The 72089-nt window shown below is 38.4% G+C and overlaps 1 protein-coding gene across 2 annotated transcripts; it reads left to right on the top strand.

Moving 5' to 3' along the window:
• Positions 1-19924: 19924 nt before the first annotated feature.
• AHCYL1 (adenosylhomocysteinase like 1) lies at positions 19925-67504 on the top strand. Of its 2 annotated transcripts, XM_058175115.1 has the most exons (17): positions 19926-20180; positions 46743-46854; positions 47401-47544; positions 48722-48822; positions 49333-49435; positions 51909-52003; positions 52390-52496; positions 53690-53806; positions 53985-54048; positions 55365-55453; positions 61782-61852; positions 62149-62243; positions 62330-62428; positions 62945-63013; positions 63923-64001; positions 64858-64978; positions 65293-67504. In XM_058175115.1, the coding sequence occupies exons 1-17, from the start codon at positions 20070-20072 to the stop codon at positions 65297-65299; spliced, it is 1584 nt and encodes a 527-aa protein (XP_058031098.1). In that variant the 5' UTR covers positions 19926-20069; the 3' UTR covers positions 65300-67504. The 2 variants fall into 2 exon arrangements, with proteins under 2 accessions (XP_058031099.1, XP_058031098.1); XM_058175116.1 differs by lacking the exon at positions 65293-67504 and having other exon boundaries at positions 19925-20180; positions 64858-64982.
• The last annotated feature ends 4585 nt before the right edge of the window (positions 67505-72089 follow it).

Below are 72089 nucleotides of genomic sequence, written 5' to 3'. Positions count from 1 at the left end.
GGGAAAATTGCACGTTGCTGATTGGTTGAAGCCTCAACCAAAAGAGTATTTAAAGAGGGGTTTTTGCCGGTTGTCTTTCGCTGGGTCACAATAAACTAAAGAGCTGTTGCCACTCATTGGTCTCCTGCCTCTTCATTGCCCGAACATAACACTTAGATTGGAAAGTATCACTACCTTCAGGCTAGAAGGAAAATTAAAGAAACACACATCAAAAGAAAGCAGTAACCACCCTGTTGCTAAGAAAATTGCACGGGGATACCCATGCAATTACCAGGAGTTGGCTCGAAAGATCAATCATTTTATTAGTTTTATTGGTCAATAATTAATTGCATTTATTTATTAAATTTATTTGCCACCCATCTCACATCGAAATGACTCTGGGCAGCTTACAGCATTAAAATGTTAAAATCCTAACTGATAAATATTTCTAAACTAATAAAAATGGGAATTACAATCAAAATAAAAGTATGCAGAGGGAGGGTATGGAGTGCATGGGGCGGGGAGGTGGGATTGCCTCTTAATTCATCAACCATCTGCAGTGTGATGCTCTCCTGTTGGGCCCCCAAGCCATCTGGCAGAGCCAGGTCTTCAGGCTCTTGCAGAAGGTCAGAATGGTGACATGTTCCAAAAGGCAGGGGCCATGGCAGAGAAGGCCATTCTCCTGGACTCTACCAGCCAGATTTCCTTGACTGATGGGCCCCACAGTATGCCTCCTTATGATTGTCCCAGCTCAGCCCTTTTTTTGGAGTGTCTTCTGGCAGGTATAGATCTAGACATACATACATACATGCATGCATAGATACATACATATCTCTTTTCCTCTCTCTCTCTCTCTCTCTCTCTCTCTCTCTCTCCCTCCCTCTCCCCCTCACTCCCATCTGCAGGCATGTACCCCAATGTGTCATATTTACACATTTATTAGGAAAGGGGGTCTTCATGTTTTGTTTCATCTGGAACTTCAATCTAAAGTTGAAAAGGTGGGAAAGCAGAATACTGACAAATGTTAATACTATCCTATTTTGTTCTTAAATTTAGTGTTAAGTTTCTCCCACATACTATCATATTGAGTGGCAAAGGCCATCGAGTTACTGAGGTTAGCTAATTCTTTTAGAAGTATTAGGAAATAAAATACTGTTACTTATATACAGCACAGTCAATTCAAGGATAGTTTATTGTCCATTAGAAAGTAGGTTCTAATAGACTACTTCTGTCTATTCAAATGCCTTTGATGCTTTCATCCTCAGCCAGTCTTCCATAAACCAGAGGGCATATTAGGGGCTGTGCAAGGTGGGAGTCCATATATAGTAAGCACAATTTGGTCCAAAGCTGCTTCTGCTTCATCCCTAAATATGACTAAGGCTTCAGCCAAACCTTGTATCGAAGAAATAATTCCAACCTCTGAAATTCAGTTGGGTCCAGCAGGTATCTGGTTGAGCTTATCAAATAGGTTCAGCCTTCCTACAAGAGGTCTTCTGCAGTAAAACTCCAGAATCAACAGGGAGTTATTTCTTTATGACAAAGTATTAGCCCTGGACTCCAGCTCTTTGAAGACATCTGAAAACACTTATGTGTAATTGATTTAAACATAAGTAATGCACTACCATAAATACAGTCATAAAGTAATGGTTTTGTGGTAAAAGCACTGATGAAAAATTCAAAAGGCTAGATGAAAAGGTGTATCCTGTTGCAAAGTGTTGGCAAAAAGTGGACTACTTTTGCAAACTGAAGTGGGCTTTACATGACCTTCTAAAGACTGTTCTGTTGATAAGTTCAGAATCATTCACTCTTTCAGATTGCTAGATCTAGGTTATTCTGGGCTTTATAGGTTAAAGCTATAAAACTGAGCACTGAGCTCAGGCAACAATGTACTGCTTAGCAACCTAATTTTTACGTATTGCATCAATTAAATGAGCCAGATGTTTTGCAAAGCCAACGTCATATAAATCCCTCATCTTTTTTGGGGGGGATGAGCACAAGAGGTCTCAACTGTTTAAAAATGCTCCGTTCCTCCACCTTTGTGAGAAAGATTTTATATTTAGGACAGGATGATTTTGTTGGAGTCAACAAAATGGGACAGGATAATGTAATGGTAAAAGTGTTGAATTAGAATCAGACTATCTAAGTTCAACCATGCAATTTATTGGGAGACGCTGGGCCAATCACTCTCTCTCCGATATTGCTATTGCTATGTGAACACCTTTATGTAGAAGATTCACTTTTTATGAAAAGACGGATAAAAATGCAATAAATGAGTAAAATATCCCAACTTATCTTTTGCCCTCTACTCATTCAGAGGAATGGAGAGACACAGCCAAACAGCAGTCAAATGGAGAAGGTGCTAAGAATAGAGTGCTCCAAGAGGGGGGTGCATGTTTAGCGAGTAAAACATACAAATGCTCCATTCCTGTTTGGCCAAAACTACAGTATATTTTGCTGGTTTTAAAAATGCAATCCTTGCAAACCTTAAGTCTTTTTTAATCTGCATCTGTCATTTAAACTTAATTTGTTGAGTATTCGAAATGTTTTCCTTACTTCTTTTGTGTTAGGTGTTTCAGTTTTGGACTGTATTAAAAAGTTACAATTTATACTTAGGAATTTATTCTCATGGACAAAATCCGGTAAGAGGAAAACTAAACTTTCTATATCTGGGCTTGTGCTGCTCTGACACCCAGCCACAAATTCCTAGCCACAGAGACCTCCTGAACAGCCTTTTTCCATCTGTCAGTTGCGGATTAAGATGATTTCCCGTACTGCAGATGATTTGGGAAATTCTGCCTTTCTTGTTACTGATCTTGATTCATTTCCTTTTTCAAATATTTTACATTTAAGTTCTATGTACCAGGTTTTGCCTATCTGCTACCATTCCCTAAAAATGTTGGGCCTGTAAAAATCCCACCATTTTGGAGGCCATGAAGTTGGAAGGTAGCTATATCCAGTTACCTACAGAAAATTCATCACACACAAACACACACACACTATCTGGCTTCTGAGCAGGCAATTGAGGATTGGCCTGTAATATATTTTGAAAGCTGTGCATAAATACTCACCCAGGATTTAAGTCCAAACCTTGACTCTTTAATTTCAAAAAAAAGCAGCATCCCAGTGTAATCACTGCAGGAGCCTAATACTGGTATCTTTTTAAGAATGTACCATATACTTTTTCCTGAAAAGCAATTGTATCTTTCTGATGCCAAGCAGACTTTTTTTTTGCCCAGACAACAATAATGTAGAATCTTTTATAGCTAGGTGTGTGCATATGTGTTTGTGACTGGATTGCACAATTGTACTAATGGTACTAATTTTATCAGTTCCTTGCATCTGTGATTTTTATTTTATTTTTCTTATTGCATGCAGACAAATTCCTTGTGTGTCCAATCACACTTGGCCAATAAAGAATTCTATTCTATTCTATTCTATTCTATTCTATTCTATTCTATTCCATTCCATTCCATTCCATTCCATTCTACTCTGACCTGAGTTTCTAGTGATGGTCTATATATATTTATTAAAATTCACAAAATGTTATAAACAGACCACTCAAAAATAGGCTTGATATGCAAGGAAACTAGAACTGCTGATACACACTTCTGTTTCCGTTGATAGTCATCTCGGCAGATACTGAGCTGCCATGGTGAAATTTCTGAGAATATAGAACAGTGGCTTCCTTCAGATATTCTCTGTGGCTTTACACTTAGATATGTTTAAAATAAAAATGATTAGAATGTCCTGTTAACCAGCTGATACAGTATTAACAGATGGTGTGATTAGATCTGAGAGTGGAGAAAAACAGTCATGCTCTTGGGTGTTGCTAGGAATTCAGCAGTGTCTGAAGATTTCTGCCATAGGAATGGAGTGAACTCCATCATCTGATCAAGTATATCCTCCACACACATTAAAATCCAACACTCCCACTCTTTTCTTCCCTTATTGCTTAGTTCTCCAGAAAGCTTCTTTGAACTTTCCGGGGGAAGTACAGATAAATAAATAGTTTGCATTCTCCTAAAGAGGCAGAATTTCACTTATTCTCACTTTAGTTAACATGAATTATATAGCCAAAGTTTTGTTTTTTAAAGAAAGGATTGGCCCTTCCTGCAGACAAAAAGTGGGTTATACAAATTGTACATTATAAAACCAACCTTTCTCAGTGTACACATAGTACAAACACAAATGTTTGTAGTGGCAGAAACTCAAAACAGCTGCCTGGACCCATGCAGATTTCTGGCTGTTCCACAAACCAGAGAAAAAAAGTATCTGAATTCACATTTAATGGAACTAGTGAAAGGTTTATAGACAAATAAGCAAACTATCTGGTTCCAGGTCCTCATATGTAGCTTTCTAGGCAACAGGAGTACAAAAACCAGATATAGCACCTTATTTTTTGCCTTGTAGAACTGCACACAAGAATTAGAAAGCAATTAAAAGTACAACAGGCAATACCAATATAGCAGAAAGCATCAAGGAGAATAGTGGTCAAGGGGATTGGATGATTTTTCTCATAATGATGAGATGATAATGGCTCAGAAGAGGTTTATCAGAACAGAGGAGAGAACTCTGAAGCATAGCTAGTGTCCGCACATACTTTAAAAAGCTGACCATTAGTATATCTAATAGTTCTCCTTAATTGCCAACTTGTACGGAATGGAGAAATGCTATTAGATGCTATTAGTCTCCTTCCTTCCATAACTGAGCGCTAGGGGAAGACAGAGAATTGATGGGTCCAATGCAAGTGTATGGACAAATGCTCTTCATTTTAGCTTGTTCCAACAATAACCTATAGTGCTTCTAAGGGAAACTTGTAATTTCTTCGGTATTACTCATTCGTCTTATCCATTGTCTTCCCCTACCTCAGAAGTGTCAAACTCAATTTCATTGCGGGCCGCATCAGGGCTGTGGTTGACCTCAGGGGGCTGGGTGGGTGTGGCCGACTGGGTGGGTGTGACCAACTGGGCATATTTCTTCTTTGCATTGGGTAAACCGGGCCAAAGCCACGCTGGCATGATCTTTCCTCTTTGCATTGGGTAGACTGGGCTGAAGCTACATTGGCCTGATTTCCTCTTTGTACTGGGTAGACCAGGCTGGAGCTACGTTGGCCCAATCTTTCCTCTTCGCATTGGGTAGATCAGGACACCCCCACGGGCTGGATCCAACCACATTGTGGGCCGGATCTGGCCTGCAGTCCTAGAGTTTGACACCCCTGCCCTACCTCCATTTCTATCAACTTTGGCAATAGTTGTTTTTTTCTAGTCCATAATCTGCCCAGAATTAGAAGGTAAGACAGGTGGCCATAAGATAAACAAACAAACAAATAAATAAAAATCCTCTTGCATCACATACGCAAAGCAGGTGAGGTGTTTTTTTTCTTGCTGATCGTATCTTCAAGAGATCACTCTTTATTTGGTCCAGGATTGACAAATCAATTGTTCTTCTGTAGACCATGGTTCTTTCAATACAACTCCAGATCTATAATGCAAAAGCAGGCCCTTTATCTTGCTCTTTCTCAATATCTAGTTTTCTCAGCCTTATGTTACCACTGGAAAGACCATTGCTTTAGCTTTTCTGATCTTTCTTTTCACAAGAATTCATTAATGATCTTCTCTAGGTTTATTATTACCTTCCTTCTGAAGCCATGGGAAGAAATCCCCTCTGTTACTTTTTCAGCATACAATCCAACTTTATTCTTGAGTTCGAGAAAACAAAACTATCAGCTCATTTCCTTCATCATTAACGCTTTACTAAGCATACTAGTTGATACTACCTGTGCCCTCCTCGTATTTAACAGAAACCCTTATCTTTCATTTTCTATTTTCTTCAGGAGGGGCGGGAGGACCCATTACAAGGGCGTGCCAAGGAGTTTAACGATTATCTATACGATAAAATCGTTCAGCTTCGGGATGGATTGGATCAAAATTGGGTAGATCCAGGTGAGAGTCTTGAGACCCGTCTTGTTGAGACTGTTTGGGATAGTTTTGACCCTGTGACTCCCGAGGACATGGACAGGTTGCTGGGGAGGTTGAATGCCACCACATGTTTACTGGACCTGTGTCCCTCCTGGTTGGTGCTGGCCACGCAGGAGGTGACACGAGGCTGGCTCCGGGGAATTACAAATGCTTCTTTGCGGGAGGGGGTCTTTCCCGCTGCCTTGAAAGAGGCGGTGGTGAGACCTCTCCTCAAGAAGCCTTCCCTGGACCCAGCTGTTTTAGGAAATTACCGTCCAGTCTCCAACCTTCGTTTTACGGTGAAGGTTGTAGAGAGTGCGGTGGCACGTCAATTACCCCAGTACCTGGATGAAACTGTCTATCTAGACCCGTTCCAGTCCGGCTTCCGGCCCGGATACAGTACTGAGACGACTTTGGTCGCGTTGGTGGATGATCTCTGGAGGGCCAGGGATAAGGGTTACTCCTCTGCCCTGGTCCTATTAGACCTCTCAGCGGCTTTTGATACCATCGACCATGGTATCCTGCTGCGCCAGTTGGAGGGTTTGGGAGTGGGAGGCACTGTTTATCAGTGGTTCTCCTCCTACCTCTCTGACCGGATGCAGACGGTGTTGACAGGGGGGCAGAGATCGACTCCGAGGTGCCTCATGTGTGGGGTGCCGCAGTGGTCGATTCTCTCGCCCCTCCTGTTCAACATCTATATGAAGCCGCTGGGCGAGATCATCAGTGGTTTTGGGGTGAGGTACCAACTGTACGCTGATGACACGCAGCTGTACTTTTCCACCCCAGGCCACCCCAACGAAGCTATCAAAGTGCTGTCCTGGTGTTTGGAAGCCGTACGGGTCTGGATGGGGAGGAACAGGCTCAAGCGAAATCCCTCCAAGACGGAGTGGCTGTGAATGCCCGCACCCCGGTACAGTCAGCTGCAGATGCGGCTGTCTGTTGGGGGCGAGTCACTGGCCCCGATGGAAAAGGTGCGCAACTTGGGCGTGCTCCTGGATGGGCGGTTGTCCTTTGAAGACCATTTGACGACCGTCTCCAGGAGACCTTTTTATCAGGTTCGCCTGATCCGCCAGTTGCGTCCCTTCCTGGACCGGGATGCTCTATGCATGGTCACTCATGCTCTCGTTACCTCTCGCTTGGACTATTGCAATGCTCTCTACATGGGGCTCCCCTTGAAGAGCACCCAAAGACTCCAGTTAGTCCAGAATGCGCCTGCGCGGGTTATTGAGGGAGCAGTTCGGAGCTTCCATGTAACACCTATCCTGCGCAGACTGCACTGGCTACCTGTTGTCTTCCGGGTGCACTTCAAGGTATTGGTTACTACCTTTAAAGCGCTCCATGGCTTACAATCGGGATACTTACGGGACCGTCTACTGCCGTCTTCTATCTCCCAACGACTGGTGCGTTCTCACAGAATGGGACTCCTTAGGGTGCCGTCAGCCAAACAATGTCGACTGGCGGTCCCCAGGGGGAGGGCCTTCTCTGTGGGGGCTCCTACCCTGTGGAACGAACTTCCCCCTGGACTTCGGCAACTATCTGACCTTAGGACCTTTCACCGCGAACTTAAAACCTATCTATTCCGCCTTGCTGGACTGGCTTGATTTTAAAATTTTAATTTGATTTTATGGGTTTTAAATTTTTGTCAATTATATAGGGTGTTATTGTATTTTAAATTTAGCCATTTGAATAAGTTTTTTAAGGGTTGTTCTTAGTATTGTATGTATTGTTCTTTTTGTATTTTATTTTGGCTGTTCACCGCCCTGAGTCCTTCGGGAGAAGGGCGGTATACAAATTAAAATATTATTATTATTATTATTATTATTATTATTATTATTATTATTATTATTATTATTATTATTATTATTATTATTATTATATTTTACTTACATAATCAATTTTTCTACAAATATATTTTCATATAACAAAGTGGTCTGATCAAGTTATCTCAGGTTGTTAAGTGTTTTTTGCCTTCTATCTTGATTCTCGTTAGTTGCGCTATTCTTAAAGTTAAATTACTTCTGAATCACTCTTTTCTACACAATTAGTGTTGCAGTTTTTGTTGTAAATGTTTGTCTGAAAAAGCATTAATTTTTTTTGTTATGATTATTAGCCTTAATATGGTTCACATTCCTATATCGAAACCTTGAATTTATCAATAAAGCAGCAATAAACCTCATCCTTTTATTCTCCTGCTATCTCCATTATCTATTGTATGTTAGCTAACAATCTTCTATCCCTCTCCCTGTTCTCATACTAGCCATAATATATAAATATTATGGAATTTAATTTTAAGTTTTTCCTCAGAATAAGCTTGTCTGATCTCTGGGCCATCCAATTTTGTTCTTTGTTCGGTGAACAAAGAACAAAATTAATAATCTCCTAGGAAGTTACTTTGCAGAAATAGAGTTGTCAACATATTTAACTGGTTCTTCTCTTGTAGCTGAATAAATATTTCATGTGTGCCTGAATTATTGCATTTGTCTAATCCAAATTTTCCAGTAATCCCAGGTTTCTCAATTTCTCCATTTTTTGGCACTTTAATTACCTATTAGTAACATTGTGGCATATAGGTAGTCCTTAACTTTCAACAGTTCATTTAGTGACCGTTCGAAGTCACAACGGCACTGAAAAAAGTGATTTATGACCATTTTTCATACTTACAACCGTTGCTGCATCCCCATGGTCATGTGATCAAAATTCAGACTCTTGGCAACTGACTCATATTTATGATGGTTGCAGTGTCCCAGGGTTATGGGATCACCTTTTGCCACCTTCTTACAAGCAAAGTCAATGGGGAAGCCAGATTCACCGTGTTACTAACTTAACACCAGCAGTGGTTCACTTAACAACTGTGGCAAGAAAGGTTGTAAAATGGGGCAAAACTCACTTAACAAGTGTCTCACTTAGCAGCAGAAATTTTGGTTTCAATTGTGGTCATAGATCGAGGACTGCCTGTAGTTATTTAAGAATACTTAGCCATGCAATTCCTTTGTCTGGTCTTATGGCCTGCATAGTGTATTCTCTAATCATCTGGTTTAAAGCAGCCAATTCCAGCCCATCTAAATTCATGTATTCCAAAAACATAAAATAATAAAATGTTTTGTTAATTTCAAATATTTTCTGGGTTTTATGCTTCTTATGTTTCATGTTCTAATTGTGTGTACCCTTATATAAAAAAAGAACATTTTTTTAGGACTAAAACCGTGAGCAATCAGATTTTTTTGCTTGGTTTGGTCTAGTCATATAATCATCTCCATAACTACTAAATACCCTGTTTCCCCCAAAATAAGACATCTCCTGAAAATAAACCCAATCAGGCTTTTGAGCGCATGGCAATAAGGCCAAGCACTTATTTCAGGATTCAAAAAAATATAGGACAGGGTCTTATTTTCAGGGAAACATGGTAAAAGTTTGAACTTGTCTTCAGCAACTAGTAGAGTGATATCTTCTGATATGGGAATCTCATCATCTGTTATCAAACTCCTCTAAACATTCCATAGAGGAAGTCCTCATTTAACAACTGCAACAGAGACCAGACTCTTGGTTATTGAACAAAGCATTCAATAAGTGAAAAACATTCCACTAGATGAGGTAGTTTTCCTCCAATTGCAAAGCAGGCGTGAAATTCAGCCGGTTCTATCCAGCTGGGGTGAACCAGTAACGGTGGCTGTGGGAGGCTCTGCCCACCCACGCAGATGTCATGACGTCCCTTTTTTGCGACGATTTCAGCCTCGTCATGTACACATTGCGAAACAGTAGGGAAGGTAAGTAAACTTCACCCCTGCTGCAGAGCCCTACCTGCTCTCATCCCCATTGTGAATGACCTTTCAACCTTATCAGCAAAGATGACCCTTTATTTTATTTATTTATTTATTTTATTTATTTATAAATAAAAAATTAAAATTAAAATTAAAATTAATTTTAATTTTAAAATTAAAATTAAAATTAAAAAATTATTTATTTATTTTGTCACACAGTATATATAGGATATACGTGTGTGTGTGTGTGTGTGTGTGTGTGTGTGTGTGTGTGTGTGTGAGAGAGAGAGAGAGAGAGAGAGAGAGAGAGAGAGAGAGAGTATAAACCTAGCAGTTTCGAAAGCACGTAAAAATGCAAGTAGAAAAAATAGGGACCACCTTGGTGGGAAGGTAACAGCGTTCCGTGCGCCTTTGGCGTTGAATCATGCCGACCACATGACCACGGAGACATCTTCGGACAGCACTGGCTCTTCGGCTTTGAAACGAAGATCAGCACCGCCCCCTAGAGTCGGGAACGACTAGCACGTATGTGCGAGGGGAACCTTTACCTTTATTTATAGGCATAAGCATGAAATAACTATACACTATATAAGCATATATATAAGTATGAGTATGTAATAACTATATTAATTGGATATAACGAAAGGAAACAATATTTATTTATTTATTTATTTATTTATTTATTTATTTATTTGTTTATTTATTTGTTTGTTTGTTTGTTTGTTTGTTTGTTTGTTTAGATTTTTATACCACCCTTCTCCCAAGGGACTCAGGGCAGTTTACAGCCAGATAAAAACAAGCAACAATATAAATACAAGATAAAATACTATTTAAAAAACTTATTCAATTTGGCTCTAATTAAGATAAATTTAAAACAATAAAACCCATTAAAATTAAAACTATAAAATCTAAAATCCTATGCCAGTCCTGCACGAATGAACAAATATGTTTTCAGTTCGCGGCTAAAGGTTTGAAGGTCAGGAAATTAGCGAAGTCCTGTGGGAAGTTCATTCCAGAGGGTAGGAGCCCCCACAGAGAAGGCCCTTCCCCTGGGGGCTGCCAGCCGACATTGCTTGGCGGATGGCACCCTGAGGAGTCCCTCTCTGTGAGAGTGCACGGGTCGGTGGGAGGCATTCGGTAACAGCAGGCGGTCCCGCAGATAACCCGGCCCTAAGCCATGGAGCACTTTAAAGGTAGTAACCAGCACCTTGAAGTGCACTCTAAAGACCACAGGTAGCCAGTGCAGCCTGCGCAGGAGTGGTGTCACATGGGAGCCGCAGGCGGCTCCCTCTATCACCCGCACAGCTGCATTCTGAACCAACTGGAGCCTCCGGGTGCTCTTCAAGGGGAGCCCATGTAGAGACCATTGCAGTAGTCCAGGCGAGAAGTAACAAGAGCATGAGGGACCGTGCATAAGGCATCCCGGTCCAGGAAGGGGCGCAACTGGTGAATTAGGCGAACCTGATGAAAAGCTCTCCTGGAGATGGTCGTCAAGTGATCTTCAAAAGACAACTGTCCATCTAGGAGAACGCCCAAGTTGCGCAACCTTTCTATCGGGGCCAATGACTCGCCCCCAACAGTCAGCCGCGGCTGCAGCTGACTGTACCAGGGTGCTGGCATCCACAGCCACTCCGTCTTGGAGGGATTGAGCTTGAGCCTGTTTCTCCCCATCCAGACCTGTACGGCTTCCAGACACCGGGACAGGACTTCGACGGCTTCGTTGGGATGGCCTGGGGTGGAAAAGTACAGCTGCGTATCATCAGCATACAGTTGGTACCTCACCCCAAAGCCACTGATGATCTCGCCCAGCGGCTGCATATAGATGTTGAACAGGAGAGGCGAGAGAATCGACCCCTGCGGCACCCACACATGAGGCGCCTCGGGGTCGATCTCTGCCCCCCTGCCAACACCGTCTGCGTCCGGCCAGAGAGGTAGGAGGAGAACCACTGATAAACGGTGCCTCCCACTCCCAAACCCTCCAACCGGCGCAGCAGGATACCATGGTCGATGGTATCAAAAGCCGCTGAGAGGTCTAATAGAACCAGGGCAGAGGAGTAACCCTTATCCCTGGCCCTCCAGAGATCATCCACCAACACGACCAAAGCCATCTCCGTACTGTAACCGGGTCAAAAGCCAGACTGGAATGGGTCTAGATAGACAGTTTCATCCAGGTACTGGGGTAATTGACGTGCCACCGCACTCTCTACAACCTTCGCCATAAAGCGAAGGTTGGAGACCGGACAATAATTTACTAAAGCAGCTGGGTCCAGGGAAGGCTTCTTGAGGAGGGGTCTCACCACCGTCTCTTTCAAGGCAGCAGGAAAGACACCCTCCCGCAAAGAAGCATTTGTAATCCCCCGGAGCCAGCCTCGTGTCACCTCCTGCGTGGCCAGCACCAACCAGGAGGGGCACGGGCCCAGCAAACATGACTCTGACTGAGATGGTGTAGGGTTTCCTGCCTGGGCAGGGGGTTGGACTAGAAGGCCTCCAAGGTCCCTTCCAACTCTGATGTTATGTTATGTTATGTTATGTGGTGGCATTCAATCTCCCCAGCAACCTGTCCATGTCCTCGGGAGTCACAGGGTCAAACTCATCCCAAACAATCTCAACAAGATGTGTCTCAAACCTCTCGTCTGGATCTACCCAATTTTGATCCAATCCGTCCCAAAGCTGATTTTATCGTATAGATAACCACTAAATTCCTCGGCACGTCCCTGTAATGGGTCATCCCGCACCTCCTGTTGAAGGAGAGAGCGGGTCACCCTAAACAGGGCGGCCGGGCAGTTATCTGCCAATGCAATTAGGGAGGAGACATAGAAACGTCTCGCTTCCCTCAATGCCACTAGGTAGGTCCGACTATATGACCTAACTAGTGTCCGATCAGCCTCGGAACGGCTAGATCTCCAGGAACTTCTAGGCGTCTTCTCCGGCGTTTCATCTCCCTCAGCTCCTCGAAGATCCAAGGAGCTGGTTGAGACTTGCGCCGGGTCAGAGGCCGCAAAGGCACGACACGGTCTAGAGCCCCAGCTGCGGCCAGTTCCCAAGCCGCGACTAGTTCTTCAGCCGTGCCAGATCCTCAGGGAACGGCCCAAGCTCCGTCAGGAACCTCTCCGGGTCCATCAGGCGCCTGGGACGGAACCAACGTATTGGTCCCATCTCCCTGCGGTGTTGAGGGCGGTCCGAAAGTCCAGACGAAGGAGAGAATGATCTGACCATGACAAAGGCTCGTTAACAAGATCCCGCAAATCCAGATCATTCAACCACTGTCCAGAGATGAAAATCAAATCCAGTGTGCCTCCCCCAATGTGAGTAGGGCCATCAACTACTTGTGTCAGGTCCAAGGCTGTCATGGAAAGCCATGAACTCCTGAGCTGTTGTCGATGAAACGCCGGTCGATGGCAAGTTAAAGTCCCCCATGACCATAAGTCTGGGGGTCTCAACCGCCACCCCGGCAAGCACCTCCAACAGCTCGGGCAGGGCTGTTGTCACGCAGCAAGGAGCCAGGTATGCGACTAACAAGCCCATCAATAGGACAGGAATGGTAGGCACGCTTGTGCTCTTATGCACGCCCGTTACAGACTTCTTAGGAATGGGGTGAGGTCAATAGTAGACAGTTTTTGGTTGAAGCTTTGGGGATTTTGGGAAGAGACCACAGAGTCAGGTAGTGTATTCCAAGCATTAACAACTCTGTTAGTGAAGTCATATTTTCTGCAATCAAGATTGGAGCGGTTAACATTAAGCTTAAATCTATTGTTTGCTCGTGTATTGTTGCAATTGAAGCTGAAGTAGTCTTTGACAGGAAGGACATTGTAATAGATGATTCTATGAGTTAAACTCAGGACATGTCGAAGGTGGCGTAGTTCTAAATTTTCTAAACCCCGGATTTCAAGTCTGGTGGCATAAGGTATTTTGTTGTATTCAGAGGAGTGGAGAACTCTTCTTGTAAAATATTTCTGGACACGTTCAATTGTATTAATGTCAGAAATGTAGGTTCCAAACAGTCAAGGTGTATTCAAGAATTGGTCTAGCAAATGTTTTATATGCTCTGGTTAATAGTGTAGTGTTTTTGGAGAAGAAGCTATGCAAGATTAGGTTTACAACTCTTAAGGCCTTTTTTGTGATGTAGTTACCAAGATACCTTCTGCCAGTTTTGATCTAAGGGCCATTGAAGATCCTAAGCAAAGTGTTGATGTCGGTAGTCCCTTTGGAGTTTAAGAAAGCAACATCAACAAGAAAAAGCCTCATATTCAAGTTTTATCCCAGGCACTTATAGATGCTGTGAAGAGAAGTGCAACACTGCCACCTTAAGGTCAAAGATTAGGATATACCAAAGTCTTAAATTGATTGCTTTTAATTTAATTTGGTTTTAATAGCTCTGTGATCAGTTCAGTTTGTTTTTGACTATTTCTCCTTATTTGATTCCCTTATAATCAAAGGGATTACTCTATGCTTTCTCTGTTATCACACCTGAGCCAAAATCTTATGGTACATTTATAGCTGTAACTGAGAGGAAGCCCAGTTGAACCAAACTTTGTAACTTTATTTCAAAGATAAATGCTTAGGATAGTGTTGTAAAATGGATTTGCCTTTCCCTTACTAAATAATTAATAATCTCCGAGGAAGTTACTTTGCAGAAGATCTGCTAGGATTAATGGAAAGTAGGCACTATTATGATGATGGAAAAACTTCCATTGGATTGTATCTCTTGAACTAGATCTGTTTGGACTTTCCACGTGCAAGATCATCAGATCACCACTCAATCCCACTGGTATGTTTTTAGGATGCTTTGGTTTTTAATAGCTTTCTGGAACCTATTTTTAATACTATTCTGGAAAGTCCAAATTGATTAATTCTGCAAATTAATTAGCTCTGCTTCTGTTCCAGAGGAAATGCTACAGTATCTTGAGGTATCTTTTCTTGGCTCAAAATATCTTTGCAGGATGAGGTGGATCTTGGCCAGGAATTGAATGTTGACCATAGCTGATGTTTCCCATTGACAGACAGGAGGGAGGGTAGGCTGGCACCGGAATATGGAACTTTTTTCTCTCTCTCTTGCTGCCATTATAGCTATCTTTTCCAACTTGGAGTCTTCTGGATGTCCTGGGACAATTCTTAAAACTCCCAGTATCACTTTACAAGTTCCTAGGGATAATGGGAATTCTTGTTTAGAACCTCTGAAGTTTGCCAGATACGATGAGGCTCTTAAAAATATCTATAATTAGGCACCTAGAGCAACTGCTTCATGTGGCTTACATTACTCAAGATTTGATGGCCCTCATTAAATGTATTTTTAAAAATTACTGAATAACATAACAGAATAATAGGGTTGTAAGGCATAGAATAGAATAGAATAGAATAGAATAGAAGAGAAGAGAAGAGAAGAGAAGAGAAGAGAAGAGAAGAGAAGAGAAGAGAAGAGAAGAGAAGAGAAGAGAAGAGAAGAGTTGGCAGGTACCTTGGAGGTCTTCTAGTCCAACCCCCTGCTTAGACAAGAAACCCTACACCACTTCAGACAAATTGTTATCTAATCTCTTCTTAAAAACTTACAGTGTTGGAGCATTTACAACTTTTGGAGGCAAGTTGTTCCACTGATTAATTGTTCTAACTGTCAGGAAATTTCTCCTTAGTTCTAAGTTGCTGGGTAGGCTGAATGCCACCACATGTTTACTGGATCCGTGCCCCTCCTGGCTGGTGCTGGCCACTCAGGAGGTGACACGAGGCTGGCTCCAGGCGATTACGACCGCTTCTTTAGTGGAGGGTGTCTTCCCGGCCGCCTTGAAAGAGGCGGTGGTGAGGCCCTTCCTTAAGAAGCCTTCCCTGGACCCGGCTGTTTTAGGTAATTATCGTCCGGTCTCCAACCTTCGTTTCGCGGCGAAGGTTGTAGAGAGTATGGTGGCATATCAGTTTCCCTTGCACCTGGATGAAACTGTCTATCTAGACCCGTTCCAGTCCGGTTTCCGGTCCGGTTACAGCATGGAGACGGCTTTGGTCGCGTTGGTGGATGATCTCTGGAGGGCCAGGGATAGGGGTTGTTCCTCTGCCCTGGTCCTATTAGATCTCTCAGCGGGTTTCGATACCATCGACCATGGTATCCTGCTGCGCCGGTTGGAGGGATTGGGAGTGGGAGGCACCGTTTATCGGTGGTTCTCCTCCTATCTCTCTGACCGGTTGCAGTCGGTGTTGACAGGGGGGCAGAGGTCGGCTCCGAGGCGCCTCACTTGTGGGGTGCCGCAGGGGTCAATTCTCTCGCCCCTCCTGTTTAACATCTACATGAAGCCGCTGGGCGAGATCATCAGTGGTTTCGGTGTGAAGTACCAGCTGTATGCGGATGACACCCAGCTGTACTTTTCTACACCGGACCACCCCAACGAAGCTATCGAAGTGCTGTCCCGGTGTCTGGAGGCCGTACGGGTCTGGATGGGGAGAAACAGGCTCAAGCTCAATCCCGCCAAGACAGAGTGGCTGTGGATGCCGGCATCCCGGTACAGTCAGCTAAATCCGCGGCTGACCATCGGTGGCGAGTCATTGGCCCCGATGGAAAGGGTTCGCAACTTAGGCGTCCTCCTGGATGAACGGCTGTCTCTGGAAGATCATTTGACGGCCGTCTCCAGGAGAGCGTTCTACCAGGTTCGCCTGGTACGCCAGTTGCGCCCCTTTCTGGACCGGGATGCCCTATGCACGGTCACTCACGCACTTGTGACGTCTCGCCTGGATTACTGCAATGCTCTCTACATGGGGCTCCCCTTGAAGGGCATCCGGAGGCTACAGTTAGTCCAGAATGCGGCTGCGCGGGTGATAGATGGAGCCCCTCGTGGCTCCCGCATAACACCTATCCTGCGCAGGCTGCACTGGCTGCCTGTGGCCTTCCGGGTGCGCTTCAAGGTTTTGGTGACCACCTTTAAAGCGCTCCATGGCATTGGGCCGGGTTATTTACGGGACCGCCTACTGCTACCGAATACCTCTCACTGACCCGTGCGCTCTCATAGAGAGGGTCTCCTCAGGGTGCCGTCAGCGAGGCAATGTCGTCTGGCGACGCCCAGGGGGAGGGCCTTCTCTGTGGGGGCTCCCACCCTTTGGAACGAACTACCCCCCGGACTCCGTCAGCTTCCGGACCTTCGGACCTTCCGCCGCGGGCTTAAAACATACTTATTTAATTGTGCAGGACTGAGCTAGATTTTAAATTTGGTTTTAAATGGGTTTTAATTGGATGTTTTAATCAACGGGCTTTTTGAATAAGTTTTTTAACTGTTTTTATACTGTATTTATATGTTTTTAAATGCCTGTAAACCGCCCTGAGTCCTTCGGGAGATAGGGCGGTATATAAATATGATTAAATAAATAAATAAATAAATAAATAAGTTGCTTCTCTCCTTGATTAGTTTCCACCCATTGCTTCTTGTTCTATCCTCAGGTGCTTTGGAGAATAGTTTGACTCCCTCTTCTTTGTGGCAGCTCCTGAGATATTGGAACACTGCTATCATGTCATCCCTAGTCCTTCTTTTCATAAGACTAGACATACCCAGTTCCAGCAACCATTCTTTATATGTTTTATCCTCGAGTCCCTAATCATCTTTTTTGCTCCTCTGCACTCATTTACACCCTTCCATCAAGCAGGGGGTTGGACTAGAAGGCCTCCAAGGTCCCTTCCAACTCTGTTGTTGTTGTTGTTGTTGTTGTTGTTGTTGTTATTACTTAGACCTATCCAAAGAAGAATCTACTGCCTTGATGTCACTATAAAGCTACACAATGGATATTAAACATCAAACAGGAAATTTATAGATCTACAGATTGTCGTGCAAGTTTACATGCTTCCTACTGCCACCCAGAAGACACTGCCAAATCCATAATCTATAACTAGACTCTATGCAACCACATTTGTTCTGTTCCAGTTCACAGAAATACTCAACTGATGGAATTAAAATGAATGCCTGATTCAGGAGATTAGACTATCCACCTGATGAAATGAATAGACAAATCAATACAGCCAGATCAATTTTCACGGAAGATATATTGAAATTCTGACCACAGAAAGAGAACGCCACTGGTTCTCATTTATTTTCACAGCTCATATCACTCAAATACATTATTAATAAGCTAAACCCATACCAGACAATGACACTGCACTTTCTCAGGCACTGGATGGCAAGTCAAAAGTTGCACAGAGGCAACTTGCAAAAAGACCCTACCTGAAGAAGTTTCTTTCAAATAATAAAGAGCAACAGGGCAATTATGCCTGCAGCAAACCCAATTATCAACTTTATCCCCAACATCTAAACAAACAGCACTATCACAGGTCTTAACAAATATATAAAATAAGAGGCACCTTCACACACTCTTCCTCCAATACGATACAAGCCCTCATCTGCAAACAGTGCTTCTCTGCATGCTAATAGGACAAATAGAACAGATTATGTTAAAAAAAATAATAGAGACAAATTTCACATCAGGACTCAAAACAAGGACAAAGTAATATAGTTAGTCCTTGATTTCTGACCACAGTTGGGACTGGAATCTTGGTCATTGAGTGAAGCAGTTGTTAAGTGAGGTGGCCATATGATTGCTTTGCTCAGCGACCACAATCTTGGCATTCTGGTTTCTGTTGTTAAGTGATCTTCTAGATCATTAAGTGGACAGAACAAAAGAGCCACCTGCCCAGCTCTTTTAGTGAAAGCAAGGGCATGAAGAACCCATTATGTCAATTCAATAATATGGAAATAGGAACATCTTAGAACAGGGGTCTCCAACCTTGTCAACTTTAAGACTTGTGGAGTTCAACTCCCAGCTGGCTGAGGAATTCTGGGAGCTGAAGTCCACAAGTCTTAAAGTTGACAAGGTTGGAGACCCCTGTCTTAGAATAATAAACCTTGTTTCATAATTGAATTAAAATATGTAACAATGTCTTACCAAAAAGCCACACTGATGGGACAATGTGTCTAAATAAAACATTAATCTCAACATGACTCAAACTATGTTATTACAATGGCCTCAAATGTCCAAATAATCATTTATTCTTGAATAAGACATAATTTAAGAACTACTGAAGATTTTTACATTTATGTTTATATTTATTTTATTTTTATTTTATTTATTTATTTTGTCACAACAATATATATAAGTATCATATAAAAAGATTATATAGTATATAAACAAAAAATGAGCAAATATTAGGAGGTATAAGCATATATATATATATAGGAAGAAGAAAAAGAAAAACAATAGGACAGGAACGGTAGGCACGTTTGTGCTCTTATGCACACCCCTTATGGTCCTCTTAGGAATGGGGTGAAGTCAATATTAGAAAGTTTTTGGTTAAAGCTTTTGGGATTATGGGAAGAGACCACAGAGTCAGGTAAAGTATTCCAAGCACTGATGATTCTGTTACAGAAGTCATATTTTTTGCAATCTAGATTAAAGCGGTTAACATTAAGTTTAAATCTATTGGTTGCTCTTGTATTATTGCAATTAAAGCTGATATATATATGTAGATCTTTGGTTATTCGGGTTTTCTCCCGCGTGAAATTGGAAGTGCCTTGGCGACGTTTCGACGAAGTCTCATTCGTCATCTTCAGGCTTCAGCTTCGTGCTTCGTGCTTCGTGCTTCGTCATCTTCAGGCTTCAGCTTCGTGCAATATTATATTGATTACTCTCCCTAATGTCTATGCAAAAGAAGGCACCTCTAATTCCTTTTCCATTATTGAAAGGGACATATCAAATTGACTCATCACCAACAATATTGTATAAAGAATAATTGCTGCAAAGACTACTTGTATTATTATCTATATTGAAATAATTGATAAAGTGATGGGGGGGGGTGGAAGGCCTAATAATTTTCAGAATTATTCTAGACTCTTGCAGCAAAAACAATGGCTCCATATAAGTCTCCTACTGAGCCTATGCATCCACAATCTTTCACCAAGAGAAAAGACAGCGACACACACAGACACACACACCCTGCTTTTCGCCGCATCTTAATTTAGACGTTTTTGTCCGTGTTCTTCGTTTTTGCCTTGTTAAAAGTATTTCTGGATCTGGCACTTCGCTGGCTTTTTTTTTTTTTTTTTTTGGTAAGGCGAAACAAAAGGACCTCGAGGTGTCCCGACAGCAGCGAGGAGCGCAAGTTCCGCCAGGAGGCGCTGCAGAGACCCGGCGCCCGGCCCTTTGCGTTACGGCCTCTCGTGCCCGAAGCCTTAGCGCGCGAGTGGGCGATCCCGCGGGTGCGTGCTGACGCAGGTGCTGGCTTGGCCCCGCCCCTTGCCTGAGCGCGGCGGCTGCAGACTCGGCGATCGTGGAAGGAGGTCGCGGAGCCCGTGAAGGGGAAGCCGCCCGGTTCTTCGGCCTGGGCGATCGGCCCCTTTCCTGCCCCCTTTCCTCCAGCATGTCTTCCGTGCCAGACGCTGCCGCAGGGGACGAGCTGAAGCAAACCAAGGAGATGGAGGACGCGGAGAAATACTCCTTCATGTCCACGGTCACCAAGGCGCCCAAGAAGGTGCGGGCCGCCGGGGGACAAGCAGCAAACTCGGGGGGGAAGGGGCGTTCGGGGAGGGTGTGTCTCTCGGGGGTGGGGGCGGAATCGGATTCGACTCGGGCCTGGAAAGGAGAAGTGAAGTGCCGGCCGGGACTGGCGTCCCCTGAAAGTCATGCCCTTTCAATGGGGGAAACTCCTTCCCTTTGACCTCCTGGGATGGGGAGGGGGCGTGCGGCTGGCTTAGCCCTCTGCACATGCCCCGAGGAGCTCTCTTCCCCTTTGGATTTGTCCCATGAGGGGGACTGGCTGGGAATGAGACCCGGCCCCGAAAACAGATCCCGCGAGGCGGAAAGGGAAAACGGGTGGCAGGCACCAAGCGAGAAGAGGGAAAGGGGAAAAAAAAAACCCTCCACGAAGGAGAAAGAGGACGGGACTCTGGAGCTGGGCAGGCGGTGGCTCAGGTTGTGGGAGCTTTGGACTCTTTGCAAACTGCTGAAAGCGCCCTGGGGTGTTCAGTCTTTTCAGGCCCAGGCGGGACTAGGTACCGCAGCTGTATTAAGGCATTTATCCTCCTCCTTTTCCTCCCTGTGGAAAACCCTGCTGTTAGGCAGGGTACTAAATTGGAATTTGGTGCCTGGGGTAGGATACTGCCCGCACCACTATCACACTTTTGGCTAGAAGTAATGTGGGGCCGGGATCCACACGGACTGTCCTCTACAAGATTAAACTTAACTTTCTCACAGCAATGTATTCAGACAGCACTACGGTTCTGAAGTTTGGAGCCATCCGTTGTGACAATGTGTCTTTCATAGTTGCTGTTCCAGGCTGCATCTTTGTATCATAAACCCCAAGTATGTTCCTGTTACATCATTGCAGGGTTTTTTTGCTCCTTCCCTTCTATCATGTCCTGTTCGCTGAGATTGCCTGGATAAAATCCCTGCCGTTTTCTTGGCAAGGTTTTCCAGAAGTGGTTTGCCATTGCCTCTTTCCCAGAGCTGAGAGAAAGTGACTAGCCCAAGGTCACCTAACTGGCTTTTGTGTCTAGGGCGGAACTAGAATTCATGATTCCAGTTTCTAGCCTGCTGCCTTAACCACAAACCAATAATGCAGGATTAATGCACAGATTCTTCTGTTTGATTCATAACATAACATCATCAGAGTTGGAAGGGACCTTGGAGGCCTTCTAGTCCAACCCCCTGCCCAGGCAGGAAACCCTACACCATCTCAGTCAGATGGTTATCCAACATTTTCTTAAAAATTTCCAGTTTCCTGTTCTTTATAGAGCCTTCCTTAAATGTGCTGGTCCAGAGCTTTCCATTAAAAATTGCACACATATTTTTTGCACAACTTAAATGGAACTTAATTTGTACTTCTGTTTGCTTTAGACATTTTTTTTAAAACTTACCTTCTCTTTGCAGCTATTGCTTTTAGCAAAGCTGCCCTTGTCATCTCTTGAATAATGCACAATTAAGTTCTCCATTTAGAATTGCTTGGGAATTCCATTTGAGCTGAACATTGAGTCCTGTCTACATCCATAGGGCATGACTGAATTTATACTTGAATAGAGCACAGAGCAAAAACTTCAGAGAAGAGGCAGCAGACGAAATGGATTGATACTGAAGCACAGTTGAATTTATTAAGATTGTTTCATTTACTTTATTTGGAAAGTTTTGTTTGCCTCTTACAAATACTAGTGATTCCTTTGAGGCAGCTTTCAGGTAGTAAATTCAATAGGTTGACAGTGACTGAAGGAGCTACATCAAAAGGTGCTTTAATTGAAATGCTCTGTGAACCAGAATGTAAAACTAAATCAATAAATCTTCCTAAAACCTTAAATATTGAAAAAAAGAGATATTTTTCCTTCAACATTGTCAAATTAGGTTCTTAAGGATTAGGATTTATGCTATAGATATCTGTTGTTTCTGTGAACTATATCTGTAAGCAAACAAATTTAATTCACATTTCCAAGATATGAGAAATGTATTTATCTTTATATTCTGTACTTATCTAAATTTTGCAATACAACTTGCCACTCAAAACTGGAATACTGTACAAGAATATTTGAAAAAGTTTCATCTAAATATGTAATTTCTTTTTTAAAAGCATGATTATGGTGACATTTAATGGAATGATCTTATGATTGAAAATGGAATGTTTTAATGTCCACAGTATCTACGTTGCATTAAAATTCAAAAGTGCTTACATACAGAGCATTTATTTAACTAATAATTTGCTTGCTTTGGTCTTGGTTACAAATTTTCTTGTAACCTTAGGATGAAAAGTCATGGTTTTGATTTTACAAAGAAAACTTTCTCATGCTTGAGACTTTTCCTATGCAAAACTAGAATTTTAAAACTAGCAGAATCCCATAATACCTTTATTTCCAAAAACTACATTTAGTGCTTGATATGTAACATGCAAAGTGATATCTGGACCACATCCCTGTGAGTTCAGATTATGGAGGAAGCATATAATCCAATCTTGTACTGGCATGTCTCAGAAAAAATAATGGAGCATAGGGAATGCTGTCAGCATAAATACTTCTTGTTTGCGTATGTTTATCTTGTAGCTATACTGATAAATTTTCTTATATTATCTTTTCACATATTTACCAGACAGTAAACCTTTTTGAAACCAGTAAGATTTATTTACTATAGAATGCAGTTGTAGAAGAGGCCCCTAACTCCAATTTCTTGCCAACAGCTAGAAAGGATTTTTTAAAAAATTACCTCCAGAACCGTTCTGTAGAATTACTGGACTTGGGTATATGATTGAAGACCAAGAATGCTTAATATTCGGGAGGTCCAAAGTCCTCCCTGGCCCACTGTTTCCTAGTTCGTGACATCAGGAATTGTTGCTTTCAGAATTTAATGGTGTAGCAGGAGAAAGTTTTCAGTGTTGCAATTTCTAGTCAGAGGTTCAGAATGTTTTCTCCAACTTCAGAGGGATGAATCTTACTGATTTCTGTGGCTACAGGGTTTGTATAAAAACTAATGTTCATAACTTTTGGTAACTAAACAAACCTTTCAGAAAGTTCAAGGCCACTTCAGCAGTTAGAACTCTACTTAAGCTTGTTTAGTTCAGTGGGCTAAGATTTTCTTGGTATATTGCAGTAATAGATGAGCCCTTGTGTAAACTTGATCATTTTTTTTTTGGTAATTATGGGTCTTGCTTCTTAAATTCATCATATTACTTGGACCTTTTGGCACATGAAGTATACAAGTATATGTCTATTGGTCATATATTTTCCTAGATTTCTGCATTTCAAAATAATAGATTCCTGTTTAGCTCATCTATCGATTGCATAGTATATATTTCTTGTTAGAAACTAGCAACTATATTTCTAGTTTTCCAAATTGACCAGGTTTATTTCATACATAATTACATGCATACATACTTATCATCTTTCTCCAAAAATAAGACCCGGTCTTATTTTTTGGAGCCCCCAAAATAAGCACCAGGTCTTACCCGCTTACCTTAGGACCACCGCAACCAAGCCTCCCATGCACCGACAGTTGTTACACCTCTCATGCCTCGACACTTGCTGCCTGACATCTGTGGCTACTTGTAGCCAGACGCCACATGGTTCGTTTCATCGGTGCCACCGCTTACAGCAGGAAGCCAAGTGCTGTGTTGCACCTACGTGCACAAGCAGTGGCGGCGGCACGATGTAGCCCGTGGCCTCCTGCCACGAGTGGCGGCACCAGCACAACGCAGCACACGGTCTCCTGCCACAAGTGGCATAGGAGTAGCATGCCATGCAGCCTCCTGCCATGAGTGGTGGCATTAACACGATGAGCCATGCAGCCTTCTATGAGCAGCGGACCAGGGCAATGCGCCATGTGGTGTCTGGCCACAAGCTGCTGCAAGCAGCTGCAGAAGAAATGGGCAGCTGCACAACAGGTGTCAGGGTGTGGTAGGCCTGGCTGCAGCAATCCTAATGTAAGCAGGTGCGAGGCACATGGGGCATCTCTACCCTCCCACCCCCGCCCTAGCTTGATTTTTACACATGCATTTTGCCCCACCTTGTGCAACCAGTTGGTAGGACGGGGTGGGCAATATCTTAGCTAGGGCTTATTTTTGGAGTAGGGATTATATTAGGTGCACACATAAAAATCAAGCCAGCATTTATTTTTAGGATAGGTCTTTTCAGGGAAACACAGTATACATACATGGTTTTTAACACAACGTATTATTCTGTTGTAAGATTTTTTCAGAAGATATACACTATGGTGATTATATTTCATGATCAGAAATGATTTCTATGAGAACTGAAAATACAACTGTATTTATGCATTTGTTTGATGGACTTATATCTCACTTGCCCTTCAAGAGTTTATAATAGTGTACATCGCACTTCTTCTCTTCTCAGCTTGTCAGGTAGGTTATGCTGAAAATAAACTGACTTACCCAAAGTGGTTTTGAACAAGTTTTTCTACATTCAGCCCAATACCATAACCACTACACTATACCTGTCAGTTTTATTTAGAATCTTCATTGTACAGTACATAGTGGGAATTTAATAACCGTGAAATAGAGGATTTTCATTAATTTTTATGCTTTTAAAGGATTCTGATGAAATCCACAAATAGGAGTAACTTTGACATGCAATTAATTTCAGAATGCTGCAAGTGAAACTCATGCCTAAAATAAAGAAATGGTAGGCCTTTCTATAACTCTGGATAATTAAAGGACATGCATACCTGTAAGGGATTACTAATGGTGCATTTGTTAGATAAATATTTCTCAGTCATATGGTATGCAGAATAGACCAAGTTGGGCAATTTTTTTTTCTAAATTTGGAAAGAGTTCCTTAGAGAAAGTAGAGAGCAGAAAAGAAGGGAGCTCTAACGGACCCTACTTAATGTACAATGGGACAAAGGTTCTAAGTATCTTGGCAAAACGAGATACCTCAGAGGATTGAGTTTAGGAGCCAAATAAAATAAGATTTTGCACCAATTAGTTCTCTCATTATTTGGCTGTAGTGTTTTGGTTAGTGCTTAGGATAAAGTGCTTAGGATAAGGGCCGGTTTAGCTCACGCTGGTAAAGCCTGTTATTAAGAACACAGTAGCCTGCAATTACTGCAGGTTCGAGCCCAGCCCAAGGTTGACTCAGCCTTCCATCCTTTATAAGGTAGGTAAAATGAGGACCCAGATTGTTGGGGGGGCAATAAGTTGACTTTGTAAAAATATATACAAATAGAATGAGACTATTGCCTTATACACTGTAAGCCGCCCTGAGTCTTCGGAGAAGGGCGGGGTATAAATGTAAACAAAAAAAAAAAAAAAAGTAGTTTCTCCAGTGATACATACCACTGCAGCCCTAGTTGGATTTCATTCATTTTTTACAGCAGGATTGTAATCAGTATTATGCAATTTTAAATTCTTAAAAACTTTAACGGATAACTATAATGGCAAATGGATGCAAATATACAAGAAAAGTGGGTCTATTCTACTTTAGTAGAACCCAGGTTCTTTGATGGATTGATGGGAGTTCAGCTAAAACACTGGGAAACATGTCGTCAGCAATTTGCAGTTCTACTTGGCTGGTATCCCAGCCACCTTTGCACTGACTGGTACCAGTAATTTCCAGTTTTCTGATTATGGAGTCAGTGCCTCCACTGTGCTTGGAATCAGCTCATGCTTCCCACAGTCTTTTGTTTCTTAATAGAATCTTCCATTCACCTGAAGGGATGAAAAAGTAATCAGAGCAAAAGAGATTCTGCCGCTGAAGCAATAATTCTCTATAACCACTCTATTGTCTGATGGCAGGAAGAGGAAGTGAACAATTAGTTAACCTTTATTATTACCATGTTTTCAGTTTATAGTTTAACTTTCTACCTTACCCACAATGTTAATTATGATTTTGAGCCAAATTCTTGCCAAGAATGGCTTGGAACAGAGGTTCCCAAACTTTGCAGTACTATGACCCCTTAAAATAATTACTTAATCTGTATGTTCCCATCATATATAAAATGAACAATTTCATTGGACTGGGGACAAGCAAGAATGAAATACATCAATTCAAGAAATATTTCTTTTATATTATTGCAATTTACTGTATAGGACCATGATGATGAACCTATGACACGCATGCCTGGCACACCCATTCCTCTTCCGGATTTCTGGTGCACACGCGCATGTGATGATCAGCTGGCCTTTGTGTGTGCGGCAGTGCTGGAAACCAGAAGAGCTGGTCTTCTGTTTTCCGGGGTGAGCATGCACTCCAGTCAGCTGATCGGCGCATGCACATGCTCGGCAGTAACCGGAAGACTTGCATATGTGCCAGAAACTAGAAGAACATTATCCAGCGTGCGCAACCTCTTCCTGGTTGCAGCCCTGACAAGCGAAGTGCTCCCTTTTCGGCACTCGCTGCCAAAAAGGTTTGCCATCACTGGTGTAAGATCTTCTTGAGCAATTTAACCATTTTTTTTGCCAAAAATAGCAGGCAGGTTTTAGATCATGTCAATGAAGGCTAAATGATACTCTAAGTACTAGTGTAGAAATTACCAAGGAATCTACTGGTAGAGTTATAATCCTCAGTTTTTCTCTTATCACTCAAAAAGTGTTTTCCATTTTGAAAAGCTAAACATTTAAAATTACAGAAAAAATACTGAACACTTACTTAAAAGAGCAGATATGTTTTGAATTAAATATGTAAAAACATTATGTAATATGATGATTCTTAGTGTATTCTTACAAAAGTCATAAATGTTAAAAAGCTTTTTAACATTTATGGCTTTTGTAAGAATACTGTAAGAACCAATCATCATATTACATAATATTTTAACCGTAACAGGGATATACAGCATATTTAATTCAAAACATATCTTCTCTTTTAAGAGTAAATATATGGAGAATCATTGTCGTTAGTTGCAAGATGGTTGATGGGAAGAAATATAATTTGCTGGCTGAGTTCTCCATTTTCCTTTATCTTGGTTAGACACAAAAGAGATAGAGGCAGTAGGAACACTGCAGAATACTTTGCCACAGAATCACAACCTGACTGAATTTTACGTTTAAGGAACTAGGCCCATGATGGCGAACCTATGGCACACGTGCCAGAGGTGGCACACAGAGTTCTCTCTGTGGGCATACGTGCCATTGCCATCTGCAGCTCTGCTTTCCAGCACATCGGCCAGCTGGTCTTCGTGGGCACCGGAGCACCAGAAAATGGCCTGAAAACATCACGAAAAATGGCCAAAACAGGCTAAAAAAACCCAGGCCGCTTTCTGGGCCTTTTTCAGGCCATTTTTCTGGGCCTTTTTATGGGCACACTGGCCAGCTGGTCTTCAGGTTTCCAACGTACATGCATGCACGCACGTTCCAGTTTGGGCACTTGGTACTGAAAAGGTTCGCTATCGCTGAACTAGGCCCTTTCCACTGGGAATATGTTACAAATATAATTTATCCTAGGAACAATTTCCTTTTATGAATAATATTACTAAAAATTTCAAATAGAATAGAATAGAATAGAATAGAATTTTTATTGGCCAAGTGTGATTGGACACACAAGGAATTTGTCTTGGTGCATATGCTCTCAGTGTACATAAAAGAAAAGATACATTCATCAAGGTACGACATTTACAACACAATTGATGGTCAATATATCAATATAAATCATAAGGATTGCCAGCAACAAGTTATAGTCATACAGTCATAAGTGGAAAGAGATTGGTGATGGGAACTATGAAACGATTAATAGTAGTGCAGATTCAGTAAATAGTCTGACAGTGTTGAGGGAATTATTTGTTTAGCAGAGTGATGGCCTTCGGGAAAAAACTGTTCTTGTGTCTAGTTGTTCTGGTGTGCAGTGCTCTTTTGAGGGTAGGAGTTGAAACAGTTTATGTCCAGGATGCGAGGGATCTGCAAATATTTTCACGGCCCTCTTCTTGATTCATGCAGTATACAGGTCCTCAATGGAAGGCAGGTTGATAGCAATTATTTTTTCTGCAGTTCTAATTATCCTCTGAAGTTTGTGTTTTTCTTGTTGGGTTGCAGAACCGAACCAGACAGTTATAGAGGTGCAAATGACAGACTCAATAATTCCTCTGTAGAATTGGATCAGCAGCTCCTTGGGCAGTTTGAGCTTACTGAGTTGGCGCAGAAAGAACATTCTTTGTTGTCCTTTTTTAATGATGTTTTTGATGTTAGCTGTCCATTTGAGATCTTGCGATATGATAGAAATAAAGAAATATAAACTAGCAAACTAATAACTGAAGTAGAAAAAAGCAAGTAGTGCAGACTGAAAAAAGAAACAAAGCCAAAAGTGCAGAAAGAAAAAAATAAAGAGAAAGAAATTACTTCCAACTTTATTTTACAGCAGATATTATAAATTTTACTTTAAGTTTACCACATACACCATTTTTCTGCTACCCAAGCATCAGATCCGTATGTCATAATTTCATTTTTTTTCTCTTCATGAAAAGTCCAAAAGAAGTTTCCAGTCAGCATTAAAATTAATCAGTGTCTTTTCTCTGATCAAATCTGTCAATTTTTCCATTCCAGCCAGCTCCATTACTTTCACCATCCATTCTTCCATAATAAGCAATGTCAGTTTTTCCATCGTTATGTATATAAAAGCCTTACTGCTGTGGCATGTGTAGAAAGTTTCACATGTTTTTCTCCAACTATTCATAGCCAGGAACAATTTTTGATTAAAAATAATGCCTAGCCTTTTGTGACAGGCCAGAATTAAATTTATTTAAAAATTATTTAAAAGCCATTAAATACCACAAACAACTTCCCTGAGTTACCCTGTGGTAAGGTGGGCGGCCAATAAATTTTTATTTTTTAAATGTGGTTTTAAAGTGATAAACTGAGAAATTTTCCAAAGAAAATATATGAAAAGCATTAACTATCAGATCCTGGAAGTGCAATGGTGTTAAGGAAAGTTCCTTTGGAGGAAAAAAATGCTGTTTGTTGGAATGAAATTACAGAATTGTAAATAAGAAAATAATAGCATAATAATCTCTTGCAAAACGCAAAATGCTACTTGAGTTCTGACCCTTAACTTGCAGATTTGTACTTTGTTCAGATTGTAGTGGAAAGAGTAAGTTTTTATTGATCAAATCTAGTCAGCCATTTTAATTCACAAAAGACACTTGAAAAATACGAAGAGGCAACAAAATGTGCCTCAACTTCTTTATGGAAGTGAAAACTCTGAATCTTGTTACTAATCTTTGCTCCCTGGCCTATCAAATGTAGCTCCCTTTCCTGACCTCTCTCCATAATTATTACCATAAAAGCAATAGTCTGCTTTTCTTTCAGCTTTGTTTTAGTAATGTGTGATGGCATCAGAAAATACTGCTGAAGCTTTTGGTGTGGTTGTGATGCCAAGGAGAATGTTAATGCCATGGTGCAGGTTTGACTCTGTACAATACAATGCAAACTGATGAGAAAAGATCATTCAGGGTGAACTCAAACAAATGGGGGAACCAGGGAAGCAGACTGTAGCCATATATAAGGCAATATTTAATTGGTTAACTGAATTTAATCTGTGTAGAATGTACTAGACACATTTATCTCAGGTCCTTTGTAAAATGCTGCTGTGATTTTTCCCCCCCCTGCTAGCTAATTAACCTTGATGTGGGAATGTATTCTTGTAAGACCCAAAAAAGATTGCTTATAATTGAAACGAATGTCCCCTAAAACTGTTTCCTTGGATTACAATGGCTGCCGCAGGGCTTCCTTTTTCTGCAAAACAAATAAGATTTCTGCAAAACAAATAAGATTTTACCTTCTTTAATAAATTTAATAATGAGAGAGGCTAACAATTTCTCAATATGTTTTTTTTTATGGTACCCTTTTGCAAAAGCTAATCATAGAAACTACTGAGTCGGACATGTTTGGCTCTTTTATTTCATATAAGAAAAATGTAGTTTCTTCCTGTGACCTCTTATAAAGTATTTTGGTTTAATCTATTTGATTTTTTTGTATTACTTCCTGCTTCCTACTATAATTGTCAAAAGCTCTTGGCACCAGTATTAAAACCTGCTTTAATGCATAATGCTATTTTTTTGAGTTCCTATAAAAGAATCTATGTCCAGCTAGGGGCAATGTTTAGCCAACTTTGGTTGATCTCAGAAAATGGCCAATACTTGAAAGGGAGACAATCAGAAAATCAATGGCAAACTATTCAGTCTCTGAGAGTCTTTACTATTTGTGTATGTATTGGCCCCTAAATTGGGGTTTCATATAACTTTTTTAAAAAAGATCCCTTTTTACTGACATTGTTGTTAAGTCACTCTGAGAATATCCAAGGTCTAGAAGGGTGGAATATAATTGTATTTCGAGTTCAATTATAATAGAAGTTGTCAATTGGATGCTGGTAGAATTCCATGTGTTCTAAAGAGTTTCACGGTCTCCTAAATGGTCTGGGAGGTACTGATGGAGAGTTACCAAAGACCCAAATGGCATGCATAGTAGGTAGGATCTTTTGTCAGCTAAGCAATCCTTCGTGGGCAGTTACATGGATTTTAACATTTGCTTCAGTTCTGGTATGAATTATTCATGCAGCTGACTACCAAAGGAACCCTTTTATACCATAAGAAATGGCTTTATTTGACACCAAAAGCCTTTTTGCTGAATTATCCACATTAGTATTTCAAGGAGTGGTGATCACTTCTTAGGCATAGCATCCTGTCCTTTTATCCTTTGCTTCATTTTGATTGGATCTTCAGAAAACACTTTGGAGTTTATATATATATAAATATATAAAAATATTAGTGTTTGAACCTATCATCTTAACACAGCCACATGTTTTCCAAGGATCATGCTGTAAAGCACTTTTGGAAGACATGGAATACCTTTCTCATGAGAAGCATTGATTTCTTTTGCATGCCAAGTAAAACATCTAATATTGCTGCCAAGAAAGCCCAATGTAAAGTCACCAGGTGTTGACCCTGGCAAGAAAAATATTTTAGCTTGAAATATTTTAGCTTGAATACGACTAAAGGCACTTATTTGGATAGCATATTTGCTTCTTCATCTACATATTAATATAGATGTATCTAGGCTCTAACCATCCTTTTAAAAGATTGGACGTTCAGATCTATTAAATTTTTTGCTGTTCTCTTAGTTTTGTTGACACACAACGTACCTATAATTAATTATTTCAGTCATTTCATTCATGCTTCCCTTTCAGTCCTCTTACATTTTAAGTCACTGTCTTCCATATACCACTATCATTACCAAATAGGCCCATATTATTGGTCTCAATATTTTTATTATGATTTTAAAAACTCTTATAAAAGGCAGATTTCCTTTGGCCTAGTTAAAGTCCTGGACCTTATAGCACTGTCATCGTGAGCTAGTTGAACTATAATATGTGCTCTGATCAATACTGTGTCCTTGGTAACAGGCTTACTGCTGTGCAGACTCTATTCACCTAAAACTTGTAGTAGAAAAAAATAGCTGGCCCAGGATCTGGACTGGAAATGTGATGATGTATACAGAGAATCTTGTGGGTGAGAAAGATGCAGAGTGCTCCAACATTACATGTAAGTTACCATTAACACTTGAAAAGGAAGGGTTCTAAGTTTGGAAAGCAAGCATCTTGTTGAAGAATGGATTAATGGGAAATTGTGGGGGGTTTTCTACTTGTGATTTTTTTTACAACTTTCAGCTGTATTGTAATGTTTACATTGAAATATTTACCTTCAATTACTTTCCCCATCATAACCAGACAACAGATCTCACAATTTCATGCACTTTTTGTTCAGCTCCATAGGAATAGTATTACCATGGACTGTTGTGAGCACTAGATAACAGCAATATTGTCTGTGTATGGATTCAGTGACTGAATACATAACAAACCATTATTGTCCTCTGCCTCATGAGACTACTTCCACTTTGTGCCTCTTGCTGAAGTTATACGAAATGAAGATTATATTTGGTAATGAAGATCAGTAGCAATAGCAGTAGCACTTAGACTTATATACCCCTTCACAGTGCTTTACAGTCCACTCCAAGTGGTTTACAGAGTCAGCTTATTTCCCCCCAAAGTCTGGGTCTTCATTTTACTCACCTCGGAAGGATGGAAGGAAGGCTGAGTCAACCTTGATCTGGCAAGACTTGAATTGCTGAATTGCAGTCAGTCAGCAGAAGTACTGCATTCTAACCATTAAGTAATTAAAAACACCCTTTCAACCTGTACAAAAATAACTTAATTTTTCTTTCAGGCATAGGTTTATAAAAATATATATGTGGTATGGAAAATCATTTTTGAAATTGGAAAACTGTGTACAAAATAATGCATGTGGATCATTTGTGTTCTTATGTTTATCCAAGTTCTATTACCTCTCCCACTGAGGCACAAAAGAGAAGGCTGGCACTGGAATTGATTATGTCTAATTGACAAATAATAATTTCTTTTATTGACAGTTGCTGTACATTCTATTTCTAGGTATACCTGTACAAGCATTGCAATACACTCTGACTCTTCTTTCATTTACTTAGTCTTCTGACAAAAAGATAAAGTAATATCTACAGGCAGTGAAGATTATTGGGCACCTACAGATTATTTCTACTGATACGTAAAAATATAGTGCCTCTGAATGCCTGTAGAATTTCCAGATAACTAATAATAGCAGGTCATTCAGTTTGGTATAGTGGTTTAAGGGACCAAGCTAGAAACAAGGAGACTTCTGCCTTAGACACAAAACCAGCTGGGTACTTTGGCCCCGTAACTCTTTCTCAGACCTAGGAAAAAGGTTTAAACAATTTCGGCAGATTTTGCCAAAAACAAATCCTGCATGGACTTGTTCAGATAGTTACAAGGAGTCAGGAATGACTTGAAGGCCCCAAATAGATCTAAATTATTTGAAGATCTTTTTGAAAATTATTCATCATTTTTATTTTGCTGATAATGATTTCTCCATCACACTATTGATGTGTTGTGAGCTGCCTGTCAGTAATTGGTGGAACTGAAGTTTATGGGGTAAGTCCAGGAGTATTTGAAGCCATCCATTCTTTGACTAGTCAAACAACAGATGTAATTTGCTTCTTGAATTAATCCATATTTTATATTTTCTTACTAAACTGAACCACATCTGGTCCATAACAACTTGCTAAGCCACAAAAGAATTATAAATAAGATGAAAATCCATTTACCACTTATATATGGTTAAATTTGTTGCAAGACTCCATTTTCTCTCTGCTCCTTTTTCTTCAAAGCCTAGTTTACCTGCTGTAATATAATTTTCTTTCTGAGCATTTGTCCAAATCAGATTTTTCTACTCAGTAGTCTTAAATGTATTCACTGAAGACAGTTGTAGGATATTTAGGTATATTTGTGTTCCATTAGTATTCTGACACTGTATAAACACTTGTCAACTTCCTCCATCTTGGTTTTAGGAATCTCTAGAACAGTCGGATCAGAGCAAACAATAGCTTTGCAAAATATTGCCATTATTTTATCAAAACAACTCATTTCATAATTCTGTTTAAGCTTAAATATGCTGAAAGACTGCATTCTCCCTTCTGAGGCTATCCAATTTTTAAAATCTTAGAAAATGCCCTTTTCTCTTGGTAGGCGCTGGAATTTCATGCCAAGACACCAGTGCCATTATTAATCCCATTATTAATGCCAAAATGGAACCCTCTAACTAGACCAAGATGTCACCCAGGGCCATCTTCTGCAGATAGAAGCAGTCAAATTGTAATATTGTATTCTGAACACCTTTCACTCAAAAGTGCTTGAGAAGGTAACCATGGGAAGTCAAGAAGAATCAAAAGGAATTGCTTTCTCACTTCATCGCTCCTTGTCTAGGTCATCCATTCAGGCATCCAAATCTTACCGGATAACATAAGGCCTGAATCTAGATTGAGATGTTTAATCATTTATGAGGGTTTTTTGCTACATTTTTTCTGCCAGTTGCTCTAGAAGCTGGCTTAGCTTTTTTCTGAACAAAGAAAGGAAGAAAGAAAAAGTAGTGTTACTGGGTAGCAAGTTCCTGAATGACAGGAGCCCTTCTTCCTCAGTTCTTAGGGACAAGAGACCTTTAGGCCTACAATAGAGAAATTTAATAAAAGAAAAGAAAACCAACAAGTTCTTACTTTCAGATGGCCCATCTAGATCTGAGAAGTCAGAAAGAGGGTTTTCCTTCTTTTTCCTAGGCTAAAGGAAGGGGAAAGAAGTAAGTAGAGCCTTTCTTTTAGGCTAATTAATTTCAGCTAAGGAGAAATAAGATCTCTCAGGGGTTATCCTAAAGCAAAGGTTTTACTGTAAGAGATTGGATTTTGTGATGATAGCAAGTACTGTTTTCTGATAAATTTTGGAATTATAAATTACGGCAATGACTCAGTATTTCATTGAAATCCAGCATCAGACAAATAAGATAAATAAGGAAATTGTATCTCTGTGTATTTACATACAGTATATACAGAAGAACTAGCTTCTAGCCTATATACCAATTCAGAACTTTCCAATGAGAACAGTTTTAATTCAGTTGCAAACAGCTGATTTCATCAGCAGTTCTTGAAGGCAGATTTCAAAATATTCTCTATAATTTATACCTTTGTCCATGAGGAGCAAATGTAAATGTAAGACTCGCTCATTATTTCTTTTGCTGTCCTATTTCTGCAAGGCTCTGGGAGTAATGCTAGCATCTAACTTGCACTTTGTATTGGTCAGGTTGTTACAAAATCATTTTTCTTTGTCTGCTAACTATATTTTTCTTGGGGCTACAGCCTGGTTTGCAGCTGTTCCTAGGGAGAAATTTGTGCTGATGCTTGCAAACACAATCTCTTACAAGCATATGTTAGTACCTGGTTCTTGGTTTGTTATAGCCTGTGCTATACAAATAAAATTCACCGTTACTGGGAGCGATATCTGTGCTATCTACATTTATATAGTAAAACTAAAATAATTGTACTTCTTTGACTTAAATAGGAAGGTTAAAATCAGCTTAGATATTACTTGACTACTTTTGTGGCTGTCGCTCTTAGGAAATGTCTACAAATTTGTTAGTGTTGCCACCCTACAGAGAAGAGGGTGGAAGCACTACAAGAAGAGAGTTCACCAGAAGTACAGCCATCCATGATCCTGCTTCAGATACGTGATGCCTGAATATTATTAATGAAAGGTTTCCTCTTCCATTAATGAACGGTTTTCCTTTGCAGAGCTTGGCTGGACCTTCCCTTTCAACTTCCAGGCTATCTTTAAATCAGTTTGGGGGAAGAGATGGTTGCTAACAATAGACTGAAATATCCATAACTTCAAATTTGGAACGTACCGAGTTCTTTAGATTTAAGAACATGGAACAATTCACTGAAATAAAACACTTTTTTTATTGGTGTTTGTTTGCTTCATGATAGTGTTCTCCTATATGAGTATCATTGATTTGATGAAGAAGATTGATATTTGAGGGAAAGGAATTCGGTCAGGTTGCGTTATAGGAACACAACCTGATGTATGGTTTGTACATTCCTTTAAGAACAAATGCCACCACATTGTCTGTATTTAAAAGGATTTTAAAAAGCAAGGTTCATTTTTCTAGATCCTTTCCTACTTCCATTGTGTACTTCTTCGACAAGAAGGACAAACTGTTCATAAAAAAGGAGGTATCTTTCAGCTCTTATTCTATTAATGTTATAAAACCATCTTATGCTTCAATATATAAGAAGCTCCTTCAGTGTGATTCTTTCAAGAATTAACTTTTACATTGTTGATGTTTCTGTCAACAAGCTATTATTATTCATCAGTTTTTTAATTAAATTTAATCTATAAATCTGTATCTGGTTTTCTAGCACTGTTTTTTCACAAATACATTAACTTGTTATGGATATTTTCCATTTTAAAAACAATTGCTTTATCAGGTTGTTATTGTGTTTCCCTGAAAATAAGACCCTCTTATATTTTTTTGAATCCTGAAATAAGCCCTTGGCCTTATTGCCATGCACTCAAAAGCCCAATTGGGCTTATTATCAAGGGATGTGTTATTTTGGGGAAAACAGGGTATTTAAGACCCCTGGGCAGTTTCTGTCTGTTCATCAGTAAAATTAGCATTAGTATGTACATTTTGATGGGAGACCAAAGATTTGGTATAGTGAAAAATAAGGTTATCTGGTTTCCCTTTTAACTCTTATGATGCAAACATAGAGTCAAAAGTGTTTGTCGTCTCCAGTATAGCATATGTCAAGATTGACAAATTAAGGTTTACCTGAGACTGTGCTGTCACAGAAAACTCCTCTTCTTCCTATCTGCTATTCAAGCATTGCCCATTTCTGAAATTATTTTGTTTATATCTTTTTCACACTGGCAAACCTCATAAAGTATAATCCTAGATGTTGTTTTCTAGGATCATATCTGCTGAAGAATCATTTGTATTGTGAGAACTGTAACCTTTCCCTTTGTATGTAGTCTTTGGATATAGATATAGTTAATGAGTTGTATGTATATATGCATGTATATATATATATGTATGTGAATTACAGATGCAATCTACCTTTGGCCAGCAGCATTTCTACAATTATAATTAGAATGGACAAATCTGATTATATATAGTCCTTTTCCTTCCACTTTTTTTATTATACAAATTGTATACTACTGCCATTACTAGGGAGTAACGTGATAGTAGCAAAGAGAAGGGAGAGACAAAACCCACTGCCTATCCAAATTTTAACACAGAGCTTAAAATGGCTGGTTTCCTAAACAAAACCTCAGATTTTAGCAGAGAAAAATTCAAGCTAATCTGCCTGTCATTCCCATTTTTATCATATTGAATACTGTACCTTCTGGTTTCTACTTGATTGAGAAACAATCATGTATTCGTATGGTTTACAGAAGCAGAGCTGATGTAAAGGTCACTCTGCATTTTGCTAAGTATGATAAAAAAATCCATTTACAAGCTTTGGCAGAAGTGGTAACATAATGAAATAATGACTAGTTAAGCAGTTTGATTACTACTATTATGCAGCTTTACATTTGTAGCACTATAATTTCATACTATCCTTTATGGATTTGGAAATGGTCTTCCTTTGTTTTAAAATTGTAGTCGTTTTAGTCTGAGTACTGAAGTTTGAACTACTGACATCAGTTAAGTAAAACAATAAAATGGCGGGAGGTGTATGTGTTTGTGTGCAGGGGGAAGCTGCCAGATCACTGATATATAATAGTATTTATAAAATCAACTTAATCAAAGGTTTATTTATTTTATGCCCTAAATCTGATTTTTAAAATAAATGTGTAAGTCTTATTCTCTTAAAATGTAAAAAAAGGGAAGGGTTGTATATGATATAAGGAGAGAGAAAAAAAGGTCATATTAGAAAAATCTAAAATATTAAATTTCTACAGCAGTGTGGTAAAAGACAATAATATTATTCCTTCAGCAGCATTGTACTACCATTGTTAGTTGTAGTGCCTGATGCTTCTTGAGAAAGAAGAAGAAATAATTTGGCTAAGTCTTTGCCACCTTGTAAATATATATTTATTACCCCTCAATGAGAAGAATGTCTGACTGACTATCACACACATATTCCAATCTCATTTATATAAAATTATTATCGTCTTCAGTGCTAGCATATGACATGGTTAATCAATTACCTCTGTTATTTTTCTGCATTTCCAGACAGCCTTTTTGAACCCCAAATTCTCCAGGTATGTTAAATAACAGTCCCCAGTATTCCCCAGTCAGCTGACCAGGACTGTACTGTACTATATTCTCCAAACTGATATATATTGGCTCTTACATGTTACATTTATTCTTACACAATCTTACATGAAGGGGGTCAACCTATTTCCAAAGCTATTGAAGGGAGAACAAGAAGCAATGAATGGAAACTAATCAAGGAGAGAACCAACCTATAAATAAGGAGAAATTTTCTGACAGAACAATTAATCAGAAGTTCAGATGTTGTTGGTGCTCCATCATTGGAGATTTTAAAGAAGAGATTGGACAAATATTTGTCTCAAAGGTATAGGGTCTCCTGCTTGAGCAGATGGTTGAACTAGAAGACCTCCAAGGTCCCTTTCCAACTTTGTTGTTCTGCTATAGTTCTACTCCCACAAGTTGGTTTATTTTTTCCAGGTTAGAATTTCTTCCTATCATTTTATTACAGGTAGCTGTTTATACACTTGCATTTCATAAGACGATTGAGGAACAAAAGGATTTGTTGTTTTGTTAAGACCTTTAAAGGTCTTTATCTTATTTTCTGATTCTAAGCAAAGGGGTCAGTTAGTGTAATTTATTTTGTAAGTACCATATGTGCCAAACAAATAAGTCACAAAGAAACTACATGCTGAGTTAAGATGTGTTCTGTTTGTTCTAAGTGAAATTGAATGTGCTTAAATTATCCAAGTAATCTCAGATATGTAGAGAACCAGTTCTGTACCGAGCAGCAGGACTGATCTGCAACCTACACATTTTTCTTAAAAGCGTATACTTTACAAAATAAAACCTTGGAGCCTGTAGATGTTTTTTTTCTTGCATTCAGTCACCAGCCAGGATTGACTCCAGGAAATGCAGTTGTTCTCTTTCTACCAGCTTCCAGAGTGTGGCAGTGGAAAATTTCTACAGGTAGTTCTCGATTTATGAGCACAATTAAACTCCAGATCTCCATTGCTAAGCAAGATTGTTGTTAAATGAATATTTCCTTTCTTGCCACCATTGTTAATCTGCAGTTGGTAACATGGTTGTTAAGTGATCTGTTTGTCAAAAGGTTGCAAAATATGACCATGTGACCACAAGACACTGCAACTGTCACAAATATATACCAGTTGCCAAACTCTGAATTTTGATCATGTGACCACAGGGAATCTGCAATGGCCTTAGGTGTGAAAAATGATCCTAGTCACTATTTTCATTGCTCTTGTAACTTTGAATGGTCACTAAACAAAAGGGCTGTAAGTCGAGCACTACTTGTGTTCTGCCCTATTGTATTTATGTTGTAGCAGACCTCAGAGTTCTAGTCTTGATAATCAATGTTGCCATGAAATTTTTAGGCATTTGGCAGTTTTCAGGTCAGTGTCATCAGTATGTTGATTGCATTCAACTTTTCTTCTTTCCTGCTGAGTCATGAGAAGCTATGCAAGTGCTTGAATGAGGTCCAAAATAACCTAAAGTTGATTATAGGTAAACTGTAATCTAGGTTACTAGAAAACTAGCACATGTGAGAGGAAGCATGACTTCTTGTCATTGCAATACTAATTTCCTGTATTCCAGGAGGGCTGTAGATTAGTTTTTGGAATTATGTAGTTTCCATATGAGAGCCAGCTTGATATAGTGGTTAAGATATCAGGCTAGAAACTGGGAGGCCATGAGTTCTAGTTCCACTTAAGGCACAAAGCCAGCTGGGTAATATTGGGCCAGTCATTTTCTCATAGTCCTAGGAAGGAGGCAGTGACAAACCACTTCTGAACAACTTTGTCAAGAAAATTGCCAGGGCTTGTCCAAGCAGACTCCAAGAATCAGACATAACTGAATGGAAGAAAAAAATGTGTACATATTTTAGGTGTAGGATAGTATTGTAATTTCAGTAATTGGCATTACATAGATTGCCAGCCGCTTATTAAATTAACATGGGTTTAGCCTCATTCCTTTTCCCACCAACAAAGCAATTAAAAGTCTTTGCTATAATAAGCATTATGTATGCGGTCTAGTTTTCTATTAAAATTACTATTGCAAATTTAGAGTTCTTTTGCCCTGCAGTAAATATTTCATTTCTTAAGAAGTCTATAAAGTAGTTAATAAATTAGTTATGCTAAGTTGCCCCAAAATAGTCTTGTGGAAACTTCAACAGCTAAGTTTCTAGCTAGTCAGAAGAACGATCCATGAGTATTACACCGGTGACAGTAAGTTTTCATTTTGTTTGTCATTTTTTTTTAGATTGTATATTTCAGCTGAGTATGCTTGTGAACCATATTGTTACTTTGTGATTATATTTTCAATCTCTGGGCGAACATTCTTTTGTAGGTATAGCAAATTGAGGTTTTTTTATCTGAAGCACAAAGTTAATAATAAGAATAGGGGCTAGGAATTCAGTGAGCAAATTGTTGGGAGGTTTTTTTTCCTTATTTTAGTTTCTGAAACATCAACCTATTCTTTGTTAAGACTTGTAATCAGCTTTTAAAATAATTTTTCAGATATTTACCAAGCATTTCCAGGACAAACAAAAGTGACAATATGCTCTGAAAATCTGAAACCTAAATCTAAATCTAGTTGTCTAGCTATCTAGCTATATTATATATCGGTTTTAAGAAACTATTTTTATGGCTAAAATATTGGCATTATGCAAGAAAACAGGCATTTTATTTGAAAGTTGAGAGCACATTTTTAGCAATTGACAATATAGCTTTTAGCTTTGCAAAAATCATTGTAGTAATCACCTTAGTAAATAGTAATTAATAGTTGGACAATATGTTTTAATATAATCATATATCTCTTAGTATGATTTATAAAGTTAGAGTGTCCTACAAAGTAAGAGAGATACTGATTTTTGAATCTTTAGAATTAAAACTCTAGGCAAGGACAAAATTACTTTCTTTGCTTTGTATTGAAGGTTTGGAATTAAAAATATTTTCTTTACTGCTAAAATGATGTTCCACCCAGTTAAGAAAGCAACTTCCAGATTTAAAACTAGTATGAGTTCCAATAATAAGATGACATTTAAAAAAATGCTCTTGGCTTTGAAAATCTGAAGTATCTACTTATAATGAAAAGGAATAGTTTGTTAGTTTTTCTTGTTGAAGCAAACTACTAAATTCTAACTATCTAAGCCACAAATGTATGTCTAAGAAATACTCTGCAACTGGAACTTCTATAACCATAACTAATGTGATCATTGAGTGAATTGCGTCTGATTATAATATTTTTAGGCAAAGCAGATTTTTCAAAACCGCAGAGTTCAAGTGAGCTTCAGTTAAGCCAGTGCAGAGCTTATGGAGGTGGATTTGGTGATTGATTTCATTAGAGGAGGAAGTTTCTTACATTCACATTCACTTGTTACACAACTTAATAACCAGACCTAAGTGCAGCTTATTTTGTTTCTTTTTATTGTAGGCAAATGTTAATAAATAAAAGTTAAATATGAGTAAGAGTATCAATTTGAGTAAGGGAATCTTTGGATGAAATAGCAATCTCCTGTTGTTCTGTAGTTTTGAAGATGCTGTATTTCCACCCTAAGAAAGAATTATAGATTGTATTTTATTTATTTGTTAGAGTTATATCTCCATCTTTTCTTCAGAAACTCAAGTGATAGAAATCCATTTTTCATTACTGCAGCAACACACACCCTGTGAGTTAAATTAGTCTGAAATAAATGATTAGCCCAGTCATTCAATAACTTCCATGGCTGAGATGGGACTCCCTAGTACAGTAAAAGTCTAACAATTTAACTTCTGTACCATTTTAATACTGAAGGAATAAATATGATATTGTATAATTGTTATATTTCAGCTGTATTTTGTTAAATTTTAAAATTGAAACAATGCTGAAAATGTCAATAACTTATTTATCTTTGATAATCTATTTAAGACTGCAGAGTTCAAATGTGTTACAGTTAAACCAATGCCAGATAATGTGGTAAACTCTGTGATTCAGTAAAGGTTCAGTGAAAGTTTAACATGTGAGAAGCCTCTGTGTAAAATATTTGCAAATAATAATTTTGGTGCTGGAAATCCTTTGTCTTTTATATCAGAGCAATTAAAGTCACTAATATTTCTTTCATAGCATTGTCCCACTCTTCCTCAAAGTCTTAATTGCTATATATTCAATTCTCCTTGATTCTTTTATCAACTTTCTCAAGTACAGTATGTTAAAGCTGCGAGAGACTGATCTAAGATGATGATGATGCAAGTTTTATGGCTAAGCCTTTGGTGAGGTCAACATAACTTCTGTTACTTAGCTAACAACAGTAGCTTCTTCCTTGATTATTGCCTGGTTGACCCAAAGGTGCTTTCTTTCTTTCTTTTTTTTGAAAGAAACTGGACTTTCTTGTTTTGCTAGAAGACATTTTCCTTCTCATCCAAGAAGTTTCTTCAGTTCTGACTGAATGGTGAAAAATGGAAGAATTTATATTCCTTGCAGTCATATGGTCATCATGCCTTTGGGACAACCATAACCTGGATGACTGAGAATCCCCATAGAAGTATTGCCTGGTTGATTAACACACCATCTGCTGCTTATTTTGGAGCAAGCTCCTAGGTTTTTACTAAGCTTTTACATAGGCAGAGGACAGGAGACTATCAAGAGCCAGATCTACCTTCCAGCTTCCTGGCTGCCTGTTCTTGAACATTATACTTTCCTCTTTGAAATAACCATCTGGTTCCTGACTTTTGAAAACAAAGAAACTCTGTAGGGTTATGTAAAATGTTTGATGATCAGACGTTCTGAACCCCACAACAGACTGTTCTGAATATTATGACCCCGGGATAGGCTTGCTCAAGTTCCAAATACTCAAGCCCATTCTGAGTATGTTTGCATATGCCTAGAGTTCTGTCTCCTGGCCCAAGCAATTAAGGAGAAACTGTAGAGATAACTTGAAATTTAATTGGAAACAGTTATTCAAATTCCTGACAGAAAATTAGCATTAGCAGTAGCTACACCCAGAACCGGCAGCAATAGGTACAGACAACTTTCAGTTAATACCCATGGTTGAAAGCAGTGCATGCTTCTGTTGCCAGAGACACAGTTTCAAATTGATGTAAACATGGGAGAGGCAGCCCATAAGTTTCTTCTACATTTCTCTCAAAAGAATGCTGCTTGGAATTACAAAACAGAACTCTGGTAAGCTTAATCTGTAGTTGGAAGCTAGTGCTATTCATTACAAAAGTCTTCTGATTTTTTTTTTTTACATATTTGTTTTTTGAGCCAAATGATCTTTGTTTCTAAATCATTCTCAAAATTTACTGGATGACCTAGATTTGATGAGACTTGGAAGACTCCTGCAGCAAATTCTAGGTCTGTCCAAATCAGCAAGATTGGACTTTGATGTGTTGCATAATGTATTTTTTCCCCCAATACATTTCATTGAACAAGTATACATGCATTCGCAGATATATACTCATGGTGCGCGGTTATGATATAAAACTTCAATTGAATAAATGCCTAAATTTTGGTCCAAAAATTTGACCATATTGCCTTTTATCAGTAGTTGAAATAGTGTTTTAATGACAATGCACATTTATCTTTCCAAGTTTTACAATATGTTTGGTCTATCTTTCATGCCAAAGAAATCTTTAATTTTTTCTTGCAGATTCCAAATATTGCCATTATACTAAAATGTTGACAGTCCTGGTTTTTCCAGTGGGTTTCAACTCAGAGCAGGGACAGCTTCATTCATATGACTTAATATTCCAACTCTTGAATTACATCTCCAAAAGAGAGATGATTGCAGAGAAACATTTACTAAACAGCCTCTTGAGATATCCAATATCTTCAGACAAAATGTTCAATTGAAGTAGATACAGTTGAAGATAAGAAATTAGTTTTACATTTTTAAAGTAACTATGTTAAAAGCTTTCTAATTGATTTTGGAATACAGCCCTAAGGAAAACAGTTGTGGATAAAGATTTTAATAATTAAAATTTTGCCCAGAGACTAGTTTTTATACCCTAGAGAAATGAATGGAACTTGTTGGACTAGTCTGTACTTTTCATAATGAAACCCCAACAAGTTTGCTTGACACAATCACAAACCCTGTTGGAGGTGAAGAAAGTCAGAGCTGGTGCTTCTATGATACTGCTATAGTAATTCTTGGCAATGCAAAACATCAATAGCAATTCTATTTTTTTTTCACTAATGTGAACATTGCCACCCTTTTATTTATTATATTTATGTTCTACATTCAGGAACTCAAGATGCAATATTACTGCGTAGCACTATCTTCTTCAATTTGCACCACCGCAATAATCCTGTGGAGTAGGGTGACTGTTTCAAAATCACCCATTAAGTTTCCACACCTGAAGATGGTATTTCCATTCTAGTCCCCCATCTTAACCTATAAGTTTTATATTTTGCTGTTTAAAATACAAATAATTGAACTTAAATATAATTAGAATTCAGTGACTTTAGTCATTATAGGATTAGAACAATTTATTCTTTTGGTCCTTAAACTGGATTCCATATCTTCAAATAAGTAAGCATGTCCCAAATATGACCTAATCCTAATATTGTTAATTTTTTTTAATGTCCTCTAATTCATGTTAGTATTTCTCACCCTATCTCATTAATCCTCAGCTATTCCAAAACGAATGCATTTTATTTCCCCAGGAAAGATAGTTCATTTGTAGGGAATGCAAGTTAAAATATTATTATTTAAATTGACCATTAAAATCCCCCCCCCCAATTTCTCTCATTATGTAAATCACTTACTTGTTTCAGTTTGTGATCAAGTGCAGTAAAATTATGTATGGCAGCCTAGAGCAAACTACATTTCTGTGCCATTTTGAAATATTTTTGCATTTCTTCCCCTTTAAGATCCCCAAATTTCAGCTCTAGCTTTTGATATCCCCACTAATTATCTTTCTCAAAGTCACACAAGAAACACATGAGTGTAGTTTATGAAATAATCAAATTACAGTGAAAGCAGTTGTTATAATGCCTGATTTGTATACTTCAGGGATAAGATTTCTATTAATTAACAAGATGGTTTCCTAATTCTAAGTGATTCCCTTTTCAGAGATTAGCTATTAATAACTTATAAGTATAGACATACGTTTTGTACAGACTACCAACAGTTATCAGTGCAGAAAAGTTTGCATGTTTGTGTGTGTCTAATTGAATGAGAGAGGCACTGTTGTTTCAACTTTTGTAGATTTTGCCACAACAACTAGAATAGTTGAGAATCAGAAACATGCAGAGCTTTTGTTTGTTTGTTTCCCTTATAATAATTAGATTTTCTCTTTTTTTCCTGGTTAAAAGTGTCAAGTTCACCTTGAAGGAGAATCTACTTTTCAGCCATGTTATATATTCACTGTGTTTTTCTGAACAATCCAGAGTTACTTCTAATAAGCAAAGTAATCATGGTTTGTTTAACCACTTCGGTTTTGTTTTTCCTTCTTTTTTAAGTCATCCTACTTCGTACCCTTATGGGTTAGGTTGATTAATAAATGAATTCATGAAATTGCACTCATTCCCACAGGGTGGATTTGATTTAAATCAAATCGATTTAAATCACAATTTTTAAAGAGCAACTGTCATCTCTGCTACTGCTACTGCTTTGACCTGCTGTTGACTTACCGACAGTCCCAATGTTGCAGAATATACAGCCTCATGCTACATAACTAAGCACAAGTTCATGCTAAATAAACTAAATTATTTATGTATCTTACATAGAAAACTACCTTTAGATAGATTTTTGCTCCAAAAGCATTTTATTAAAATAAATTAGATAAAAATAAAAAAATCTGATTTAAATTTTAAAAAATCTGATTTTTTTTAAAAAAATCAATTTTTATCCACCCTGCATTCACATTTACTACACAATTGCAGTCAGTAATATCAAAGTTGTTTTCAATCTCTCTAAAACAATTCATATTCTATTTATTTGCTGAATTCACATAGCACATTAAGCAAATACAAACAAAACCACAATATTGCTAAGTATGATATGTGAAAGCAAGCATTTTATGGAGTAGATATTTGTCTTGAGATACTTCTCATGCTTTTGATTGTGAGTTAATCACAGCCAGATGCTATTGTTACGATATCACAGTTTCACCCCAAGGTTTTAATGAGAGCATACAATATATAAATGAGTTGTTGTATTATGGCGATTGGAATTTATTTCTCCATGTCCTTAGAATCTAGAATGAAAGTAGATGATTTCATAAATTCTTTCTTAAATGTCTTCTGGCTAAATACTCTAATTAAATAATAGCTACAGGAAAAATATTTATCAGATATTCCATTCAAAACATGTAAATATGTTTAATGATTATTACTTTTATATTATAATCTAATGTATTAATATTAAAATATTTATATATTTAGTTTATAAATATCTAATATGATTTGATTGCTTATTAGTAACCAACGACTATCACTAAGTGTTATATCTTATGATTCTTGATGAATGTATTTTTTCTTTTTTTTTTCTTTTATGTACACTGAGACCATATGCACCAAAGACAAATTCCTCGTGTATCCAATCATACTTGGCAAATAAAAAATTCTATTCTATTCTATATTACATGAATAGTTCCAGAATAATTTTCAGAATATGGTATCTTTTTGTATGAGACAAATTGTATTTATAGGTGCAAATTGGAGTAGCTGCCTAAATGTTGAATCATCCTTGTTTTTATTATTAGGCATACATGATACATTGTCTGCTAATAGCAAATGTTTTGCTACAAAGTACGATAGCTTTATTGAATAGAATGATGGTGTCATCTATTTCATTCTGCAATGAATTTTCATTTACATTAATTGAATATCACGTATCTTGATATGTCATTCATTTATATTTATTGGGAACATAAAATGCCATATTATATCTATACAGGAAGCATTCTTCTTTGGAATATGACTTGTATCGAATACTGTAGAATGGGCTTTTACATTGCTTATGTTTTAATAGTTGGAGAATTAAGCTTGTTGACCTTTAAAAAAACAATAGTAACTTCTTAATTTTTGTGTATAGCAAATCCAGTTTGCAGATGATATGCAGGAGTTCAGTAAATTTCCCACCAAGACTGGTCGCAGATCCCTGTCTCGTTCCATTTCACAGTCTTCCACAGACAGCTACAGTTCTGGTAAGTGTCTCCCTTTTAATAATATTTATTTTTCTTTTGATTTATCTTCTGCTGATCCAGAAGTAGTTAGCTCAAGAAGCATATTTGGCTTATCAGCTTCTTCCTTATAATCTTTGAATACACATGCGCGCACACACACACACACACACACACACACACACACACACACACACGGAAAGAGAGAAAGTCATGCTGCTGAATTTATTAATGTGACTTTTTTGAGTTATTCAAATAAAATTTATTTTAAAAAAAGCATAGACATGTCATCATATCCCTGCCAGATCCTCTGCAGCTCTCAGAGGCTGATCGGTTTAAAAAATAAAAGTTCCTATCCCTGACCTTGTTATCCCTACACTTATTCGTATAAGTGGAACTGTTAAGTGGTTCATTACAATATCACTAATAATGGGACTCAGTAGATAGTTGCTACCATATTGTGGAAAAGAGTCTTGACTTGGTTACTTCCTATACTGAGACATAATCATTGACTTAAGTTTCCTTTATCTGTATTCTCTTCTCATTGGAAACTTTGATGTTGTTTTATAGCGGCATCCTACACTGATAGCTCTGATGATGAAGTTTCTCCAAGAGAAAAGCAGCAAACTAATTCCAAAGGCAATAGTAATTTCTGTGTTAAGAACATCAAGCAAGCAGAGTTTGGGCGCCGAGAGATAGAGATTGCTGAGCAAGGTAAAGCTCAAATTGCTAAAGCTTCTCTCTGGGTGTCATAAATTTTATTCCATTAGTCAGCAAATACCTTGGTAGCAAGTAAGCTCTTGGAAATGTCCACAAATGATGTAAATTTATAAACAAGGCGAAAAGTTTTGGATCCTATTAATTAAGTAGTATTGCACAATCCTTATGAACAGCAAGAAGTGATCAGTGTGATTTTTTTTTTAGTTATTTGTTTAACAAATTAATAGGATCTTATTCATATAGTTCCATTTTGAGCAATTAAGCACACCTTGGCAGTGTTCAGTTCAGGTTGCTGGCATTCTTCAGATATACACTAGGGCTGTTCAGAGATTTAGATTCACAGATGAAAAAGTGATTTGAAGTCTCTTGTCTATAACCTTTTAAAGAAAGTGCTTCTTTTCTGAGTTCATACAGCTGCTGCCATGCAATTCCAAGAAGAGACATGTTTGATTTAAGGAAAAGCTATTAAACACATGTCTTTCATGAAGGCCCCAAATCACTTTTTCCCCTTCAAATTGCTGCCCAGCCTTATTATATGCTACATTTTGGATTCAAAGTAGTTGATAGTAAGTAAATATAGTTTATTGTTGGAACCATGGGCCATAATGAAGTAACATAGCATAAAATACAGTAAAACAAAATAACAATACAATTATATGATAAAAAGAGTATTAAATACTAAGAGACCAAAACAAGGGAAAGCCAGGGCTAAGATTAAAGACTTAAAAATTCTTAAGGTTCTGAGATTAAATGACAACAAACAAAACAACCTTACTATTAACAGTGGAAAACATATCTACAAGAAGATAATTCAAAAGTTTGATGTCTAAACCCTTGAATTCACCTACCATCAATAACATGAGTCTAAACTCATAAATAGAACGGTGCAGGAGGTAGTAAATAATATCCTTCATTTGACTGGCACTGCAGAGAAACCCACGCTTTTCAACAAGGTGCTACACAAACTACTTGAAAATATGCCAAAGGCATGGTCTGCAAGTGACAGGATGCAAGATCGTTCTCAATGGGGAAAATTGTTTATTTCTCTTTCCAGAGCAATTGTTTTCTAGGAGCTTTTTACATACATATGATTCTTTCTAGGAAGTGAAGATTATTATTTGCTCAGTAATTGGCAAGGCGGGTTGTTAAAGATACTTTTGGTTTTTTTTAGATATGTCTGCACTGATTTCACTAAGAAAACGAGCTCAAGGGGAAAAACCTTTGGCTGGAGCTAAAATAGTGGGATGTACACATATCACAGCACAGACCGCAGTGAGTGCACCTGTTTTGCTATTTGCATCTTAGTCTTCTTTTATCTTTACTATTTTCTGGGTTCTATTTGTCACCTCCAGCGGAACAAGGGAACTCATTTTTACAAAGGGGGTAATATAATTATTAAATCATCTTGATAAACATTTGTACTCTGCAAAGACAATTGGCCTTATGGAACCTCCTGGATCTCAAGTAGCTGATGATTTACTGTGGGTTTTAACTGATCACTACAATTATTTGAATTGGAGCTGCAGTCTTGAATAGCTCAAAGGACTGGAAATAAATGGTTTGGATCTTAGATAATCCTTTTATGCTCAAAAGGAGCAAGGAGTTGTGGCATTAATTAACAAATCTAGCCTAATTAAACCTCTAGAATCAGGTGGTCTATAAGTGAAATTAAACTTCTGGAATCTTAATGGTTTGTGAACTTTTTCATTCTGAGTTTTTTTGTTCCCCCAATTAGTAATTACTGAAGCTTTTTAATTTGATGCTGTTTGCTTTATGTCTTAGGTCTTGATTGAGACTCTTTGTGCACTAGGAGCTCAATGCCGATGGTCTGCTTGTAATATTTATTCTACTCAAAATGAGGTGGCTGCTGCGTTGGCTGAGGCTGGTAAGTATCGAGTTAGAAATTATTTATGTATTAGTTTTTGCAATATTTACTCATTATGATCTCAGCACTTAAGAATACATAGTGTACCAAGTTATTTGGTTATGCAAGAAGATACTTAACTTTTTCATGTACTAAAATTGTTTTCTGAAGTTTCTCACTAATCTTCATATTTTCAGGAAAAATAAGTGGATTTCATTCAGATGAAAAAAAATCATTATTTTGAAGGATGGCTTAATTGAATTATTTATCATTGTAACAGACTGAGCATAGATATGTTATCTGTGCAGATGTGGAAGCTATATAGAAAAAAAAACCTTTAATTCTGTGATTAAAATGACTAGCTAATGCAGTGATGGCGAACCTTTTCGGCACTAAGTGCCCAAACCGGAACATGGTTGCATGCATGTGCATGTGTGTGTGCCGGAGCACCAGAAACCCAAAGACCAGCTCGCTGATGTGCATGCGCACGCTGGCCAGCTGGTCTTCAGGTTTCCAGCACATTCATGTACACCGGCCAGCTGGTCTTCCCACATGCCGGAGGCACCAGAAACCCAAAGACCAGCTGGCCAGCGCACACATGCCTGGTTTTTTGGCCATTTTCTGGGCTTTTTAAAGGCCGTTTTTGGACCAAAAATGGCCAAAAAATAGGCATGCATGTACTGGCCAGCTAGTCTTCGGGTTTCCAGTGCATCGGAAGACCAGCTGGCTGGCGCGCATGCATGTGCTAGAAACCCAACGAACATCTGGTGACGGCGCATGTGCCCACAGAGAGGGCTTTGTGTGCCACTTCTGGCATGCGTGCCATAGGTTCGCCATCATGGAGCTAATGGATCAATGCTAAATGCTACAATAGTTAATACTATCTATCACAATAATTGCTTTCTAATTAGGAAGATGCTGTTTACAACTTTATTATGGCATTAATCAAGTATGTCATTGCAAGGAAAAAATAAACAAATATGATACTTACAAAAATGATGGCAAATTTAGGCTTTTCAGATAATTTTCTTTGAAAAGTAGCTTAAAATATTTTCTCTATTTCATTAGCTATATTGAAAGAAATACAGCTGTATTCCTTACTTTGTTTTTAAGACTATAGAAAAAATAGTGTCAGAATACGTTGCTAATATCCTTTTCCTAATATTTTTATAAATTCTCTCTATATTACCAAGGTGTTGGGAAAACTGCCAGATCTTTTTAGAGAAACATTTCAAAGTCAGACTCCCTTGGATCTATAATAAGAGAATAGGTAACAGTAAAGGGCACTTATTAGCTTTAAATTATTTACTCTGTTCTGCATACATTTTTTCCTATGAACATTCATGTCACAATGAATGTTTTGCTCTTTGGGTGCCATAAAATGTTTTATACCATTCCACTTCCTGCACATTCTGCCAAGAATCTGCTCTGATGGATTTTTTGAAAAACAAATGACTCGTTGTCTGACCACTATTACTTGTATAATTCTAAGAAAGCCTAAAGCCATCTATAAATGTTTCTGATGGATTGCTTTAATATAACTTTTTTTCCCCAAAGGAAAAAACACATGGTGCACTTCTGTTTTTAATCATATTGGTCACCATAATGATTGGGATCTGATTCATACAAACAAATTAAAATGACCAATTAAACATACGACAAGCAAACAAATCATACAATGGCTTAGCATGACCTCTAATGATAGATTGCTTTTTTATGTGAGTTCTAGTGATTAAAGCCTGGTTCATGTATAGAAATAAACCATAATACAGTCCTTGACTTTTGACCACAATTGAGCCCAAAATTTCTGTTGCTAACTGAGACATTTGTTAAGTGAGTTTTGCCCCATTTTACAATCGGTCTTGCCGTAGTTGTTAAGTGAATCCCTACAGTTGTTAAGTTAGTAACAAAGTTGTTACATGAATCTGGCTTCTCCATTGACTTTGGTTGTCAGAGGATTTTAAAAGGTGACCCTGGGACACTGCAACTGTCATAAATATGAGTCAGTTGCCAAGTGTCTGAATTTTGATCACATGACCATGGGAATTGCTGCAATGGTCATAAGTCTGAAAAACAATCATACATCACTTTTTTAGTGCTATTGTAACTTTAAACGGTCACTGAATGAATTGTTGTAAGTCAAGGACTATCTGTATAGTTTGCCTCTAGCTTACTGTTCAGAAAACAATAGCTAATGAATTTTGGCTTTGTGTGACATACAAATGTAACAATGAATACCTTTTCTAATAAGCTGTTCATTTAAATTTTCTCAAAACAAGAAAATAATTAGTCTAATTAAAGTAGGCAAATTTACTGTCTTAACTATGTAGCTCTTGCAAAACATGGAAAGTAATTTCAACACTCATATAGCTAAAGTATGTGGAAGTAACAGCATGTTACATTTGCTACGTGCTGGTAGTATGCTTAGCTAGGGCAAAATGCAAGAAACCTTGTTTTTAAAAATTCATTTGGCCCTTCTTTGTTGTTTTGTTAGGTGTTGCTGTGTTTGCCTGGAAAGGGGAATCTGAAGATGATTTCTGGTGGTGCATTGATCGCTGTGTAAATATGGATACCTGGCAGCCAAATATGGTAATAGATCATTCCATTAAAATTCCACTGTTCTCATTTTTGTTGTCTTTTCCCAGAGGATCGAAATGCTACTTCAGGAATGCCCAAGATTTTGGCACATTGAGTGGAAATATTGCTTTTTTCTTTAACCCACAGGAAACAATATACAGTGATCTCAGATGTTGATTATTTAATATGCAGAATATTTAAATCTAGTCATTCCTGTTCGTACAAAACCAATTCCCCAGTTCTCTGGATTTAGGTTATTGCAGCACAATGGTGAATTTCTAGAGAACACTTTATAAAAGGCATCATTTCAAGAGAACCTGTTCAATGTCAATTAGATTAATCAGTTAGATGAATCAATAATAGAATATCTGAATTAATTATATTTCCCATATTTCTAGATCTTGGATGATGGTGGAGATCTAACTCATTGGGTTTATAAGAAATATCCCAATGTATTTAAGAAGATCAGAGGCATTGTGGAAGAGAGTGTGACGGGTGTGCACAGGTAACAAAGAAGAACTTCTCTGTTTTTTAAATATGAAGTTTTAGCTGTGTTGGGGCCTATTTATTTCTATTTTGTAAGCACAAAATTAACTAAAACTCACTATCACAAGACCCTATAGTATAATAGCTCATGACAGGAGTGAGAAACAGTGAAATAAAGCTATAGAGAAGAACGGTAGAATGATGATAAGTCAATATGCGCATTTGCTCCTTATTTATTTCCCTAATAATACATGGAACTTTATATTATTTTAAGATAAAAATGAAGCAGCTCTTCCTTTTAATTGCTTATACCACATTTTGGGTTTATGATGAAGTAATTAACATGTTCAATTTAATATTCTCTTAACTTAAGAAATGGTTGGAGGTACTCTACTATGTTCACATTTAATTCTTTTTTACTCCTGTTCTCTTTCTCTTACAGTTTTAGTTTTAAATGTCTGTGGGAAATGCAACCTGTACTAAGTTTCCAGTAGTAACTCAGGGATGAATTGACAAGCATAAGACATTGTTTTATACCACATCTGACAATAGTGTCAGTTAGTTCAGTATCAACTACACTGGACTTTAGCCAAGGAAGAATATCTACAGCAGTATCTTCAAATACTAAAGACTAAATAATTGTGTTATCACTGAGCTGTAACTCAAAATTGAATTAATGGATAAAGAATATGTTTCCTTGGGTGATGGCTGTTTTTGCTTCCCTTAAGGTAATACAGCTATTCTTTCATAAACTCAATATAATTGGCATTAACAAAGATTTTCCTTAGATATTTGCTATTACTATCACTATTACACATACCACTATTTCATTAAAGCTTTAGTTATATTGGACTAAATAAATCTTGAAGATTTCATAATTCTTCCCTATTCTGATCTTTTAATAATTAGAACACTGTGCATATTCAAAAGATAATTTGTTCAAGAGTCCCATTTCTATTGCTGCTACTTAAGCTTTGCTTCTAACCAAAAACTGTAATAATGTCTCTTTCTGATCATTGGGTTTCTCATCTGATCTTTAATTAGGGCGCCCATATCTGGGCTGCAGAAATTCATATGACCTCTAGATGGCAGAAGAACGATGTAGAAAAATGTAACTAACTGCTACTGACTAGGGGTTATCCAAATATTTGCAGCCAAGATATGGTCATCTTACTTTAATTTGGAAATATTCCATCCTCCCCTTTTTTTCAGATTGTACCAATTATCAAAAGCTGGAAAACTCTGTGTTCCTGCCATGAATGTAAATGATTCTGTCACCAAACAGAAATTTGATAACTTGTACTGTTGCAGAGAGTCCATCTTGGATGGGTGAGTTTGGACTGGAGGGAAAAATTGAACATTCAGGTTTTGTGTCATAACTTTATGTTCAGTTTTATGCCAGAAGTTTAAATCAACACACTGCTGTGATACAGTGACTGCAAATTTTACTTTATTGAAGAATCTAAGAGAATAGTGTTTTCACAATAGGTTGCTTTCTTTTCTGTAGTCTAAAGAGGACAACGGATGTTATGTTTGGAGGAAAACAAGTAGTAGTGTGCGGCTATGGTGAGGTGAGTATTAGAAGCAATCCACGATCCTAATGTTCTTTTATGAGCTCTCATGAGTACAAGCAAATAGCTAGCTTTGTACAGCCTTCATTATTTGTTGTATTCATTATCTGCCTTTTACTAGTAATACTTTCTTGCTTGCTTAATAGAAGCATAATTAGCAAGCAATTTGTTGTAACAGAAAATGATGTATCTAATTGTGAGCGACTCACAGTAATTTTAAGCTGCTATTATTAACTATGTTTATATCACTACTATTAATAATGTATTTAAAATACATCAATTATATTCAGGATAATCTTAACATGTGAATGGAATGTACTATTTCAGTATGGTACTATATAAATGGCAATTTGGAATTCTGCACATTTTTAAAATTTTACAACAGCAGCCTATATAATTCATGGCAATAGTGCAAGTGATTGCTTATGCAAGAGACTTAAGAGCAAGAAGAATCTGGAATACTTTCCAGCTGTTCAAAATCAGTATTAAAATGGTTCAGTTCCTTTCCCGTCCCATCCCGTCCTTCCCTTATTTTTTCTTATACAGCAAAAATTGGCATGTATTTTTCCTCAAAGTTGTGAGTCTTCATTATGTGATTAAACTGATAATTGTCATGAGCTAGGCCTGAACAGAGGAAGTGATAATTTCTTGGCCACATTTTATTTTAAATACTCCTTTTCTCTCCTGTTTCCTTTCTCTATTGTAATATTATATTTCCCAACTCAGAAAATAAATCTAACTTAAATATTATTTTTTTTTCAAAATTGTTGATGGGGAAACTTTTTTCCCCCTGATAAGTAGGTGATATCCAAGATATTTATGGTTTGTAAGACAAGAATATAAAGGGCTGAGCTTTCAGGTTCTTCATTTTGTTTCTCTTTCTCATGTATGCACATAGTGCTTAATTCAATTAAAATAAACAATACCTTTTTTTAAAAAAAAAGTCATATATTTGGAATCAGATGCAAACATTATCAATTCCATTTTTAATTGCATCAAGCATATAATTTTATGCAATGAACCAGTACTGTAAATACCGTAGTAGTAGTGCAGCCATGAGTAAAGGAATGGATAGAAGTAACATCTTCATGCTATATCAACAGGAAGAAGACTATTAAGGGGGAGGCTACAAGTTACCCCTGAGTATTTTTGCTGCCAGTCCATCAATTTTCATTAATCAATACACCAAATTATATACATTTGAATTTTAGTGTAGAAATTTCAAACCAGTTTCATACTTAGCTACTGTTGCTTTTGAAGTAGACAAGACATTGTTTTCCAGCTTCTGATTTTGTGTTTCTTTTTGGATATCGCAGGTTGGAAAGGGATGCTGTGCAGCTCTGAAGGCTCTGGGATCAATTGTTTATATCACAGAGATTGATCCCATCTGTGCTCTTCAAGCCTGGTAAGAGATGAACTGTTACAAACATTATTCTCTGACAGCATTCAGCTGTCTTTATCAGTTTTGGTTGGTCTTCTGGTGACTACTTCGGAAGGTTGAAATGAAGCCGATTATTAAAAGTTCTTCTATCTGGAAATTAACATTCTAGATTAAAATTTAAAAAAGCTATCTTTATAAGGAAGTACAATCTTCAGTAGATGTGTACTCCCGTATTAGTCTTTTAAGGGCTTCGTGATTAAAATTGTTCCTGAAGATCTGGTGCACAGTTTGATGGAGGTCTTGGCCACCATTTGGAACAAGAGCAATGGCTACAACTTATTTGTGGCTTTTCCGTCCTGTAAATTAGATGCAGCCCATTAACATTTATAAATGTAATAAAATTCTTCATCACTGAAGATGGATCCTAAGGAAAGGATTAAATGGAACGTTGAGCTTACCTGAACGTTCGTTCTATGTGCGCTGCATGAGAGTCCAAGCAGTGGGTTTAACTTCATCTGATTGGCCAGAGACTGAGTTAAAATTTGCATAAACACGCCTCCTCCTTCTTGCCAGTTTGTTAACGAGGTCTGGATCTGGAAAAGATGGAACACACTCGCTCCCAGACCCTGGACCCACATGGAATATGGGAGGGTTTGGACTCTCACGCAGTGCACATAGAATGAATGTTCAGGTAAGTGCAATGTTCCTTCTCCTGTGCACTGCTTAGAGAGTCCAAGCTAAGTATCCCTAGGGTGGGGAATGGAGACATCCAGGGTCCCCTCGACTGGCAGAACCTGCTGTAGGACACATCTCCCAAAAGACGTCTTTCCTGAGGTAAATTTGTCTATCTTGTAATTGCGGATGAAGGGCAAGGGCGAAGTCCAAGTAGTCGTCCTACAAATTTCAAGGATCAAAACTTGAGTGGCCCAAGCCGCCGACATAGCTGCACTCATCGAGTGAGTTGTAATGCGAGATGGCTGAGGCCTGGTCCTCTGATCATAGGCCAGGGAGATACAAGCCTTGAGCCAACGGCCAATGGTGGAAGGGGTCACTTTGCGCACATGGAGCCAGGTTGAAAGGAGATGAATAACGATTCCATCCTCTGAAATGACACCGTACGGTCTACGTATTTGTGCATGGTTCTGCAAACGTCCAAGGAGTGCCATCGCTGTTCCTTGGGATGTCAGGGCCTTGGGCAAAAGTCAGGTAAAATGAGCTCCTGGGCCCTGTGGAATCAGGAGTTTATCTTTGGTATGAAGGTCAGATCCAGATGGAGAATAACCCTGTCAGGATAAAAGATACACAAGTTCTTTCTGATGGAGAGGGCCGCCAGCTCTGAAATTCTCCTAGCGGATGTTATAGCTACAAGAAAGGCGGCCTTAAAGGTCAGAAGTGTGAGGCTGGCGGACCCCAATGGTTCAAATGGTGAGGAAGTAAGTGCCTGTAACACAAGCAAAAGATCCCAAGAAGGGTATCTGTACACTGGTTGAAGCTGTAGATTAGAATCTCCTTTCAGGAAGCTATGAACGCTCGAGTGATGGGAGAGGGAGTCCGCTCTGGCATCAGGATGTCGGGGCAAGACCCTGCCTGGCACACCAGTGACAGAAGGAGGCCCATGTAGCATTGTAAATGCGGGTTGTAAATGCAGAAGCCTGAAAAGACTGTCTGTCACTCCGCCTGTAGGCATGGGGAAGCACCATCTTTTTGTCCTTATGCTCTACGGCATATCCTTATGCCCAGGATCTAGGGCTTCTCCGAAGATGGAGCCTCCCTTAAAAGGGGCCACTGCCAGTTGCCATTTCGATTTCATGTTTTTCTGCCAATGCCTCAGCCATAGGAGGCGTCTGGAGGTGACATTGGACGCTAAGGCTCGGGAGGCAAATTTTGCAGAATTGAGTACTCTGTGGAGTATTCTGCAGCAGCAATCAACTTATTTATGTCCTGATTTAAATGAGCATTGTCCAGGGATGCACAGGATTGCATTTAGCGAAGCCAAATGAGGGATGTTCTGGTGAAAAAGGATGCCGTCGTTGCAGAATGGATAGCCCAGGCGGCAACTTGTTGGATCTTATGAGTAGCGAGCTCAGCCTTGCGGTCCTCAGTTTTCAAACCTTCAACTGAATCTGAAGGAAGAACGTTAGGGGAAGCCAAGCTGGCCATTGGAGCATCCACGGTTGGAGGTTTTAGAAGCTCCTCAAGCTCGGAATCTGACACAACGGATCCATACCCAGAACCCAAAAAGCGCAGAGCCGACACCACGGCTCCCCACGCATGAGTTCGCTGCCTTCGAAAATGTCACTCTGGACAAATAGAAAGAGTGCTGAGCCAACACCACGACTCCCCACCCACCAATTCGCTGAAAGCAAAAATGTCATTCCGGAGAAAGATAAAGAGCACTGAGCTGACACCATGTCTCCCCACATGCCAAATTGCTGCCAGTGAAAAAGTGACTCCGGAGAAATATAAATAGTGCTGAGCCAACACCACGGCTCTCTATGCGCCAAGTTGCAGCAGCCAAAAATGTCACTCTGGAGAGAAATAAAGAGTGCTGAGCCAACACCACGGCTCCCTGCGCACCAATCTGGCTGCAAATCACCAATCCTGCCTCCGATATGATTAGGAAGGTGGCCTGCGAGAGTCCATGTCATGCAAAGCTAAGGAGCGCTAAGCCGAAACCACGCTCGCTATGTGTCAATCCGGCCGCAAGACTCACAAAAAACAGGCTCCATTGACTCCACACAGTGTGCAGGCCGCTCAGGCAAAAAGAAGCCGCTTGTTCTGTTTCCCTCCCCCAATACTCCCAACAAAGAGTCAGTCAAATGCCTCCTTTTCTAATTTATTTACATAGATAAATGTTCTGGCCACGTCTACCCACGGGCCTGCCAAGTCTCTGGAGATAACAAGGGAATTATAGATAAGGCCAGAATTACTCACGAATATATTCTTCCCTCCATTGATACAGTTTTCCCGTGCAAATTCACTGCTTTGTCCAAAACAAAAAACCAGGAAGTTCCGCCTCCTTTTTATAGTCTCTGCAGATGTCACTGCATGACCATCATTCTTTGGCTTTGTCCCAACGCTTCCTCTGCTGCGCACGCCGGTCACGTCTGCGCAGTCTTGCATCACTCCAAAACTGTTCTTGGGGCGTTGCCAAATCAGAAGAAGGCCGGGAGAATCAGGCCTTGCCGGCCCCTCCTCCTCCCTTTGGGTGGGTGCCAGGGAGGGAGAGGGCCCAGGAGAAGCAGGCTTTGCCAGGTCTTCTCCCTCACTTTCTGAATCATCCGAGTCCAGGAGTCCGAGTCCAGGAACCTGGGTCACAACACCGCTGCTCTATTCCCTGTGGCTCAGCTGATCAGCCCATGTCCAGGGGGAGCGCCCCAAAGCCGCAACCTTGCAGCAAAGAAATAATCCTCAGAAATCCAATTTCTCCTATGTTCATAGAAAGTCCAAGCAATGGAGCTAAGAAGAAACAAGTCTCTTTAGGCCGACTGAGTTAACAAACTGGAGGGAGGAGGCGTGTTTATGCAAATTTTAACTCAGTCTCTGGCCAATCAGACAAATTTAAACCCATTGCTTGGACTCTCTAAGCAGTGCACAGGAGAACTATCTCTTCTAAATAGAAGGGAGCTCATAAAAGTTCTTCCTGTTCTGTCCCCCCACCTCAATCCAGGAGACACGTGAACTGACTCAATTAGCTGGCAATTTAGTCCACGGCAGCTATCAACTCTGGCAGCAAACCAGCGATTGTCTGCCAAGGGTTTCTTTATCTTCCTTGATGCTGGCGTGTCAGAAGCTCATTACCGGAGCAACCAGGAAGTCAGGAACAAACAGCAATCCAAGCCAAATGCTCAGTCAAAAAGTTCAGCTTAAGTTTTCTCCAGTCAGTTTGTTTTGTCCGTCACGAAGTAGTAGAGCAGCCCCTCCTGCTTTTATACCCTGTAGGGTGTGGCTCCATGACTCAGCACTTTCTAGGCCTGCTCCACCCCTTCTTCTGTTGTTCCCACCTCTCGTCTATGAAACCGGGGATCTAACCAGGACTGATTGTCCGCAGCTGGGTCTGGAAGCATTGCTTGGGCGGGGAGAGATACAGGAGACAGAGGCCTCATCACCTCCTCCACCTGGCCTGCCTCTGGCTCCTGGAGCTGAACAGAGAGGCCGGCCCTGCTGAGGGGAGCCCTGATGGCCCTTCCCCCTCACTCTCTGAGTCACTTTCTGGCAGGGGGCCAGGCCTGGGGGTGGGGGCTGGAGCCACAACACTTCCTGCCCATAGGATAACAAAGCCATTCTGACCAACCATCTTCAAGCTGATGAGTAGGACAATAATAGGCAACAGATAAGATGCTATTTGGCAGCTGAAGTTTAAAACATAGAGAAAAAGTAGTGCTTCAGCGCTAGCCCAGAAAAGCTGGGCCAAGCTAAAAAGTGAGAGCTTCCTGATGCAAAACAAAGGCAAATGATAGCAGCAGCAACCAATCTACCAGCAAGAAATTGATGGTACAACCAGATTCCTGCTTTATAACCAAGGTCAACTCTATTTTTACCTAGATTCTATCCCCCCTCCCCCCGCCCAATAATGGATATGACATATACAAGAATCCATATTAGGTATACTTTAGAGGGTTTTTTTAATTTTTATGTTAGATTTTTTTTATCCTGACTTTATTATTTTTATAAATAACTCGTGTGTGAAGGGCTGATAATTTGTCTCCTTCAAAAGAGATCAAAGAAGAGGAACATAATCCACTATTTACAGATCAGTTAGATGTACTGTTTTACCATAAACAGCTAGCCAGAAGTAGAAGTGCCCTTCCACCATCACAGTTGACTTAACAAGGAGGCAGTTACATCAACAGTTTTAGCAACAGTACTAGACATTTTGTAGGGCGGCAGTCTATGAACAATTAACCACCTTTCTTATACATTATTAAATAAATAAGTCCATCTGAACAGATGCAGCTTTGGGGTACCCAGTGTTACAAAAAAGGTTATAACAATTATGACAACATATGCTGGAGGTACTTCATGGTAACTTGTTCTTTCCTGTCAGCTTCATCTTTGGTGACTAAGAAAACTAGTTAGGCTTTATCATGAAATACTTTTCTAGCTACCAAAAAAAGATGGACTCAACAGTCCCACTGTACTGGAGGTGAATAAAGTTAGAGAAAATCCAAACATCCAGGTTCAAAATACACATTGTACTCCTGTGCTTTTGTTAATAGTTTTTACATTGTTCTTGTTTCCCATGTATTCTCTGCCAGTGACAAGTTGTTACTATGAAATAGTTCATGAACTTAAACCTCCAAAGATAAGAGTGGAAAAAGGGGGTGGGGGGAAATAGTTCATGAAATAGAAGGGGGAAAATACTCATTTGAAGTCAATGCGTATAACTGAAGGGAAGAGGTTTCATCCATAGGATAGGAAGAAGTGTTAGGCCCTACTTTCAGCTCTTGGAAGTGGGGATCCTTTCTATTGGACTATCTTCGTTACCAGAAAGGTACTTCATGGTATAATAACTATTTAACAGGTGTGGCTATTGTAACTTTTCTGCAGTTATTTTTTAATAGAATGGAATGGAATGTAACTTGAATTCTAGAAAGACTCAGATCATGCTGAGTATTGAACCTCTGACTTACATATTACTCTTTTAAGAGTGTCATGCACTTTATTTGCTTTTTCATAGCTGGCAAAATACTGTTTTATGAGAACAATGTTTCAATATTGTATATCTGGTGTACACAAAAACAATAAAGTAATATCAGTCTTAACCTGATGGTAGCTGTTCTGGGCTACTTTGGTTTATTTATTCTATTGCAGCTGTTTCAGACAATGTCAGTCAATGAAATCTAGGAAATGAATAACCAAATTGTGAAAAGGAAAATGGTACTCGGTCATTGAGAATTGGAAGTGTAGTAATTCATTGTTGGGCATGTGGGAATCTGTGTACCTCATAGAATATTTCTTGTCTTTTGCTCTCTAAAACATAGCAAAACAAATTGGTTTGGATTCTTTGACAGTATTAGTAAGAACAGACCTAGTTTTATTAATTCAGGTACTGTATCTAACTTACAAATGTATATGAAGAATTCCTTTACATTTCGGTAACAGTAAAATTACTTTTATTGTTCACTCTGAAAATACCTTTGTATCAACTTATTTATGAAATAAGTTATTGAATAACACCATCATCTAAATAACAATTTAAGAATAGATGTATTCAGTTATGCTGCAATACTGACAAGGAGTTTTTAATTTATTCCATTTTGAGAAGTTGATTAGATGGACAAATTGTTCATCCTATTGTTTTGCAGTGTTGTGATCAGTGTTCCTTTATTCTTTCATTTCTGTGTGGTAGCATGGATGGATTTCGGGTAGTGAAACTCAATGAAGTAATTCGTCAGATGGATGTAGTCATAACCTGCACAGGTAAGGCATTCTGAGAAGGACAAGTAATGTGCCTGTTTTAAGTTCATGTTATTTGCCAGCAGTGAAATTTTAAAATTCTGTTTTTCTATTTTTGGATGGTTAAAGATTAGATTTCCCTACTCAATGTTCAATGTTAAAATAGTGTATGAATCTTCAAAGTGTTGAGAAATATTAGTTATATAACTTGTTTTGTTCTGTATGTAAAATTTGGAATTAAAAATGTAGGGACAGGCAAGAAAAAATAGGATAGCTAAAGTAAATCATCAGCTTGCTATAGATACCTTTTTTCAATGTAGGGAATAAGAATGTGGTGACTAGAGAACATTTGGATCGAATGAAGAATAGTTGCATTGTATGTAACATGGGGCATTCCAACACTGAAATTGATGTGGTAAGTATTTATTATCCTTGGTTTCTCTTTTCTCTTCTCCCCATGAAATCTTGTAGTTTAACCTCTCTGAATGTTTCCTTTCTTAGGCTAGTCTTCGTACCCCAGAACTTACTTGGGAGCGGGTACGTTCTCAGGTGGATCATGTAATCTGGCCTGATGGCAAAAGAGTTGTTCTACTAGCTGAGGTATGTGTATAGAAAGATTCAGGTATGTCTTAAACAGTTTCTCAAGATCCAAGATAGTGAAAAATAGCATGGTATTGTATCTAGCTATAAATAATTACAAATAAGAATTATTCTGGCAAACAATTATGGAACTGAAACAAAAAGCATTTTTTCTGTACAATTCAAGGTATTTCAATTATGCAGAAATGCAAAGCCAACAAGATTGAAGTGGATATGACCCTTATTTCTAGATTGTGTGGTTTCTTTTGGGTTCAGTTAATCTTAACATCTGAAATTGATTATTTTCCCAATGATGAGTTAATTTCCTCACATCTAAACTATATAGACTATCTCAGTTTTTCAGGATTTAAAAGATTTAAGGTATTATTTAATAATTTCAGATCAACTTCACATTTCTTGTCAGTTGGTATTTGGTAAAGTAAATTGAAACTAAAGTATTGTCCTCAGTTTTAATGGCTCTAATCCATGTTTACCACTTGCAGTTATCTCAGAGGTTTTGTTTTGTTTTTACCATAGGGGCGACTTCTCAATCTAAGCTGTTCAACTGTTCCTACTTTTGTCCTGTCCATTACAGCTACCACTCAGGTAATTCAGTTGCCAATTCTTAACTTAGACACTTTGCCTGAGTCTGCATTTACAATGTATTGATTGTGAAGAAAGAAAATAGAAGAAATCTATATATAATATAGATTATCTGTAGTATTAGCATTCACATGAAATATATACATTTAGCAGCAGTCACCAAAGAATAAGTTTCATACAATTCAGTCTTTGGGTATATATGTTTAGCTAAAATAAAAGCATGAAAAATAAGATGACTTGCATCTGAAAAATAAATGAGGAAGCAGAATTTGCTGGTTGTAGAAAACCCCACCCATTACTTATTTGAAGAGTGTCTAGCTTTCTTTTTATTTATTTATTAAATGTCATTTATTTATTTCTGAATTTCCCCTGTTCCTGCCCATGTGTATCAGGAGTTTTATTATAAGAAAAGTTTTAAGTTCCTTGAGATGTGAAACCTCCTTCTTGCATAATGAATCCTTAGACAATATATTAAAGCTACTACCTCGTTCCATTGCCCGAATTGTCTAACATACTTGATTTGTATATTAAGGGGGAGAGCTTTTTTCTGTTAAATAGCTTCAGTTACATATCTCAATTCAAGTATTACAGTTAACTTAATAACATGTACTCATTTTTCCCAAATCACTGCTTGTGCATTATGGGCAAAATATAGATATTAGTCACTTCCCTTTCATTTAGAATATATTGTGTCTAAAATAAAAAATATATATTCTATCTGTCTGATGATCTACATATATAATAGTATTTTAGCACTTTCTTCAGTTATCCATAAATGCTAGGAGTCTCACAATCCAGCATTTAAAGTATATTTAGTATTTCTAAATAAATGTCTTTATCACTGGCCATATCAGACCCTCAATATAAACTCTGCAGTTATTGTTAATTTCAGCATCTCTCTGATCTTAATAGGCTTTGGCTTTGATTGAGCTTTACAATGCTCCTGAGGGAAGATACAAACAAGATGTATATCTGTTGCCTAAGAAGATGGGTAAGCAAATAATCTGTGACTTCTTAAGTATAATGCATTGATTATTGAACAATAGCTTCTGTATTGAAAGAGACCTTGAAATGTAAGCCATATGTGTCTGTCTTGACTGTCTGTCTGTTTATCTACCTATAGCTTGGTATACTCGTGATTTGTATTACCTACCCATTTCAAATTAGACCATTGAGCTTTAAGCCATTTTAATTCTAATGTTTTTTATAAATAGTTATTTTAATCAAAAGTATTTAATTATTTTTTATTTAGTGCATTTGTACTTTATTATCCAGATCCTGAACTTAATATAAACTTGGCATGCAATTAAAACTGTCAGATAATAGGATATGTATTTAAAAGAGCTGCCAGCACCAAAATAAGAAATTTGAAAAAAGGAAATTGCATAAAATCTGAGGAAATTGCAAATAATTGTTTTCACTAATAAGTTGCTGGTTAATGAAACATCTTCAGTTTGAAAAATACTAAGTAGAAGCAATTACTATGCTTTTAGATAAGAATTAGAAAATATTTTTTAATTCAATATTGAGTTTAGACTGGGAAGTGTCAAGATCTTTTTACCTCTTAAATCATGTCCATTTCAAAATCAAAATTTAAAAGAATAAAAAGATCCATATTAGAATGACGAGGGAACAAAAGTCAAGAAAATACTCAGTGTATTATCCTTCTGCCTCAGTGTTTATGCAATCTGTAATAATGGCTCTGCTAGACCTTACAGATGGCCTCATCTAGAGACTAATGATGGAGAGGACTACTTTCCAGATCAGCTTTTTAAAAGCTTTAAGGCAGTATAAACAATTTTTTTTAAAAGCTTAAACTAATAGCTATCTGTTTTTGACCTTCCTAGATGAATATGTTGCCAGCTTGCATCTGCCATCGTTTGACGCTCATCTGACAGAACTAACAGATGATCAAGCAAAATATTTGGGACTCAATAAGAATGGGCCCTTCAAACCAAACTATTATAGGTAAGATCTCCATGAGTTAAAATGAGCAACAGAATGAACAGACTAGTGTCATCATTTCTCAGTAATAAGCTATTGTTGTTGGCTTTTTTATCATTCCCAACCTAATCCCGATGATGTGTTATAGAAGCTGAAATATTTATTTAAACATAGATAAAATGTAAAACAATTTGGCTTAATTGTCTACAGTGCCAACTATGTGTTTTTTTTTTACATTGAACAAAGGAAGATTACATTTGGCAGCAAATTTGATGCCCAAAAGGTACTTGGTCTTGCACTTTGCTTAACTTTGTCTTTTTTTCTGTTCTTTGCTGTAGGTACTAATGGACCATAATGCTGAAGAACCAGACCACATAATATACACAAGAGCTTTAGCAGAAATATTTTTAAATAACTTTTTGTGTGTCACTTTGGAAGACTTTTGTTTTATTCATGTGATTATATTATCCTGTCCAGTTCTTTTTAATATTTCCCTGTCTCAGTATTGATCCTGGAAACAATTTGGGATTCCTTGCTACACCGCCACAGAAGTAATGTGGTTTTAATTCTCTTCCTCTGGTACTGGGGAGAGGATTTCCATTGGTGATGTGGGGCATTCTCTTCATGTGATTTTGTTTTTTAATTTAAGAATTTCAGAGCACCTTAGTTGTAGCTGGTAGAACTGCAGAATATTAAGAGTACTATTTTTTCTGTGTGAAAATTGCAAATTCTAAATTGCCTTAATGAGCCCCTATTTATTAGCTGCTACATTAGTGTTCCTTCTCCTCCACAGGAACAGACTTGACACCTTGTGGCCAGTTGGGTTATAGGTGTATATTCCACAAATGCCTAATCTTCATTCTTTATGTGGAAAAATGTCCTCTTGATTTCAGTAGGACAATATCACCTATTATTTATGATCAATTAAGATATTTTTTCCTACTTCAAATGTATAACCGCATGCCTGGTTATACTAAATGTAGGCAATTTTAACTTCTCTTTTTAAGTTGCTAGGGTGCTAAACTGAATTGAAATGGATATGGCTATCCATTTTTATAGCATTTCAATTTTCAATTATTTTATTTTTGCTGCTTTAAACCAAGATGTAACCATATCATATTTTTAAAGGCTGTGGTTTAAAAAAAATTAATTTGCTTCTGGTTTGATAACTATTTTAGTTAATATTAGCAGAATTTTGGGACCACCAACAATCGGCCCTCTTGAACTGAGATGGCATCTCATGTTCTCCATTCCTTCATTCACATAGCACATGAAACATTTGCATGATCATTTATGGTAGGTTTTAAGATCCTAGGGAGAGTTACTCATTGTGTAAGGCACTTCCCTCCATCTTCAGGCTCCATTTGTACCAAATGAATAGTGAAGGTGGATCCCTTTCCATTGGCACTACTATTTCAAGTGCTCTGCTGCTTTAATTTTTTTATCCTAGTAGTTAGTATATTCTATCCAGGTAATATGATGCACTGGTATCTCTCCTGTGAGATTATAGTACAGCCCGGGTTTCATATGATAAGTGCCATGAAATGGAGGGGGAGATGGGAAGAAGACCTTCAGGATTAGGAAAAGCAAATGTTAAGTGAAAGATGGTGAGTCAAGCAAATTGCTGGGGTCTGATCTGCTGAAGTATCAAGGGATAGCATCAGTGAGCCAGAGATTTTGTGAACATAATGACCAATTTTGATTTTTTTCCCTGCCTTTTTATGTAATCCTTGTGAAAACTAGATGTAAATATGGAACGTGTCATTATTAGCTCCTTCATAAGTTTTGCCCCACTATTGTATGATAAAAGTCCTTTTGGTAGCTAGTCCTTCACTAAAGAGAGTAAAGCACTTACAATTTGATGAGTACACTGAGACCCCAAACATTTGCACATCCATCATGCTTGCTCTGTTTCTAAATGACTCTCTCAATAAGTATCCAAATAAGTATTCCTTTTTGACAGTAGCATAGTGACATCTACTAGTCTTGCAGAATGATGCAGGACATTGACTTTTAGTAGAGAAGCTTCTACTAAACTCTGCCTCGAGATGTTCATATTCCCTCCATTTCAAGTCTGACTTTAAGTATGGCCAAGCCAAATTATTGTTTTCTTGATCGTATGATAATCCCAGTTTGAACAAACATCCTTTTCCCCCCCAAATATTTCATTGGGATGATACCTTGAATTTTATTTTTTACTTTTCACAGCACTCTTACAATTTCTTATAACAGAATTAAATAAATCCAGCAGAGTGTATTCCAGAAAGGCTTCCAGAAGTTTAGGAGGGCTTTTTCATTCCATTTCTCTGCCTCTATGTTGCAATGTCGATAAATATCTTAGCTAAGGGCTCCATCTCTGTATAAGCCATGAAATAAATTCTCATACCTAGCAACACCTCAGTTCAATCAGAGGGAGCATGTTATAGCATTAGTCCAGATGGGGATAGGTTTATTTTGTATATGAATGATTTTTAATGAATGCAATATTAATAATCCTTGCAAATGAGCAATAATCATTACGCAAAGTCTGAATAAATGATTAGAAAGCTATCTCTGACTTCAGTATTCTTTTCTTCTGCTTAAGTAATGCCATATTATATTTTACCACTTTATAACTGGCAACCTATTCATCCTCTTGAACAGAATAAAATAAGTATGGCTTGAGGAAGATATACAGGCAGTCCTCAATTTACAACAGTTCATTTAATGATTATTCAAAATTACACAGGCACTGAAAAAAGTGATTTATGACTGATTTTCAGACTTAAGACCATTGCAGCATCTCCTTGGTCATGTGATTAAAATTCAGAATTTTGGCAATTGACTAATATAACAGTTGCAGTGTCCCTGGGTCATGTGATCACCTCTTACGACCTTCTGACAAGCAAAGTCAATGGGGAAGCATTATTAACTTAACAATGATTCACTTAACAATCGTGGCAAGAATGGTCGTATAATGGGGCAAAACTCACTTAACAAATGTTTCACTTAGCAACATAAATTTTGGGCTCTATTATGATCATAAGTTGAGGACTACCTGTAGTATATTTTTCTGCCTTGAAGCATACCTATCCTTTCCTTCTCTAGCAAGTTTTGTGAGGAAGAAATAACTTGCGTTGTGCTATTCTCGGAAACTACAAAACATCAAGGGAAAGTATCAGTGTTTAAATCTTTCTAGAATACATTTGCAGTAGATCTAGGCTAATTCTCATTCATCCACATGGTTTTTTTCTGTTATTGCTAGTAGTCTTATTATACAGTATATAACTTAATCCAATGAATAACTTAAATTAATGAAAATTATTAAAGTTCAGCAAAGCTAAGACATAAATGGGATACTGCTTGAATATTCACTTTATAAAAATATGCTGTTCAAAACAAAGAATATAAATTCATGCTCAACCTAAAACTGATTTGAATCATCCTCTGGTCATGCTTTTTCAGATAAAACGGTAGGTCTGCCATATCATCTATGTACAGATTGAGATATTGTTGAGAAGTCCAGGTTTGTTGTATTAATGGTTTTTTAAAAGTGGTCTTTCAATTGAGCTGGTGACCTAACAGCTATATCAGTGAAGCAGTTTGCCATGGCCTAAGATTTTACCTTCTCAGTTTAGCCTACCAACCCTAGATTTTATCCTGGCTTCCCATCCAATACTAACCAAGTATTCACCTGCTTAGATCATTTAGATCAGTTGGGTTAGCTAGATGCTGCCACCTGGCTGAGCAGAAATAAAAATGAAATGTCCTTAAGTTGAACTTGGCTCTTGGTGATATCATGGAAAAAGTCACGCAGTTTTCTTGGCACCAGTATAGAGGTGGTTCCCACTGCTAACTTCTGAAGTTCTGTGGTGGGTTTTTTTTCAACTTCCCACTCTAGCTTTTCAATTCTGGAATAAGAAATCTATTCTAAAATTTGTTAACATAATTTATCTGATTAAAAACTATACAAATAAATACAGAAAATGTGATGAAGCATAAAAATCTGCTTCATCTTAATCAAGGAAAAGGGAATGAAAATGGGGGCTAACAGATTTTAAAGGATGCAACAAGATTTGAAAATTCTGGGAAATGTAAAATGTCTCATACAAATTCATCTGAAGCAAACATTCTGTTACTACAGGTTGACTCTTAAAGTGGTTCTTTCACCAGGCCTCTGATGATTTTAGGGCCCAGAAAAGTTAATAACTGGTTTTTGGGTTCTAAACTGTAAAGGCCTGCAAAAGCCTTCAGAGGCATGCAAGAATGATTGGTGGTACAGAAATTTGATAAATACTGGTAAGTCAAATGTAGAAGATGTTTACATTTGGGAGTTAAGTGTTAGATTTTTTTAATTTTTTGCAAGATTAAAGAAGTACATGAAACCCTAAAAGATTATGGAGGTTAAAATTTATAAATGAACATTTTGGAGATCCTTTGATAGGAAAAAAGAAAAGAGGTACAGAACAATTAGAATTAGAAATGACTTGGAAACCTAAAGAGAAGCATAGACAGAAGAAGAAACCAGAATTTAGGACTTGATACTGGGAAGGTTAAAAACTGCAGCCATAAAACCAAGGATGAATCTGGCCAGTGTAGTAATAGCTTGTCTATGATAAGATGTGGACTTGATTTGGCAGTATCAGTTCAAACTGGGGATTTTGTTTTATATTGCAAATGTGCTGTGTCTTTACTATCTGGCTGAATCCGCATTAAAAATACTAGTAATTATACTTTCTATTGCTTCAAAATTCAGTTTGTTGTTGTTAGTTGCGTGTCCGACCCATCGCAACCCCATGGACAACATTCCTCCAGGCCTTCCTGTCCTCTACCATCCTCTGGAGTCCATTTAAACTCATGCCTACTGCTTCAGTGACTCCATCCAGCCACCTCGTTCTCTGTCGTCCCCTTCTTCTTTTGCCCTCAATCTTTCCCAGCATTAGGCTCTTCTCCAGTGAGTCCTTCTTTCTCATTAGGTGGCCAAAGTATTTCAGTTTCATCTTCAGGATCTGGCCTTCTAAAGAGCAGTCAGGGTTGATCTCCTCTAGAACTGACTTGTTTGTTCGCCTTGCAGTCCAAGGGACTCGCAGGAGTCTTCTCCAGCACTCAAAATTCAGTATAATGTTGTAAATTTTGTTCCTACTCTACAAGCCAATATAATGCATATTTAATATGTGGATGTTTTGGAATGTTGGTTTCTCCTATACAAGAAAACATGATCTGAAGGCAAACAGAAGTAACTTGTATTCAACTGCATATTCCACTGTGTGTGAACATCATAAAAATTAGGAAGCAAAAACGTTGCAAAAACATTTTCCTTAAATTGCAGTAATTGTGTAATCATAGTATAAAGAAATCTCAGTCCTATTTCTCAAAATATACTTTTAGCACCTTTAGACTTTATTCAACCTCTGGTATTTTCATTTACCACATCTGTCTGATGCTACACATATTCCATTACAGCAGTGCTGGTAATATGTTCCTATTGAACAGTGTTTCTTTATGTAAGCAATTTCCAGATGTGTAAAGCTAACTCCCAGAATTATCTAATCAGTATGGTATTGCAAAGAAGTCTGGAAGTTTAAATTAATACATCTGGAACTTACCCAGATTGGAAAACAACTTAAACTATAAAAAGGAAACAGTAGCCATGATGTAGTCATATTGTAGCAACCAGTAAAACAGAAGAGCAGACACATGCCTCCCCACTCCAGCACTTTATACATTTTATAGAGTTTTTTCACCATACATTTGGACCTGAGAATAGCACATGATAGATAAAAACACATACCAGTTTACTGACAAAGTTGGAGGCAAAGGCAAGTTTTAAGAGATAAATCAGCCATATTATCCCAAATTATATTTCAAACATGCTCCTTTTGCTGCCAGCAAAACAGATTATTCACCAGGATGGTGAAGTGATACAAATTTGAAGAGAAAAATGTAATTTGGCAGGCATATACAGCAGCTGACAGGGAACACTGCATCTTCTCCCAAAAATGCCTGCACATCACATTACACTGTTCAAATCGAGGTCGCTGTACAGCGGTATTTTATGATACTGCTACTTTTTTTGGAACTTGAAACTTTATAATATAGCCTTTTAAGAAGCACACATGAATAAATAAAAACCTTTTCATCATCTGGTATACCTAAAGTTTGACTTCCAGTAAGTCTCCCTCTGCCTAGAAATATAAAGGCCTAGTGTTAACAAAATGTCTTATCACTTAATTGCAAATTGGGTGTTAACAGATGAATTAACTCTTCGCAGCTGCAAAATAAAAGGCACAAAATTTTGAGCTCCGTTAAACGCTTACATTTTTACGTTTAATCAGAAGGTACTTTTCCTACTAATATAGGTACAATATTTCTCTTGGTGTGTATTAGCCCAATTTCAAATACCATGTTCACACTGCATAAATACTCACCTACTTATAAAACTAACTGCATTTGTCTTGTTATATCTTAATAGAGTTACTGTATATCAAACCCGGGTTGGGTAGCAGCAAAAAGAGCTTGGATTTTATTTACTCCAGATAGTGGCCGTCCCAATTTATACGGGATAGACTTCATTCCCCTGGCAAATGTCATTATAACAAGATACTTTTTAAGCCAGGGGTCTCCAACCTTGGCAACTTGAAGCCTGGCGGACTTCAACTCCCAGAATCCCCCAGCCAGCTTTATTGGCTGGGGGATTCTGCGAGTTGAAGTCCGCCAGGCTTAAAGTTGCCAAGCTTGGAGACCCCGTTTTAAGCAACACCATAAACGGTAAAATAAAAAAAAAAAAAGGCTAAAAGGACCAATCTTACTATATTTCTGTTGCACACTAACACTCTCAAGATAAACCTGCAAGTCTGCCTGGATTGCAAAAATCCACGCGACCACGAGATTGCAAAGGGTTAACTTCCAACGGTCATTCGGATTTTTGCAACCCAGTTCTCGTAACTCTCGGGGACTTCATTTCGGCAGAATACGTAGGGCTAAAAGATTTAGTTGACTAAACTCGTAAGGCAAGCGCAGGATACCAGCAACAATTTCATCTAAAAGGGCTCTGGGAAACCGCCCCAGAAGGGGGAGGTCTGAGGGCGGCGTGAGGCAACCAAGATAACCACATTGGTCCCGCATTCCCTTACAGTACCTTCAGTCGGCTGCAGCA

The sequence above is a fragment of the Ahaetulla prasina genome, chromosome 3 (genome assembly GCF_028640845.1).
Source record: "Ahaetulla prasina isolate Xishuangbanna chromosome 3, ASM2864084v1, whole genome shotgun sequence".
Taxonomy (NCBI): domain Eukaryota; kingdom Metazoa; phylum Chordata; class Lepidosauria; order Squamata; family Colubridae; genus Ahaetulla; species Ahaetulla prasina.
The sequence above is the reverse complement of the archived record's forward strand: the minus strand, read 5'-3'. Positions and strand labels throughout refer to the sequence as shown.

Excerpts from the sequence above, each read along its gene's own strand:
- AHCYL1 (XM_058175115.1), top strand. The coding sequence starts at position 20,070 with ATGTCTTCCGTGCCAGACGCTGCCGCAGGGGACGAGCTGAAGCAAACC. Across the intron at positions 53,807-53,984 it reads AGAGAGTCCATCTTGGATGG|TCTAAAGAGGACAACGGATG; the intron begins GTGAGTTTGGAC and ends TCTTTTCTGTAG. Across the intron at positions 55,454-61,781 it reads ATCTGTGCTCTTCAAGCCTG|CATGGATGGATTTCGGGTAG; the intron begins GTAAGAGATGAA and ends TCTGTGTGGTAG.